Genomic DNA, 72,089 nt, shown 5'->3' on the forward strand with positions numbered 1-72,089 from the left:
TCTCATACACACTTTTTACACACACACAGTTCATGTCTGATGAAACCAACCCCAAAAGGACTTTTGGGAAAATTCAGAAAAACACTGCCCCCTATGTTAAAATGGCCTTTTCTATCAGTTTCAATGGTTGTGCCGGTGGGGACCCACATTCAGGTCCCCACCGCTCAAAAGGTCCCCACGGGTTTGGTGTGCAAACAGGTCCAAGTCCCCGCCAGGATATAAAAACAAACACACACACACACACACACACACACACACACACACACACACACACACACACACACTTTCTCAGGCAAATATGTGATCATGGACCAAAAAATAAATAAATAAAAGTATTTTTTTTGCCACGGATATTTAAAAAAAATATATATAAAATAAAATAAAAACTTCCCTTTCCTGCAAAGGTTTAAGTGTTTAAATGGGGCATTGGCTGCCCACAGACACTGGCTTCATTTGTAAAATAATACAGTTGTACAGGTTTCAATCTATCTTTTATGTTTAATAGAAGAAAGTCAAATGTGTTTGTGAAAATTAGGTAATTTGTTTGTTAAAAAGACAAAAAAAAAAAAAAAGAAAAGATATAAACAAAAAAAAGAAAAACACAAAAGAAGTGAACAAACAAACGAAAGACAGAAATAAAGAAAACAAACAAAATAACTAAACAAACGAAAGAAACGAACAAAACAAAGAACAAACAAAAGAACTAAACCAAACAAAAGAAAGAAACAAACAAAGAACTAAACAAACAATAGAAACAAACAGAAGAACTAAAACAAAAAACAAAAGAACTGAACAAATGAAAGAAATGAACAAAACAAAAAACAACCAAAAGAACTAAACCAAACAAAAGAAACAAACAAACAAACAAACAAACAAAAGAACTGAACAAACAAAAGAAACAAACAAAAAACTAAACAAACAAAAGAACTGAACAAAACAAACAAAAATAAATAAAACAACTGAACAAACAAATGAACAAAGAACTGAAACAAATTAAAGAAATGTACAAAACAAACAACAAATTAAACTGAACAAAACAAAACAAAGAACAAACAAAAGAACTAAACCAAAAAAAAGAAACAAACAAACAAAGAACTAAACAAACAAAAGAAACGAACAAAACAAAGAAACAAGAAACAAACAGAAAAACTAAAACAAAAACACAAAAGAACTTAAATGAAAGAAACGAACAAAACAAAAAACAAACAAAAGAACTAAACCAAACAAAAGAAACAAACTAAAACAAACAAAAGAACTAAACAAACAAACGAAAGAAACAAACACAAAAACAAACGGAAGAAACAACCAAACAAACAAAAGATATTAGGACATAATTTTTTTTTGTCTAATAAAAAAAAATATTAGAAGAAACAAACAAACAAACAAACAAACAAACAAACGACAGAAAGAATGAAACAAGAAAAACAAATGAAAGAATGGAATAAAGGCCTAACAAAAACGAAAAAGATAAATAAATGAATAATAAAATAATAGGTGCAGCACTAAGACAGGATCTGATCAAGTGAATGTACAGTGTGTTCTCCACCTCTTGCTGCTGCTGGTGGGTGAAGACAGGAAGGTGTGCATCTCTGTGATCTGACCGCTGGTACTGGACGCTTCCACCTGAGGCTCCACCTCTGGCACCTCCAGCACCTGACACAGCTCCTTAAAGCCCATCACCTGTGAACAAACACACTTCAGGTCACACACACCCTTCTTAGCACACACACTACACTACAGTAAATCTGAAAAAACACACACCGTGTCTTTGCTGATCTGCTGATACGAATCATCCTCAAACCTCTGCTTGACTCCAGTCAGAGACACGTGCCTATAGTCTTTAGGCACATCTTGACCAAAACTGGGAAAAAAGACAGAGACAGTGAGAATATTTACATAAACATATTGTTTTATTACCAATTTATCAACTACAGGGAAGCGTTGCGGCTTGTTTCCACTGAGTGGTACAGTTCGGTACGCTTTTTTTTGGCCCGTTTCCCCTGTCAAAAGGTACCAAAAGGCGATATACCATACCTTACCAATTTTTCGGTACCCTTTCCAAAGGGTGCCAGCACAATAGAAATGGTACCAACATAGTGATGCTAGATGCAAAGCTGAACGCTATTGGTTTACAGAGATGCGTCACTAGCGCATGCAACAAGCCATGAGAATGAAAACAGAGGAAGCGGCATTTTTTAATACACAGCCGACACATTACACCATAATAATACATATAATAATGAGCCATGATCAACCCGAGCTCAGACCTTGTTGTCTTTTTATGATAAACAGCCACATACTAAGAAGAGCTGTTTAATCACAAAAAAAATGCAGGGGAGAAATCCTGTTGTGGGTTACAAGATCATCTTAAGCCTGGTTTACACTGCGTCAAGTGATCGGTGTGACCCATGCCGCATACAACACATGTTCTGCGCGCTGTTTGTGTTCCTCTGCAACAACACTTCCGAAACGTTAGCTGGCAGTGGGTGTTTATGTTCCTTTGTGTCGAGTTTTTTCGCTGTTGTTTTGTTCTTTCTGAACGATACCTTAAAATGTACAAGTGGCTCAAACTCGCTCATTTTGAGGTAGGAATCGGCAGACGTGCAACAGCTTTAACCATGAGGCTAACACAAAACAAAAGTCTTCATCTTGAGCTGCTTCACGAGACACAACACTTGTAAACACTCGCTTCATCGGGATCGCACGGCTCTCACCTCCGCCCACACTCGTCAGCGCTACCAAGATGTATAAATCGGCCTCAAGTGTCAGGGGTTCCACTTTTGCTCATCGCTTGGCTATTTTTGAAATAACTTGGGCTCATGATAATAATGTGCACTTGATTATTGAAGTGCGGATTCTCACATGGTTTCAGAAACGGTTAACACGAGAACGAAGCACGAAAAAACGAACAATCTAATGATTCTTTCAGCAACCTAACACATGAATAAATGGCAATGTTTAATTATTATCATCATCTTTTGGACTATTATGAACTCGGAACGACGAAAGTACTTTTTAACAAGAGGTTACATGTGTTGGTGAAGATTAAAGATACAGATAAGAGCCTTGCACTGACTGTATACCCTGATTCGTTTGGTTTAACCCAAATAAAGCCTAAATCTACATTGTGTGTAAGTTTTCTATTATTGGTAACATTTTGGAGATAGTAAATGTCTGTATGTGTGTCATATATTTATTTATTTTATATAATTGCAGACGTTACAGGCTATTTTGCATTAACATTGATATACTTGAGCATTATTTTAAGATGGCGAGTGAAATTCGTACGAATTTTGTGTAAAAACATTCACACAGGACTGCTCAATATCAGTTCCAAAGCAGTGGACCTATCAGAAGCACTCTAAAAACATGAGATTCATAATTGCCAGAATGTGTGTGTTTTTTTTTGAGGCAAAGATGAATCATGTGAATGGCCCCTCAAAACAATTATATTAATTGTAAAATTATTACTCATTTATTATTTCCATTAAATATTATTTATAGTCTTTGTATTCATATTATGGCAGCAAGGTGGCGCAGGGGGTAGCACAATCGCCTCACAGCAAGAAGGTCGCTGGTTCGAGCCTCGGCTGGGTCAGTTGGCATTTCTGCGGGGAGTTTGCATGTTCTCCCTAGGTTCGCGTGGGTTTCCTCCGGGTGCTCCGGTTCTCCCACAAGTCCAAAGACATGCGCTATAGGTGAATTGGGTAAGCTAAATTGTCTGTAGTGTGTGAGTGAGTGCGTATGGATGTTTCCCAGTCATGGGTTGCAGCTGGAAGGGCATCCGCTGTGTTATCCAGCAGATGTTTTTTGGATAAGTTGGCGGTTCATTCCGCTTTGATTAATAAGGGGACTAAGCTGAAAAGAAAATGAATGAATGTAATAAACAAAAGAAAGATTTCCACAAATGAGTCACAGAATTGTCCATTTCCTATATTTATTGAACAGAAGCAGATGTGAAGTGTTTTATAGATACTGCAGAAGGGCAGTTCAGAACAGACACAGAGCTTCATGACTCATTTCCACAGAGAGCACACAGATTCAATCTGACCTGCACACACTCAAGCAGACCACATTAATCCTCAATCACAAACATCCAGCTCTACAGTAACCTCACACTGGGTTATTATCTTAGTTCCCAACTCGCTAAGAGCAATCCCAGAATCTCTACCGTTGAGAAAGCTCTGTCATCCTGAAGAGAACATAATAGGGAAAAGACTACACTAGTGCGTTTTCATTTTAACATGGTGTTTAAATTTAAACAATCCACCAACGTGTGAAACTCAATTCACACTAGAGGACTAACAATTTGCTAGAAAGTTAAAAATAGATAGAATATCTTGTATTATGTAGCCAAATATTAAGTAAAACATGTGAGGCACTCTGAAGTTTGGCCAGAGGAGAAATGGTCGTGCCCAACTGAGCCTGGTTTCTCAAGGTTTTTTCCTTCACTTTCATCAATTAGTGAAGTTTGGTTTCTTGCCACTGGCTTGCTTGGTTTGGGACATGTGGAGCTGCACATCGATGGATTTGCTCTTCAGTGCTTGGACTTCCAGCAGTGAAAATTCAGCCACACAGAACTGAACTTATACTCTGAAAACTGGACTGAAACAGTTTCAATCTACTAGAATTTCTTTCTTAAATTGCTTTGACACAATCTACATTGTATAAACGCTATACGCTATAGAAAAAAAGAATGACTCGAATTGTATTTATGGATGTTTTATTTGACCTTATTTAATTGTTATTTAGTTTGTTTTTTTGTTAGTTTCAAGCTGCCGAATAAAAAATTAATTTCTTAAAAAGAACTCATTGGACTCGACTGAATGAATAAAAGGTATAACCGCCAAGGAACTGTATTAAAAAGAACTGAATTGTGGATATTTGGCGCCGCTTCAGCAATTCAATTCAATTAATCTTTATTTCTATAGGGCTTTTACAATGTAGATCGTGTCAAAGCAGCTTAACATAGAAGATTATAGTAGATTGAAACTGTGTCAGTACAGTTTTCAGAGTTGAAGCAGCATTGCTCACTGCAGAAGTTGGGAATTTCTTAACTTTAATGGCGTGGTACGGTACGGTTCGGTACGCTTTATGGCCGTTTCCACTGTCAAAAAGCGTACCGAACCACTTTTTCGGCACCCTTTCGAAAGGGTACCAATCACGAGAAAGGGTACCAAAAGGCGGAGCCACAAGCGCAGCTGAACACTATTGGTTTACAGAGATACGTCATTCGCTTACGCAACAAACCAGAATGAAAACAAAAAAACCGCCATGTTTGAAAAACACAGCGAGAGATTATAGCGGAAATATAAATACATATAATAATGAGCCGTGATCGATCTGGGCTCAAACAAACCTTGTCGTCATCTTGATGAACAGTCACAAATCCAAGAAGAGCAGATTTACCCTGTGCCCCGTAGTTTTTTTACCAGCCACTCTGAAGTGCGGTTTCGCTTTCTTGCTTGTGCTCACGCGCGTCTATATCTGAAATAACAGACTTCTTGAGCTGATGATAATAACCTGCACTTGATTATTGACGTGCTTTTGAAACCCGATCCTGTCAGACACTGACAAACGCGAGAGTGAAGCGTGAAGAAACAAAGTAGAAGCCGGAAAAAAAGGAGCACATTATTTTTCAGTAAACATGAACAAAATGCCATGTATAACTAACTTATTATCTTCACCTTTTGGACTAATATGAACCGGGAATTACTCTCTAACAGAGGCTACATGTGCTGCTGAAGATTACAGACACAGATGAGAGGTTTTCACTGACTGTGGGCTATAATTTGTGTTGTTTTGAACCTAAATACGGGCAAAATGTCTGCTGTGTGTAGTTCTTTTGTAGTTGGTAACATATCGGAGACTGTAAGGGGCTGTATGTGTTCATATATATTCATTTATTTATTTTATATAATTACAGACGTTACAGTAGGCTGTTTCGCACTGTCATTGATCTGCAGTTATAATCAACTTATGTTCATTGAAAAGTTACTAATAAACATTTCTACACAAGTATTTATGTGTAAAGCATCTGTTTTATGAGAATTGCTTTTCATATGATATGTGAATGACCCATACAGCTTTATAGTAGACATTTCCTCGAGCGAGAATGACGTCGACTGAAACTTTGTCATATACCACGCCCACCAAAGGGGTACCCTTGTTAGTGGAAACGCAAGCCTGATAAAGGTGACCCGTACCAAACCGAACCGTACCAGTCAGTGGAAACGAGCCAGTATTACCATTTCTAAACTACAGTGGATAAACTGTCACAACGCAAGCGTCAGCCAATCGGATCGCTTTATGCAAATACCCCAGTTCAGTCAGTAACCGATTACACTCTAATTTCATTAGCTATTGTTGTTATGACGATCGCGTCAGCACCTAGCTTTAGACACACCCTCCGTCAAGCGTTAATGCTCACAATTCCAATTTTCAGGAAAAAAAATCATGTCTTTTTGTAGAAGGTAATGCCAGAATGCACTGCCACAAGCTTAATAAAAAAGCCAATGAAGGCAGCAGGAGAAAGTGGGAAATGTCAAAAGAAATCATTCAATTAGGAAGTGAAAAGTCCTGATAGAAATAAACACAGCAGTTTTGTTAGAAAGCACCGCTTCATTCAAAGAGTGAATTCAAAATGATTGCCTTACTTTGTGAATAACAACATTAAACCATTTACGACTATAATAGTTTTATTATTAATAATAATATTTTAATTAAAAATGGTTTAACGCTATTATTACATATAGTACAACTCTATTAATAATTACAAACACATTATTAAAACAAAAGGAAGATAACTAATAAAAAAATAAATTACTAACAAGCAGCAACATTCCACTCTCTCTCGGTTCTCTCTTGTGAGGCTAATACGGAAGTAACAAACTGCAATTCATTGAAGTTCCACTAGGCCTGGCTCCAAATTAGAGCAGATTCTTTTGACCCTAATGTTAAAATAGCCAACTTTACAGCAGAAAAAAAGGTGTTTACAGCCTGGTACAAAGAACGATTTTGGCATATATAGCTAATATAGCTAATATTACACTTCTTGACAACTCAATTGTTTTGTTTTTATTAAGTTATATTAAGTCTGCATAATTAAGGGCATGGCCACTTGAGTGACAGCTAGGTCTCGCTGGTCACCATCATGCCATTCCTGCTGATTAGCCGCTGAACTCGGCATATACATCGTATTTTTGTTTCATTTTATGTGGCATCACACAGTCAATTCTCTTTGGAATTATTTCCTACAATTATCAGATAATACGGCATGCTGTGTGCACTTAATCGTGTTCACAAACCATTCAAGTAGCCTTCATTTCCCAGGTGAGTAAAATTATATACTTATTTACCCTCTATGCATATGCAGGAGACTTCCGAAACTTCAGGGAGACTTGGGATGTCTGTACTTGCATGAATTGAGGTGCGCACGTGGCATTCTGAAATGTTTTCAACTAGGTGTACCCGGAAAAGGCGCGCGTGTCATGTGCCAAGCTGTATGCCTTGATTGGAAATAATCCTAAGCTTATTGACATTCCTTCCAAGGTGCATGCTCAGCAGCCACATTTTAATAAAGCTATAGCGCTTCATACTGAACTTTTTTTATTGTTATTGACAAATGTTTTAAGATAATTTAGCATTTATAATTTTCTTTAGACCTGTGATGCACTCCAGAATCTGTCAGATTGATAAGCTGTAGCCTATAAAACAGTCATCTGAAATGTTGTCATACAGTGTTATGCCCTGATTTCATGAATAGACTTGCATTTGCTAACAGAGACTATATTTGAAGTATTTGGATGCAATTCACGTTTTCCTCGCGAAAAACGTCATAAGAACTATGCTTAGTGGCTCTTTTTTTGGTTATCCCCAGTTGGTGCAATGACAAGAACATAATGGCAAAAACTGGCCACGCCCACTTGTAGATTTATTTGCGTAATCCAGAAACCTATGGGTGCTGTCGCGGATACTATGTTCATATCTTTTACAGTCTATGATTACTACTCATAAAATCGAAACAAGTATTACTCCAATTTAAATAAAAATATTTAAGATTTTTTTTTTTTAATATATAATTTAATAACATGTATTTATGTTATAACACCACACAGGTTGTACACAATTTATGTAATTACACTAAAAAATGGTCCATCAGAAGGTTTCAAAAATCGGTCACTGATGAGGCTTTATAAGCTTGAACGCTGCCTTAAAAACGAGTTGCCCGTGTAGAAAGTGAGACAGTTTATGTGCAGGTTTATGAGCCACTGTGGGACTGAAGTTTAATCTGCAGGACTGATCAAACCCGGATGAGATGTTGATTGTGCTTCTCATAAAGGACAGAAGTGAGAAGCGCTAAACATGTTAACGGCGTGCTCTGAATGCACATTACTGCCTCCATAGAGACACTGAAGAGCAGCTGCGATAAACCACAGCAGAGCCAAGATGAGAAAACACCATAGAGGCTCTCCATTACCAGAAAACTTCATTTGGATGAATTAACTTGACGGATTGAATGTGGATAATTAACATGGACAATTTGTATTTGCAATAAAAAGAAAAAAATTAAGAAAATAAATTATATAGGCATATATAAGAATATAAACTATATATCAACCAGTGGTGTAGCGGACGGGCCTGCAGGGCATGCACTTAAATGAAATGTCACAAAGTGTGTACATTGATAGTGTGTAAACGCTGAACAATCAAAGCAAACCTAAAAGGTAGATCAACATCTGTGTCTACAATAATCTCACAGTAAACCACAAACTCTAACAAAACCAATTACGATAATCAAATCTGAGCTTTCATTATTTCCGGGGGATGGGACGCGTGATTATCATTCGTTTGCGGGCATCTGGGGGTCTCTATGCATATGCGGGAGATTTCCGAAACTTCCGGAGACTTGGGATGTCTCTACTTGCATAAATCGTGGTGCGCACAAGGCATTCTAAAATGTTTTCAACTAGGTTCACCAGGAAAATGCGCGCGTGTCATGTGCCAAGCTGTGCGCCTTAACTGGAAATAACCCTAAGCTTATTCATATTCCTTCCAAGGCACGTGCAAGTCACATTTTAATAGAGCTATGGTGCTTCATACCACTTCAAACAGAACTTCGAGCATGGATCTTCAGTAAAAATGAAACGAAAATGTAATCAGCTAAATAAAAATAAATTGTAAAATATTCAGTGCTTCAGTAGTGTTGCTGATAACGCTGAATGAAGAAATCATAATCTACATTTACCATAAATTAAAATTTGTACAACCCATGTTTATTTTTAGTCTCATTTTGAATAAATGATTCAGTTATTCACTCATAAATCTTTACATTTCATTGCTAGATGGATCATTTTTGAAGAATTATTCAATGGCATATTTTTAATGGCTGGTTGTCGCCACCTATTGGTTAAATAACGTAATTGCTGCCTACAACTTTCATTTTTGAGCGTCAAGTTAAATGCATATGACGGTGGTTTTAATCTTTACCATAAACATCAGTGGTTTTATCTAAACTATAAACTTATCCCAGTGCTTCTGTGTTATTTAACTGTTTGTAAGTTCTAAACTCAAAAGACTGAATCTCTTTCTTGATTTTTGCATTTTTCAAACACAGATTTGAATACAGCGATTCAAAGGATTAATAAACATATGCACATCACCATCATTTATAATTTATGTTGCGCAGGTGTTGAGATCCCGATCTTTTATTGATTAATCGTGCAGCTTGCACTGAATGCATTAATGCAGGCTAAACAAGTCATCCCAAATAACCTACCACAACTTCTTTAGTCAACAATATACTTTAGGAAAGCCTAAATGCTTTCATACATGTGATTTGAATGACGAAAGAGGAGATCTCTCTGTGATCGTTACAAATGTAGGAAAATTTTATTTATTATTATTAGAAAAATTTATTATGTTACAAATTTTATTACCATTTCTAAACTACAGCGGATAATTTCTCACGTTGTGACAGTTTATGTCTGAAAAAACTGGTATGACTGTATGAAAATATTCCCAAATGAAGCAAGAAATTATGTGGGATCATTTGTTATATACTACCAGCCAAATTGCCTACCTAAACCCGCAAAAATACTAAACTAGCAATGTGCTTACCAAACCGAATGAACAAATGCACAAAAATACAATTAGCAAAGTCTTATTATTAAAATGCATGCCAAATTATATATTCTGTCGATGTTTCACACCCCTGGCTAGAAGTTGTACAAAAATTTAAAAGCATATTTTTCAACTGGAAACAACTGAATATAGTATTGTAAAAGAGAAACCACAGCTGCCAGTTGTTTATGCAACCTTCTCCCAGGCTCACAGATCCCCATCAAACTCAATCTGTGTGAATTAACTTGATGGAACACATACGGATAACTAATATAGACACTCACCATTTGACGTAGAGCGTTAAAGCACATGAGACCAGATCTTGCTTGGAGAAACCAGTGTTTTCCTGCAGCTGGATGGGCCACACAGGAACTGTGGAGAAATGCATGTTTAAAAACCCCCAAAAACTTCAACTAAGGCAATATACACACATACACGAACACATTTTCAGTTAAAAACACTTTTTTTTCTCTCCATTTTCGGCCTTAAACACAAAGATGGCAACAAAATGCATCCTTTTGATTGCTAAAGTAAAATACCGTACTCTTTTTGGAGAAGGGTGTATAAGAGTGCTGGTACCGTAGTTGTGCAGTGCTCTGGTGAGCAGCAGGATGGCGCTGGCGAGACGGGCTGGTCCGGGAACAGTGACGGGTGAGCAGAGCAGAGACAGCTCACAGATGTAGCTGAAGAGGTGAGCAGAGCGACGCTCCACCGGCAGCAACGTCAGCAGCACCTCCCCATAATCCAACACTGAAGGGGTCTAAGGAAAAACACTCACATTATCATCGACTCCAATACACAACAAGCACCAGTCAAGGCCTGCTTGTAGTACTCGTGTAAACTCAGACAGTTATATTTTTAAGTAAAAACTAACATGTATCTGTGCATTAGGGAGTACTCTTTTGTAATGTTTTATTATTTACAATAGTAGGCTATAATGGCTATTAGCCAGGTTTCGCTACGGTTAAAAATATATTTAAAAAATTACTTGCAAATAAATGACGTATATGTAATATAAAAAAAGATGTAAATATTTAGTAAGTCAAATTAAGCAATAAAATATATATATTTGCATATTTAACTTTATCTAGGAATAAAAAATTTATTAAAATAAATAATAAATAAAAACAAATCAGTCTTTCATCATTTTTTTCATAAACGATTGATTTTGTGGTGGTAATTCCAAGAAATTTACTGACAATTTTGCGATTAAAAAAAAATATATAAATATAAAAAAATATATGTTTATTATTTACCATATTAGGTAACATACTATGTTAAGTGTGCAATCTGACACAGTGACATAAATCATAAAAACAAAGCTTCTTTATTTTGGTTTCTTGTCAAGACAAGATCTGAAACAGATCTAAAACGGTAGGGATTAAGCCAAAGGGACGGTTGCATGACTTATTTTTATAAACGGACATCTTTGCATTGACTCCACATGTGAAGCACTTGCGCTTCTTCCGCGTCTGCTTACTGCACAGGATGTGAAACATTCCCCCCACTCTCATGTAATGTAATGATTGCAAGGGTGCAGGTGAGATGTCATTTTTCGCGAGACACTCAAATAAGTCACGTGCGCTGCGTATGCAATGTCTAGAAGTTATGTAAACCATTAATTGCAAAATGAAATAAATATAATTTGATTATATGGTTTGGAATTAGATCATTTATGAGATTATTGACATTTTCCGCGATTATTTTGCGTTTAATTAAGAATTTTGCAGGATTTCAAATATTTGCGACTGTTGATTTTGTGTTGCATTTAGCGATTGCCTAGGAAAACCTAGGGGGGGGTCTGATAAATAAAAAAAGTATAAAAAAAAAACACATTTACATACTTTACAATAAGGTTTCATTAGGTAAGAACAATATTTGTACAAAATTTATGAATCATAGTTTAACATTTACCAATATATTACTAAATCCAGATTGATGCTTGTTAACATTAGCTAATACATTGTGAGTTAACATGAACCACAGTATATTCATCAACTAATGTTAATAGATTTATTTCAATAAATTTATTTGTGCAATTATAATAAAAATCTATATTTTTATGCATTTATAATTTTAGAGACACATACAATACATTCAAGTTTATCTTAATTTTGGAGCTGTGCAAAATAATTAATTTAAACATTTAAACATAAAATTTTTAAAATATTTTAAAAAGAAATACTAATTAAACAATTAATAAAAATACTTGGATTATAGAAAAAATACAAATGCTATATTGTAAAATAATATTTTTTTTTAAATTTAATAAGCTTGCCAATACTGAATGAACTGCATTAGTAATCGACGTTCTTGATTAAATATTTAAATTCTTCAAGTGGTCTCTGGTTTCTGTAATGGTCTTTGCATTGGTCACTGGGGTCTTAAAATGCAAGGAAGATCTCTCCGTTTTAGAGCTCTAAACCTCAGACACATGGTGAAATTGATACGATCTGGCAGCCTATAATGAGTTTTCTGTGTGTTCCTGTGAAAGAAAACAAGAGGGTGCTTGTGTGTGTGAAACTGACCCGAATCTTGCCGTCCAGCACGGAGATAACCTCGCCCATCATGTGCACCAGGTCTTCATACTGATAGGTGTTATCTGTGAGCCAAACCGCCTCACGGATGGTCAGGATCTCCTTGCTGATGAATCTGCCATTAAAATGAGTGTTAAAACACGTTAAATGTCCACTGAAGTGACTTGAAATTCGCAGCTTTGTTAAACGTGTGACATTTTCAACAAACATGAAGATGGTGAGGGGCGATGAGTAGCTCCTCCCACTTTCAAAACAAATAGCCAATAGTATTTTGTTTATATCACAGCTCATCCAATCAGAGTCGTTGAGCTAAAGTATATCTGATTCATGCTCTTTTATAGTGGTGAACCCTCAGTATGTAAATTTCACTACATGTGGATAAGAGATTGATTTTAGCCGTTAGCATCTTGTAGTGGCAAGACACTTTATACACTAGAGAGCATTTGATTGGTCAGAAGACCTGATGAGAAGCTCAAATTCACTGTGATGTCAGAAATAAAACAATTGTTGACTTTTATTGCCGAAAGTGCTTATTTATTTATAGATAGACGGAGATATAGAGATATAGAGATATATATATATATATATATATATATATATATATATATATATATATATATATATGGATGAATTGAGTCTTTTTGGAGAATGCTAGCTTATATATAACCTTAAAATTAGCATATTGATAGCCAGAAATATTTAGAAACTGCTTTAATTTTAATTTTAGACATTAATGTCCGCATGACCTGAAAGCTGTGACAGTTTTTTCCCCGTATTGTGATGAAGTTCCTAGAGAAACAGTGTATTAAATGAGTGGGCGTGGCTTGTTTCTCTTTACTGCGAGCTGACTGGATGTAGTAAAGTAGGCATTTCATTCAGAATGATGGGGAAAGGGTTTGGGGGAGTTATTACAACCTAACAGACTCCTCCTCCTCCACACCATTTCTGTTTGTTATCAAAACTGACGGTTGGAGGGGTGTGGTTAAGTATGTTTGCCACGCCCATTACCTCAGACAGACGTAATCTGAGGAATTTAGCTGAAAACAAACAGGAAGTGCATTTTCAGATTTGATTAAACATTACAAGGGCTATTTTTTTTCTTAATGACATGCACAAATGAATTGTTCACCACAAAACTAGCAATGTGAGCTAACACAATCAATACGGTTGGTTTTGATTTCAGGTGTACTTTAATACTGTAATATTGTGAGTGTGGTGGCTCACCGGGTGCAGATGACCATGCAGGCGATGCCCAGGAGCTGCAGCTGGGCCTTTGGCACAGAGCGCAGGTGCAGATAGCGGTCCACACAACTAATGGTCACGTGCAGCACCTGACTGGAGAAGTCCTTCGTGGTGGTCACTTCCACCAACCAATCCACCAGAATGTACCTGAAACAGCAGATCAAAGAGGTCAACAAACGAGGCAAAAATAGTAAAGATACAGGATTGGTTAATTGATTAGGACCTTTACAAGAGCTAAGTTTCAGCTGATGTTGAATTTTCTTGTTGTAATTAATAGCTGAAGCTTTTATCGCGGCTATACGGTATTGTCACAATACTGACTCAAGCAGTTAAAAAGGAATACTTTAATGCTGTGTGGACACCAGACACCGCAAGCACGGATAAATCACGAACTTTGAGTTTACTCACTTCATTTGTGCACAAATTCACATCATGGGCTGGGCTTCTGTCTAACCGGTGACTTTAGCTTCGTTGCTAAATGGCTAACGTGGATTTTACAGAGAGAATAGCTTTGTTTACGTGCTTTATGAAAGAAAAAAAACAGTGTCAATTCGTTTGGAGCAGTGTCTGAGTCTGCTAGATCCTTTCAGAGGTGCACCCAGCTCTGTCAGTTCATAAACTCCAGAAACCTAACCTGGATGATGGAAGCTTTCAGCTATGCTTCTGACTGGGCCGAGCCCAGTTTGATGAGCTGTTGTCAGTGTAGACAGGAGGATTTTTCCCTCGGGACACCAACAACAGGTGCTACGTCATAATCACACCCCTACAAGAGAAAGCTCCAGGTTGGACATGTTGTGCATTTAGAGATGCTCCTCTGCATACCTCGGTAGTAACGAGTGGTTATTTGAGTTACTGTTGCTTTTCTATCAGCTCGAACCAGTCTGACCATTCTCCTCTGACCTCTGGCATCAACAAGGCATTTGCGTCCACAGAACTGCCGCTCACTGGGTAATTTCTATTTTTCAGACCATTCTCTGTAAACCCTAGAGATGGTTGTGCGTGAAAATCCCAGTAGATCAGCAGTTTCTGAAATACTCAGACCAGCCCATCTGGTACCAGCAACCATGCCACGTTCAAAGTGAATTAAATCACCTTTCTTCCCCATTCTGATGCTCGGTTTGAACTGCAGCAGATCGTCTGACCATGTCTACATGCATTGAGTTGCTGCCATGCTTTGTATAGAAATATTATATCACTAACATCTATCTATCTATCCATCCATCCATCCATCCATCCATCTATCTATCTTTACAAGGACCTTGCTGACAACATGAATATCAAGAAAAATTAATAAAAATCAACAATTGTAATATTTATATAGCATTCCTGTATTCAATTGTATTATGACTTGGCTTATATTTAGTTAATATCAGCTTTAATATTAACATAAGCTTTGTAATCACTTTATGCAATTTTTCCCCTCTTCAAATTTTACATTTAAGTTTTCATCCAATCAGTCAGTTTTATTGCAGTACTCTTCCTTATCTACTGATTCCAAAGCTAAAAACAGCACAGAACAAAATTTAATTCCATTTGTCAGGCTACTAACATGAAGGTTAGTATTATTAAACTTGAAAAAGAAAGCTGCTCCTACACATGTTACTGTTTGACTTTATTAATCCCCAAAGGGAAATTCACGTGTCACAGCAGAGCTCTCCATACTAAAAATAAATAAGTTACATATATATAAAAACAATACTAAAATTACATTTCATACTGCACACCTTAGTTCCACAAATCAAATCAAAAAAAGACCTCCTGTATCTTTCTCTGTAACACCAGGGTTGAATTAATCTTGTACTAAAAGAGCTTGCGCATGCTAGGACTGTCTCAAAAAGCGGATGACTATCATGGTTCATTATACTGACAAATTGGTCTAGCATTCGATCTTGTGCAACCTCTTCTATGGTAGGTAGTGCACACCCCACAACAGAACCTGCCCTTTTTATAAGCTTATTTAATTTGTTTTTCTCCTTCTCCAACAAGCAGGTTACAGCATACAGAATCACAGAAGACACCACATAATCATAAAAAGTTTTTAACAGTGTCTGACACACACCAAAGGACCTCAGTCATTTTAATAAATGAATTAAACTCTGGCCCTTCTTATACAGCTGAATTGTATTTTCAGACCAATTGAGCTTGTTGTTCAAATATACACCCAGGTACCGCGATGAAACAATCTCAATTTCTGACTCATGTATAATTATGGGCACCGCTTGTGATGGATGTCTACTTAAATCAACAATCATTTTTGGTCTTATTAGTGTTTAATTTAAGACAATTTGTTTCACACCAGTCAGCAAAACTTTTACTGAGGGATGTAATGAAACATTTGGAACTGGAGAAATTCAGATTCTCCCTAAAATAAACAAAATAACTAATTCTACAGGAGACTGCAACTGAAGAGAATTAGACTCATTTGGATTAAAATTGAAGATCAGTATTTATTTATTTATTTACTTAGTGTATCATCATTTTACTTTCTTATATATTGTATCTCTTAATGTTAATTACTGTGTAAACCTTTGTTTTAAGTCAATGTGTTTAAATCTATAAACAAAATAATAATAAAGAAAGTCTAAACATTTAATGTTAACAATAATACATTATATTAAAAGCATTAGATATGACTTTGCTGTACCTCTTGGTGGTGATGTCCTGTCCCTGCAGATGCGGCTGGTACCGAAGGGCTGAGGGTCCCGTCTGGAAGAACTGAGACACGAGTTCAGTGCAGGCCCGCGGCTCCAGACCCAGAGGGTTAGCAGAACCACACGACTTCACAAACGCCAGCTGGAGACCACAGACACGTCAGACAAACACAAAACATTTATTGGGTGTTTAATGCTGAGTCACAAATGCACAGACGTCCATGATAAAAAAGCATCATTCTCATTCAGAGCCCCAATCTCAGCCCGTTTACCCACGTCAGAGTGGCATTCAAGCTGGCACAGCTGCTGATTAAATGCGAATCATGTCAACAATGGCACAGAAAACCTACAGATGAGTTAACAGGAATTGTGACGCAGCTTTTCCTGGGCTTGCACTTTTAATGAGTAGATTGAGTGCAGGGAAATTATGAGAATGGAAATATAACAGATGCAAGATTGGAGACTTCACTAAAAAACAAATAAATCATTACAACGTCCACCATCAACGTCAATTTTGGAAAGAAGGAAAAATTAACCAACCAAATACTAAGAAACCAAATACAAATGAAAAATAAAAACAGTTGCTAATTAATGATACATAATAATATGACAATAATGATAATATGATAATAATAATATTAATAATGATAATGAAAATTCTGACAAATGGTCACCAAAGTATAACACAAATATAGAATAGATGAAACTCATTTTCAATAAAGCACACTACAAAAAAAGTTATATCACCAGAAATAAGTTCATAAATAAATAAAACGTAAAAAATGTAGGGCATATATAAAAGTAAATGATTAAAACTTATATCTATACAATACAGTATCGTATAAGATTATACCATATTATAGAAATATACAATAAAATATTTAAATGTATTCAATACCTGATACATTTTTTTTTAAAACTACTTTATTTTAAAACAATATATAAAATAATATTTTAAATGTACTCTGCTACAATAATAGTTTTAAATATTTTAAAACGAATAAATTTTAAACAAAAATACTAAATAAATAAATAGTTTTACATTTAAAAACTAACTAACATTTTCTCAAATACAAAATAATTAAATAAAGTTTTACATAAACTAAATACATCTTTAAAAATACTAAATAAATAAAATTTAAAACAAAAATACAAAATAAATAATATAGTTTTACATTTAAAAAATAACTAAAATTATTTTTTAAAATACAAAATAAATAAATAGTTTTACACTTAAAAACCAACTACATAATATATATATATATATATATATATATATATATATATATATATATATATATATATATATATATATATATATATATATATATATATATATATATATAGTTTGACATTTAAAAACTAAAATTAAAAAGATACAAAATACAGTTTTACATTTAAAATGAACTAAATAATTAAAAAATAATAAACAAATAAGAATATATAGTTTTACATTTAAAAACCAACTAAATAATAAAAAAATAAATAAATGAAAATATAGTGACATTAAAAACTAAATAAATTTTAAAATACAAAATAATTCAATAAATATAGTTTTACATTTAAAAACCAACTAAACTAAAAATACATAAATAAATAAAAATATATAGTTTGACATTATATAGCAATAAATATAGTTTTATATTTAAAAACCAACTAAATATATATATATATATATATATATATATATATATATATATATATATATATATATATATATATATATATATATATATATATATATATATATATATATATAAATAAAACAAAATAAATAGAGTTTTACATTTAAAAACCAACTAAATAAAAAAATAAAAAAAAAATAAAAAGTAAAAAAAATTTAATTAATTAATTAATAAATATAGTTTAACATTAACAACATACATTAAAAAAATGATCAATTTTTTTAAAATACAAAATAATTCAATAAATATAGTTTTACATTTAAAAACCAACTAAACTAAAAATACATAACAAATAAATAAAAATATATAGTTTGACATTTAAAAACGAACTAAATAAATTTAAAAAATACAAAAGAATTAAATAAATAAATAAAGAAATATAGTTTTATATTTAAAAACAAACTAAAAAAATATATATATATATATATATATATATATATATATATATATATATATATATATATATATATATATATATATATATATATATATATATATATAAATAAATATAAAACACACAAAATAAATAGAGTTTTACATTTAAAAACCAACTAAATAAATAACACAAATTAAATAGTTTCACATTTAAAAACCAACTAAATAAAAAAATAAAAAGTAAAAAAAATTAAATTAATTAATTAATAAATATAGTTTAACATTAACAACATACATTAAAAAAATGATCAATTTTTTTTAAATACAAAGTAAATAAATAAATATAGATTTATATTTAAAAACGAACCAAATAATTCAAATAATTAAAAAATAAATAAAAAATATATTTCTACATTTAAAAATAAACATTTTAAAAATACAAAATAATTTAATAAATAATAGTTTTACATTTAAAAACCAACTAAAATTTAAAAAACAAAATAAACAAATAGTTTAACAATTAATCAACAAAATAATTTAAAAAAACAATTATTAATAAATAAAAATATATAGTTTTACATTTAAAAACTAAATAATTTAATACAAAATAATTAAATAAATAAATAAATAGGTTTTACATTTAAAAACCAACTAAATAATTAAAAAACACACAAAATAATAGTTTAACAATTAAAAACTTAACTAAATAATAAAAAAATACAAAATAAATAAATAAAAAATTTAAAAACTAAAAAAATTTAAAAAAATTAAATAAAGTTTAACATTAACTAAATACATATTTAAAATATACAATAAGAAAATAGTTTTACATTTAAAAACTAAATAAATTATATAAAATATTAAACTAATCAATAAAAATATTTATAAATATATAAAACAACAGCATCATAAATTATGTGAGAGCAGTAGCAAAACTTGAAACTTGTTTCATGCTGAATAAAATGAATTAAAGTAAGAAATGCTAGATTTCTATGGCTCTGAATATGATGACTAATACAGAAAAAAATAAATATTGCGAAATAGATGAACAAAGTAAATAAATGAATACATTTTCCAAAATAGAATAAGAATAACGAAGAATAAGCGAAGAAGTTAAACAGCCCCGATTTTACATTTCATTTTCAATACACATGAGATTTCTCCAGTCACCTGAGCTTCCCAGCATCCTCTAGCAGCATAGTCCCTGAGTGTGCGCATGCACTGCAGATACCTGCCAGGGTCGGCCGTCTGGAGGAGACGAAACAAACACATTAGCAAAACAAACAAACATATGAATACCATCATCATCACAAAAGCCAGCTCTTACCGATGAGGCACGGCTGATTGCCCACAGCAGGTACGAGCTCTGCAGACTGCCGCATCTGGAGGACTCCTTCAGCATGAGCTCCGCTTTATCACGCTTCTCCTCATCCTGAGAAACACAGACGCTATAACCAACACCTGCTGCAGCACTCATTTACTCAAACACACACCATGCAGACCCGACAGCACAACATCACCAGTTGTCAATAAGCATCTTGGGGATGTGGAAATGAATGGGTTTGACCATTTCACACTCCTGATTTATCCCTTAACCCTTGTGTACTGTTCAAATTGACAACCCTTTCATTATGTTGGTGGCTATTTTTGCCCCATTGACTTCCATTAGAACCACATTTTTTGATTGCAAAGCCATGACACCAAATAATCATGCAATCTTGATCATTGGTGGTTTTCCCTGTTGGGAAGAGGCAAAAGATGTCATTTTAGTGTTGATCATCAGTTGGCAGCATTAACCCTTTATATAGGCCTGTGCAAAAATCTTTTTGGGTTTTATATAGAGTAAAACACAGATTAAAGTGTGTGTGTGCATAAATACACTTACAGTGCTTACTATGTTCTGAGAGCTGAGCTGCTTATTTTGATTTTCCCTGACATAAAGGTCAGTGCACAAAGTAGAGATGCTTATTTCGGTTAATTTCACCAACCGACAATCGCCGCTTGTTAACCAAATATTAACGGTTAACTGGTCAGATTAATACTACATTATTATTTAATAACACAAACAGTTTTACATGTCTATTTCGTGTGACACATTACATATTGCCTCTTAAAATACTGATTTATTTTAACATGCGATTCAAAACAGAACATCTTCACGCACCTGAAGGGTTTCGAACAGCATAAACAAAAAGAATAAACTACATAAAAAGAATAAAATAAATAGCCCTGTCCTAAACATTTTTCCACTTAAATTACAAATTTGGATTACAAACTGAAAACCCTGACTGAATCCTTTTTAAGAACCGGCATTTTTTCACATCATGTTTTTTTTTCCATCAAATAAAAATAGCAGGCTACCTTAAATTCATCACTTCACGGAAAATAGGCCTATGCATTTAATTGATGCTCTACTCTAATTCTTATATCACAAACCTCTGTCAACATTTTTAAACAAGTCATTAAAGAGTAAAGATTATGTCTTGAGCATCTGATTTTATCTTATGCTTGTGCGCTTTTACTTTCTTTCTCACTCGCGGTTCATGTGCACGCGCTAAGTGTGACGAAAGAATGAAAAGGCTCATTCAGTATGTTGAATTTTTGTAAAGTATAGGCTACTATAGAATTAATTTGCATACATGTTTTATAAGCTGTCAAATGACAGGCTCAGTTTGGTGCAGAGTTATCATTATACAAAAAATAAATAAATAAAAAAAAAAATCAAGAAAATCTTTTGGATCTTTGGATAATCTCATGGATTATGTAGGTTATTTTAAAAATGGATATTTCACAAGAATATTAATAACCATAATTTTCCAAGAGGAAAAAGGTTGGTTTGTTGGTTGTACACTACATCATCAATAGCCTATATGATCCAGGACAGAGACTATCAGCATCAGCGCTGGTTTGTCATCAACCCGTCTGTCAAACTGTGACCAGCAATATTCCTCTTTCATTTTGTTTCTTTGCCAAAATTCATCTGTAGGCACGTGTGGTTGCACCTGCGCCTTTTATGTCACTAGGACACAACTGAATCAGCTGGTCTATTGTGCGCGAGTGTTGCTGTCGATGTTGTTATAATTGTGATATTTAAAAATATTGTGATATTCAAGATTTGTAAAGCAATGGATAACTTAAAACAGCGACCACTAGTCTCTCTTCCTCTCTTTAAAAGTTCTCCGAAGTCGTCTTGACAACACAAACACTGCTGTCACCTCAACAGAAACCCCACCTCTGCTTTCATTTGATTGGAAAATGAAGCGACGCGACTGACGTAATACGCTTGTTCCGGTCAGGGTTGACATTTATTTCAACTGCGAGCATACAGTGGACCAAACTTTAAACGTATATAAAATCTATTATTTTGAGCATGTCTACCAAAAAGGTCTCTCACATGCACACTTTTTATACTTTATACATTCAAAAGCTAGAAACCAAGCGTTTTTTTGCACTGTTACTGATGGTCAAAAGTAAAAATTACAAATTTTACCAGCAACAATCAATACATTAAGGTGTCAATTTTGCGACGGCTTTGCAATCAAAAATGTCATTGCAATGGAAGTCAAGTGGGAAAAAACAGCCCCGAACATAACAAAAGGGTAGTCAATTTGCCTAGAGTGTATTGTTGAGGTTTTGCAAATTTTCAAAGCATTTTCACAAAAAGTGTCAAAATAAGATTTGTCACGAAAAATCATTCCATTTGCTGAAACAGAAGTAGTTGTGGCCAAATTAAGCCTCAAAAACACCCTGGAGTGGATGAAAACATCCCCAACAGCACACAAGGGTTAATCAACTGTCTGATGCTGCAAATCCTTGAAACAATCATCTCAGGTTGGAAGACCAATGCAAGCAACACTTACGTCAAACAGCTGAAGGACTCGGGCCAGACAGTACAGTAACGTCCCTTTTCGTCCCTAAAAAAAAAATAATAAAAAAATAAATTAAATAAAAAAATTATATTACAAAAGGTTTAAAATATTGTATCAAATAGTTTCAGCATCAATATCGCAATGTGCATATCTGCAATAGTCACATCGCAGGATGTGCAATGTTATGTTGGGATAAATAAAACTTGACCTAATCTAATCCTCTTTAATAGTGTGTAAGATTTTCATTTATAATGTATTTTTAAAGCCTGTGACTGCAGGACTTCAAGCTAATTTAAACCATTTTGGGACAAGAAATTCTTAAGTTTTCAAAAAATATATTATTTATACAATATGAATTCACTATACAGTGTAAATTTTCATTTGATTACTGCGTTTCTAAACATTAATGCTGTTAGACTTCACCGAAAACAATGAAGTGCTGTTAATTTCATTTTTATTCTCTTGTTTTTGTTCGGTCTGTGGCTTTGAAACCAAAATATTCCCATATTACCAACGCTGTTTTTCTTAAATACTAATTCGTCTATTAATGCTTCTGAAGCAGCAGGCGCCATAATCACACTTGTCAGCGCTTTCCTGTTTGTCTGTTTTTTTATCGTTGGCGTAGTTTAGTTGCCGAATTCTGATTGGGCAGAATGAAAGTGTTCTCACTCAGTTAGCTAGTTATAAAATCCTGGAATGGTGGAGGAGTTTCTCACCAGGCTGGTCTGACACTCGGCCTGGAGCCGGTCGAACACCACAGCCTTGCAGCAGCTGCCGGACACAGACCAGGGTGGCCGGATGAACAGCCAGATGAAGGGCTCGGCCTGCGGGGACCTGAGGCTCTCGGACAGGCTCAGATACCGAGACGCCATTCGGCCACACAGATCAGCACGACCCTCCTCGCTGAGTAATGCTGCAGAACATTCACACACACATTAATCAGCTTTCATCAACATAATTCAATCACATCAAATCAATTAATCAAAAGCACGCTGAAAGTGAGTGTAGAAACTTACGTCCTTCATTGTACAAATATGCAATTCCTAGTTTCACAGCAGCTTCAAAGTTCCCTTTCTCCGCAGCCCTGGATGAGCAGGAATTTAATGAGAAAAACACATTCAAATAGTAACAAAAGCAACAAGACGAGCTTGTATTAAGCCATTCTGAAAGTCATTAATGTGGAAATGTGTACATCAAACAGACACTCGCATGCTTTGGAAAGCAGGGTTTAGGCACAACTACTGAAACAGTTCCCATGGTGACATAAAACTGGAAATATCATGGAATATCAAGCGTTTTCTGAGCCAGAAGTATAAACACAGGGTTCTGCAGGTTTCACAAAGTTAGATTTAAGACATTTTTAGCACCATTATGAATGAAGTTTTAGACTCATACAGGGCTAAATGCTAAGGATTTCTTTGAATATCAGAGTTAGAAAAGATTTTTACTTGACCTATCAAATTATTATTAAAATTGAACATTTAATAATACAATAATAATAATTTTGTTTGAATATTTTTTATTTATAAATTTTTAAGTATATCCATTCAAAAGCCCTATAACCCTTACCAAGAATAAAACAAAACATTACTGTCAATTCCTTTAGTTTACAATAATAATAATAATAATTTAAATCTATATTTTTAAAATTATTATTTATTTAAAAATAAATGGTCAGGTCAGTATCCCCAGCAGTAAATAAATGGAGAACTTACGCAAATGTTACTGTAAGGAAAGTAATTAAATGCTATTTTTAAATAAAAAGATAAAAGTTTCATTGAGATTGGGATTTTTGGTGTTTGTATGGGCATTAATGGCTAGATTGGGCAGCTATACATGAACAAAGGGAAATGAAGACCTGTTAAAAAGATTTAAGACCTACAACACATTTTAGTAGACTTAAGACTTTAAGGACTAAAATTTAGTTTAAGACATTAAGACTTTAAAACCCTGCGAACACCCTGAAATAGGAACTAAAATTTAAAGAAACTAAAATCCTTTGCTATTCCATGACTTGAAAAGTAAATAAATAAATATATATAAAATAAATAAAAATAGTTTTTCTCTGATTGTCAATGCCTAAAATAGGCTTTTTACAATTATATATTTCAGAAACTCCAAGACCCATAGTAGGGTTGTCGCAATAGCATTTATTCATGTTATGATACTATATCAGCTGAATCGGAATACCAAGTAGCGATACTGTAACTCATTACTCAAATCTGTGAAATAAAGAAAATTGTCAGGATTACTATATTTTATGTTATAATAGGCTTACTTGAATTGAATTCAGAACTTACTTATTATTATAAAAAAAATAAAAAGTACTTGCACATTACTTCACCTAAACTAATTTGTAAATAACTGACCAACAAAAATTACATTAAAATAAAGATAGAAATTATACAGAATGAGATTAATTAGGCTATATGAAGTGGTCAAAATTGGTTTCAATGTTTCTTGTTGCTCTTTGGGGTTTTTTCTTCCACCCATTGTTTTTTTTTTTTTTATCTTATCAGATATTCAAAATTTCACTTTGTGAGTCGTTCTTTTTAAGAGATTGTTGCGGTTGTTGTAGCTACTAAATAATATTGACAGGAACAGAAATGAACTCATTCAGATTAGGGTTGGGTGATGTTAACCAATTTGGCATAGTATGATGTCTAATGGGAAATAAGATGGCATCGTCGTCGTAGGCTGTGGTGAATTAATTATTTATGAATAACTAATTAATTCATAATTTATTATTTGTAGCCTACAGTTTCAACTACCTGACCTGCATGGTCTTTGATTTACCCATAACCAAATCATAAATAAATAAAGATAAGTTACACACAAATTATCACCTGACATGCACTTTTTCCACGAGACTCTGGCATGAATAGGCATAGTGATTGTGTCGTTATAATGGTGTCGACAAGCTTGGTTGGTAAAAAAGGTCCACAACCAACAGGAACCAACCAATAGTATCTGAGGTTTACACTAAAATAACTAAGTACAAGCGTGAAAACGAAAGACTGAAGCAGTGTACTGACGCTGTGACGCAGCCGTTAGATAGACACAAGATGAATTAAATATCACGTTTAACAACTGTAGTGAGAGACCATCCAGCGGTACAACCTTGATGACCTGTCCGACGTGCACTGCTCTCTGGGGTTTTGTGCTCAAAGCACCTGCTGACTGCCTGGAGCTCAGACGTGCACATACACTGCAGCGCATGGCGGAGTTTGTGTCAGGGGCAGGGGGGAGAATTGCGATGCCAGCTCAGCATCATGATGTCTATCGGCGAGGAACGATGGCAACGTCTATGGACCCAACCCTAACTCAGATGTGCGTTCAAACTAAAAATGTCAGAAAACGTGCAATAGGCTACCATAAAAGGCGTGAACTCTAGTTGTGCAACCTTAAAGGGTTCCACAGGCTATTGAAATAAAATGGTCTATTGTTGCACAAGCGTGTGTGAACTTTAGTGACTTTTCTACATGCAACATTATGTGTTGTAGATAAACTGGTAATGACGATCCTGCCGTTTACAAACTACAGTGGCACCGACAGTTTTTTGGAGCCATAGTATGACGATACTACTATGATAGTACAGGTAAACTGTGGAACCCTAACCCATAGGTAGGCCCACACGGAATCTGCGTGATTCCGCAGATTTAGCCCATCATTAATTCTGTTTATTTACTTAAGTAAATGTGTGTAAATCTATATTTATTCAGTTTTTTATTAATTACAGTAATATTATTGACTAATATGAAAATGTTCATCTGATTTATGTACAATGCAGTTTGTACAGTAATATTTTCTGTCTTTTAGTAGATATTATATGAGAGACTTGCTTTGTTTACCAAATAAAGTGAATCAAATTGGATTTGCATTTTAAACATTAAATAAAAAATAAAAATTAAATAAAAATAAAAAAAAAGTTATTTTTTTTCCCCCATATTAAGGTTTTAGTTATGATACTCCCAAAATAATTCCGCAGAAATCCGCAGATTTTTACCAAAATTCTCTGCAGAGATAGCAAAAAAACATCAACAGATTCCAACTGGCCCTACCCATAGGAACCCTGCATATTATACTTTTATTAGCTGATGCTTGATTAGTTTTATTAATATACACATCAGCAACTTATGGCTACTTTATAGCATGATCAATGTAGATTAAAACATATCACAAAATAATAACAACAAGAGAGATAATTCAATAAGATTTTTTTTTTCATTTCTTCTTTCAATAAAGGAATTTTTGCAAAATTTTGCTTGAATTTAATCGTTTTATCTTTCAATTTCCAAATATGTTTGGTGACTAAAATATTATTTTAATAAATATATCTGTTTAATAATTCTGTTTTGTTTTAAATGCACTAAAAGACATTGCCTATATTCACTGAGAAATGGATAAAAATATTTATTTTCAAAACGTGCTGTGCTCAATTATGCTGAGCACTGCATATACCCATCTTTCCCCCAGCCGCAAAAACACATACCTTTCAAAGAGCCAAACGGTATCAGGAGCCGGCCAGCGGTCTTTGAAACTCACTCGTGCCCAGATGCTCACGTTAGTATCGATAATGTCACGAAGATGAGAATGAACCTGTAGGGGTCAAATCACAATCCACATTAGAAAAGCACTTTCTGCAGATGGAGGATGGATGAGATTGTAAATAAGGTTGGATGTTTGTTTAGTGGCTGGACGTACGGCTCTGACTGAGAGGAGATCCTCGGCGGACAGACACTGAAGGACGAACACCAGCAGCTCTTCAGGCAGAGACAGCAGCGAGACGGCAGACGCTCGCTTTCGCACCCGCTTCCGCACAGGTAGAGAGAAACATTTTGCACATCGACAGTGGAGCGCTAGAGAAGCAGAAAGGTGAAATTTTACATTAGCTCATGGGTTTCCTTGTCGCTTATTCTTAAACATACAAACACAGAAAATCATTAAGCCAAAGATTAGTAAGCGTTATCATAATCAAAATGTCTAAAAGAAATTCAGTAATTTGTTTTCATCTTTAACTTATTTCTAAATTATTTATTTATTGCCACATCAGTAACTTATGGCTATTTCGATGCAAGATCAATATACATAAAAAAAACCACACAAGAACAACCTTATATTTCAATAAAAGATATTACACAAATAAATAGACAGATATAAATTAAATTCACAAAAACTGTATATTAAAAGTTAAATATGATTTTTCAATTCAATATTTGATAAATAACTTAGGGTGGCACAGTGGCTCAGTGGTTAGAACTGTGGCCTCACGGCAAGAAGGTCACTGTTTCGAGTCCCGACTGGGTCAGTTGGCACTTCTGTGTGGAGTTTGCATGTTGCGTGATGGTGTGGGAGCTACATTAGTATTTATTAATGCAGCTACAATTAGCTACATTAATATTTATAAAGTAAACTTCAACACATATTTCATTAATATAACACTTAAATTAAATAAAGCAAATTAAGTTTATTTCAACGAAATTCTATCTCAGCAACATCCCAGCAACAGTGGAGTGCTAGAGATGCCAAAAGGAGAACTTTAATGACATTAGCTGATAGGTTTCCTTGTTAAATGCAGAAAAACAAGTTATTAAATCATCAAGCACTATTATTATTACTAATATTATTATTATTAAAAAACCTAAAAGAAATTCCCTAATGCGTTTTGAAATTTGCCATATTGTATTGAAAATTGAATTAACTAGACTATTTGAGATTATTTTTATTATTATAGTTAGTTATAATATATATATATATATATATATATATATATATATATATATATATATATATATATATATATATATATATATATATATAAATAAATATATATATATATATATATATAGTTATACATGTATAAATGAGCAATTCCAGCATTATGGATGTGACATTTTCAATAAAATCTCCAAATATTAATTCAGAGAAAGTATATGTTAACATTATATTAAAACCTCAGTTTATATTTTCCAAAACAGCTAACCACAGAGTTGTGGGAGCAAAAAAAAATATCAATCTGTAAACGTTTTTATATTTTAAATGAGGGAAATAAACACGTGTTATGAATGTGACCAAAAAAGTTAGCGAGTTTACAGTATACAACATGCTTTTTAGAAATTTTTTTGAATTAAACTGCACAACTGAAAAGAAATAAACATTATCAACAAGATAAGAGTTGGCTCTTTATAAAACAAACATAATTGATTTCATTTATTTCATTTGACATTTTTGTATTTATAAGGAAAAAGCTTTGTTATGGATGTGATGTCTCTCCGTTATGGATGTGACAGATGTGAAATTGCCACTTGTGTGACTTGTAAATCAAATATAATAGTTTGAAAACACTGACAGAGACATTTTTGAGTATTTTAAAGCACAGTTAAATACTTGCTTTTACTTTTACTTGCATTTACAAAAAAAATGCAGAAACGGTTTCGCTATTTTGTAGAAAACTTATTTTTTTATGGCAAGGTTGACATTTGCATGGAATTGCTCACATTATTCATAATCATATTATTTCTAGAGTCAGTTTCAAAATTTGCCAACATTCTAATAAAAAAATATTTATACAAATTTTGTGTTTCAAAATGTTTTTACTGTCAAATAATATATTTTATTGTATAATAGTTCTTTAAATAATAGGGTTTTTTCAGTTAATCTGCTATACACTGATCATTTACCAACTAGATTTCAAAATGTGCAGTTACATACAAAAAACATCCTCTTTTTGGTTACGCACTGATAATATTTGTTATGTTTCGTATTGAATTAATGGCTTTTTTTCTCATTTAGACACTATTGGATTGTATTTCTATTATTCATGTGACGATTTTAATTCTATGTAATCAAAAAAGTATTTCCGCACATCTTATCCTTGGTTGTGTGTGTGGTAAAAACAAATTAGGCTTGAACCTTTACCATGGCATATACATAGAAATATTTTGCCACCATAGTATTGCTTTCATATAACAATACAATACAAATATTTGTAATATTGATATAATCCATACATTTCTAACACAGTATTTTCATCCAAATACCAAGGTGCTTCATATATTATGATGGCTCATTCCAAACATGGTATTACCATGGTACACTAGAAGGATGCTGCATTGCGAAATATAGATCACGTTAAACATCATTTATATCTGTTTTCGAGTAAAAATTGTTTTAATGGAGTAAAAACACAAAACGAAAACAGCTTAAGATAATAACCATGATTATATTAGTTCTTAAAATGGCAGAACTGACATGTTAGCATCCACTGGCCAGTTTTCCCTCCTTATTGGTAAACCAATCATGGGATAGAAAGTTACTGACCGAATTTTACCACATACTACATTGATATTTATGAAGTAAACTTTAACGTATATTTCATTAATATAACACTTAGCGTTAAATTAAATAAAGCTAATTAAGTTTATATCAACGAAACTCTGCCTAACGACTCGGCAACAACCCTAACGTAAGTCTCGACTATTTTGATATTTTACACACTAACGTTAACTTATATCAGCAGTTATGATAAAATATAAACAAAGATGTTTCTCTTTGTTTATAAAAATGTAAACTTACTAACTTCTTAGCGTTTGTTAACAGGAAATGCATCATTTAACAAAATTAAAGTAGTCACTTACCGCCCGCTTTCATTTCAAGGAGGGATCGGGGAAGTCAGCTTACAGCAATGATGCTTCACAGTCAACTGAAAATGATACTTAGACCCGTAATTATTGAACTCTTGATTAATATAATCAGTTTTGCTGATTAACCTACTAAATTCCTGTTAGCTACAAGCGTTGGACAGTTTAAAACACAACTCTCCTCTGCCTCAACCATGCAACTTCCATCAAACCCCTCCCCCCGGCGCTTAGCCACGCCTGCGCGGACAGTTTAAACATCAACTCTCAGCGCTCATTGGCCATTGTATGACTACGCCCATTGCGGATGACACCGCGTCCTGATTGGCCTTCGTGTAAACATCGACGCGCCATTGGTCAGCATTTCTGAACAGACAAAAAGGCGTCGGTTTATTGGCTGAAAAGATGCTTTTTCGAATTACGCGCTTACAGCCCTGCGGAACTGGATTGGCTAGTGGTTACGCTCAGGGAATTCTGGGAGATGTAGGAACTCATTACATATGCAGCATCACATTGGCTAATGTATTCAGAGGAAATCAAGTTGTGTATTTGAACCAAATGAGTTGTTAGTCGAAGAATTTGGTCACGATCTGCACAAAACAACAAGCCAATAATGTAAGACTAATTTAAGGAAACTTAATTCTGGTGTACTATGAAACTTACCTCATTAACTGTTAGAATTAAACACAGATACACTTATTAAATAGCCTGATAAGCAGTGTTGGGGATGTTACTTTGGAAATGTAATAGATTACAGATTACAAATGACCCTATTTAAAATGTAAGTAGTGTACCTCTTCAATTACTTTTTAAAAGTAAAGTAACTGCTCACATCTGATTACTTTTTAATGACTTAAGTTTCTAATGGATATTTTCAACTAAATCATTCTCAAGCATTTACACCAGGCAGTTTCAAAATCTTTCATCACTTGATTTAAGATTATATTAATTTAATTTTAAAGTACAGCACCACGAAACCAGACCTTATAACAAAAACATTGTTTACTGTTGTTGAGAAATCAAAATTTTAGTTAGTTGTGCAGGGTGATTTTTGTGGCATTTGCAATAAAAAAAAATACATCTAAGCTACTTTCGCAATTTTCATTTTTAAATCAAAGCAACTTAAATCCAAGTCAGTCAGCTCTTAGTGATCATAAAAACTGTCGATATAACATACGAGGCAGAAGTGTTCAGTTCAGTTATTTACTGTAAATAATATGCTGTACAAAACAGAAACAAATGATAGTATATAACAAAAGAAAAAATCTAATAAAACCAGTTTTACACATTTAAAATACTATAGTAATTTGTAATAAAGGGAAATATTTAGGAATAAGCACTATATTGTGTATATATTTACAACTCTTCATTAATAAATTACACAACATAACATATAGTTCCATTAGTAACTATCATGATCTAATAGTTGACAAGACGTTTGGCCAGCGGAGAAATTAAAATGGTCGTGCCCAACTGAGTCTGGTTTCTCTCAAGGTTTTTTTTTCTTCACTTTCGCCAATTGGTGAAGTTTTTTTTTCCCTCTCCGCTGTCGCCACTGGCTTGCATGGTTTGAGATTTGTAGAGCTGCGCATCGTTGGATTTGCTCTTTAGTGTTTGGACTCTCAGTAGTGATTATTAAACCACACTGAACTGAGCTAAACTGAACTGAACTTAAACACTGAAAACTGAACTACACTGTTCCAATTTACTATGACCTTTTATGTGAAGCTGCTTTGACACAATCTACATTGTAAAAGCGCTATACAAATAAAGGTGAATTGAATTGAATTGAATAGTAATTACCACAGTATACTTTACTACAATAAACTATTTATATAGATCAACTATCCATCAAGCAAATTTCTCATGTTAGCCTAATTGATTGGCGACGTCACCGACCAGAGTGAGAGGTGGGAGTAACGCTACCGCCACGCTACTGAGAAATGTAGTTATATAGCAGAATAGCACCGCTTTAATAAATGGCCTTAGCAGAAGGCATCGTGCATATCAAAACAGGCAAAGGACCAGATTAATAATATTCAACATATCCCAGATTTTTAAAGAATATTTTAGATGTAACCCCATTTGTAATCTTTAACATTTTTCTAAGTAACTGTAATTTAGTTCTCAGTAACTGTAACGAATTACTGTTACATTAATTTTGTAATTAAATTACGTAACGCCGTTACATGTAACTAGTTACTCCCCAACACTGCTGATAAAGTACCAAAACCTTCCAATCATATATATGTACAGGTGAAAGGGATGGTTCTTTTTTCTTAATAAGTGGACCTTTTTGCAGTTATTCACCTCATTTTTTAATTATGAGAATTAAATATTGCATTTATGTGACATTTTAAGCACTACTTTTAGCTGGATTAGCTTGTGGGATGGTCATCATAACCAAGCTTTTTGATGTACCAAAAACATTTCCTAAATATTTAGAATAAAGAAACATGACAAATATTTATTTTTAAAATACAAATTTATTATATCATATATCATTAGAAAAAAGTTAAATTACAAACTGTAGCCTATTGTCATTTATTAGGCACAAAACAAACTGGCCAGCACATTGATCATTTGAAGAATAAAGAATTAAAACGTAATAATAATAATTATAATTCATTTATTTTCTTTTCGGCTTAGTCCCTTTATTAATCGAGGGTCGCCACAGCGGAATGAACCACTCACTTATCCAGCACATGTTTTACGTAGTGGTACTAGCGGATGCCCTTCCAGCTTGTGTCCTGCACAACACTTTACTAGCTGGCCTCTGTTACAGAAGCACCCAGGGGAAACCCACGGCAACACGGGGAGAACATGCAAACTCCACACAGAAATGCCAACTGACCCAGCTGAGGCTCGAACCAGCGACCTTCTTGCTGTGAGGCGATCGTGCTACCCACTGCGCTACCATGCTGCATAATAATAATAATTATAATAATATTCATAATAATTTAGAGCTTCACAATTTTTCTAGCGTCTTTATTATTGGTCATGTTTTCTTTTAAGAATAAGGTCCAAGATTTAAAGAATTAATTATTTGTCAAATGTTTTCTCTTTTTCAAAACAATACAGCAGCGAAAGATGTTATTTATGATGGCAAAGCAGTCAAAATAGGACAAATGAGCTCACCTATGGGACAAATTCTGGACCTTTGTCAGTGAGGTCTTTCAAAACCACCTTTTTTTTTTTAATTTTCAAACATAAAAACGGTAGACCAATTGAAGCGGTTTTCAGATCGACTGCAACTTTACGTAGGAGTGCGGTCCCCGCACCCACATATACACACATATGATTTTTTGATAGGATAATTATTATTTCAGTTTGAGTGAGTTTACTTCAAATCAAACAGGCTATTTGTTTATTTGTTTAAATGTATTAGTTAGTTATTTATGCATTTGCATATATATAATTTCAGAAAATAAAAAGAAATCGTTTTTATGTTTTTTGTTAACTTAAAATGACCTTTTTCTTTTTTAAAATGTCTTTATTATTATAATTATACTTTTTTTTAAAATCTATATTTTGTTTTTTTCAGGTTTAGGTATTTTAATACCTCAAAAATAACTAAATGAAGAAGAGTAATGTTGTTTTGGCAGCTACATGAAATCAAGTGATCTTTCCTTTATTTTGTATCATGTTATTTCAAGCAACAAAAATGTTTTTAATGTTTCATAATACTTTTTAAATGATTTGTCATTTATATATATATATATATATATATATATATATATATATATATATATATATATATATATATATATATATATATATATATATATATATATATATATATATATATATATATATAGTTGGCATTGAGTTTGCATATTCTCCCCATGTTGGCGTGGGCTCCGGTTTCCCCTGCAGTCCAAAGATATGCGCTATAGACCATCTCAATGTGGTCATCATCATGAACATCATCTGCTTGTTGCCAAACTAACTGTAACAGGAGGCAATTTAATCATATCTTAATGTTAAAACGGCTGCCATAACATTATTTATCAATATGTGGAGCTTTTTGGATTCTTGAAAGCTTTAGAAATTAAAACATGCAATACAGGAACTACATTATTACCATTGTTATCGTTTACATCCCTCAAAATGGTCTATAGGAGAATTGAATAAACTAAATTGTCTGTAGTGTATGAGTGTGAATAAGTGTGTATGGATGTTTCCCAGTGATGGGTTGCAGCTGGAAGGGCATCCGCTGTGTAAAACATATGCTGGATAAGTTATATATAGCCACCCCTGATGAATAAAGGTATAAAGTCGAAGAAAACCAATGAATGAATGTTGCATATTTACATATTTACTGATAAATGCAGTAATTGATTTGGACAGTGTCTCTTCACGAGAAACAAATGAACAATTACACATATGGAGAAGGGGTATTGATTAGAATAGAAATGTATTTAAAAAGAACATGACTGCAAAACTAGCAGCGCTGCAGGAAATCAATAGCTTGGGTCAAAAGTCAATGCAGTTCAGCAGTCATTTTACAAAAATATTGACAGCAAAATGCGGCAACTGAATAATCAGGATCTGTAATTCTGTATTTTTAAAGGTTAAGGATTTCACAACTTCTCTTACAAAACTAATGTCTGATGATTCATTCCAGAATTGTGTATGCATTTTCAGCGTATCCATTCCTTATCCTTCAACTGTAATGATATACAAAAACAGTTAAGTGAATCCATTTTCATTCATTCATTTTCCTTCAGCTTAGTGGAATGAACTGCCAACTATTCCAGCATATGTTTTACACAGCGGATGCTCTTCCAGTTGCAACCCAGCACTGGGAAACACCCATACACACTCATACAGCCAATTTAGTTTATCCAATTCACTTATAGCGCATGTCTTCGGACTGTGGGGGAGCACCTGGAGAAAACCTACACCAACACGGGGAGAACATGCAAACTCCACACAGAAATGCCAACTGACCCAGCTGACAATGCTAACCACTGAGCCACCATGTCGCAATCCATTATCAATGTATAATGTGAAATGCTTAAAATGTTATGGGAACCTTTGATTCTGTTACTAATTGTTATTTAGCTAATTGTTAATCCTTTTAAACACGGTTGTCGGTAACTGAGTTGACATTTTCCACCATTTTGTAATTTAGCTCAAGATGCTAACCTCAAACTGGATACCACATGACACGTCTAAAACACAATTTAGTAGTACCTAGAATAGCAAAGTCGAGTAAAGGAGGTCGAGCCTTCTCATTTATAGCTCCTAAACACTGGAATAGCCTTCCTGATAACGTCCGAGGCTCAGACACACTCTCCCAATTCAAAACTAGATTAAAGACCTATCTGTTCAGTAAAGCATACACTTAGTGCACCTCTTAGGGGGCTTCCACACAGGTTATACATCTTGTTGATATACACTGTGAACATCAGCTATGCTAATTATTTTCTTTATTCTCCATTTCCACCTAGGGATACTCTTCCCGAGGCCCTCAGACTATGCAGAGTCACTGATTCGATCCAAGACCAACGACGAGATGATCCCAAGGTTTTTATATCCTGGACCTGGCCGAATCCTGAGCAGCTACTGTGGTGGTCATGGAGGAGAGGATAACATGAGACTGATTCCTGTGACGCTCCAGAGACAGACGAGTCTTCGCTAGCTTCCAGCCTCCGCCACTGAGACTGCAGCTCTGCACAAGACGTTTGGCCAGCGGAGAAATTAAAATGGTCGTGCCCATCTGAGTCTGGTTTCTCTCAAGGTTTTTTTTCTTCTCTTTCGCCAATTGGTGAAGTTTTTTTTCCCTCTCCGCTGTCGCCTCTGGCTTGCATGGTTCGGGATCTGTAGAGCTGCGCATCGTTGGATTTGCTCTTCAGTATTTGGACTCTCAGTATTGAATATTAAACCACACTGAACTGAGCTAAACTGAACTGAACTGTTCCTATTTACTGTGACCTTTTATGTGAAGCTGCTTTGACACAATCTACATTGTAGAAGCGCTATACAAATAAAGGTGAATTGAATTGAACAATTGATTGTATTTTCATCATATTATTGTTTTTGTTTTTTTTTACTAATTATTTTTTAGGGGTTTTTCACCTTTAATTTGGATAGGACAGTGAAGGTTACAGACAGGAAAGTATTGGAAGCAGAGAGGGGGAAGGGTCGGCAAAGGAAATCGAGCCGGGAATCGAACTCGGGTCGCCGTGAGCACCATGGTGCTATATGTCGGCACACCTAACCACTAGGCTATTGGCACCGACCATATTATTGTTTTTAAAAAGTGAATGAGAAATTTGCTAAAGTATCACAGTGTGAAATATTGAAATATCACATATTAATAGAGTTGACATAATTAATCTACTATTCATTCATTGATTCATTTTCCTTCAGCACTCAAAAAACATATATTTTTGCCAAATGAACCGTGCCTGAGCCTGATTCAGTGCACTCACACTTCTTAAACAATCCGGGAAACGGGCCTGGGCATGGTTTGTATAGCATAGTGTGAGTAGGCCCTAAATCAATTTGTGTTGGGTCAACATGAGTGAATTGTGTGAAACCCTGCATTTGTTTTACAGTGAGGTCAGTCTCTGTTTAAGAGATCACCACAGTGGAATGAACTGCCAACTATTCCAGCAAATGTTTTACGCAGTGGAGGCCCTCTAGCTGCAACCCAGTACTGGGAAACTAATCTACTTTTGGTGTATCCTAAATGTTTTGTACAAAACAATGAGAGAAGAATAATAACAAGTCTTAGTGCCTTCCAGAGTTTCCCGCCAGAAAAAGTGACATCAATTGGAGCAAGTCACACGCTTTTTACGTCAGTGTTTTACAGTTTTTTTTATAACCAATGTAACAAAGTTGACTATTGTTTTATGTATTTGTATATAACTACAAATAATACAGAAAATAGATATTTCATGTGAGCTTAACTGTAACTAGTAGTGGAAACACGCATAAAGATACTAATTATACTTGAATGTACGATTCAGGAGGCAGAGACAGTCAAAAATTGGTATTAAGGTTATATTTTCAAAAACAAACATTACAAATATATTTTTTAAAATAGAAATAATTGTTTCATTAAATCTACATCTATATATATTTGTTTGGATAAAACAAAACATTTAATCTAGATTTTAATGACATTTTTTGTCTTATTTAAATCGATATCTTTGTTCAGATCAAAAATAAATTCATTTATTTTCTTTTCGGCTTAGTCCTTAAACTAATCCAGCACATGTTCTACACAGTGGATGCCCTTCCAGCTGCAACCAGTCACTGGAAAACACCCATACACTCTCATTCACACACATACTCATACACTACGGCCAATTTAGCTTATTTAATTCACCAATAGCGCATGTCTTTGGACTGTGGGCGAAACCTGAAGGAAACTCACACCAACACGGAGAGAACATGCAAACTACACACAGAAATGCCAACTGACCCAGCTCGAACCAGTGACCTTCTTGCTGTGAGGCGATCGTGCTACCCACTGCACTGAGCCACCGTGACACTGACCAGAACAAAAATACAATTTAAATTAATTCATTTTCTTCAACAAGATAAATGTAGCTTGTGCCAGTGTAGATAAAATGGTTTATTTAGACATAAAATACATTGTTTAGAACAAGTTATGTATTTTTCATTGGCTCAAGTAATAAAATATAGATGTGAACCATTAACCTATGTTTCTTTTAATTGGATAAACTCAAACATTTTTTTCAGTGTAGAGATATTTTGATGTAATCTAGGTTATTATTCACTGATTTTTCACTAAATAATTGAAGGTTTATCACGCAAAATGTACCTGGCCCACAACTCTAGAATCATCCATACTACAAAAAATATATGTAAATTAGCAGTTTTCCGTATTCTGTGATTGATGTTTTTATTTTTGCTCATTTATTTATGCTTTTGAATTACATTATGGGATCTTGATATTTCTTCCAACTAATTTTAGTCTTGAAAAGTTAAAGAAGTGTCTTTTATGAACATTTTTACTAGTTTAAAGTGATGTATTATCTGGGTTTGTGTTGTAAATTACGCTACAAAAACCTTGTAATAACATTTCAGTACATTTTCTGTTATTTTATTCCTCTAATTATTATTTATTTTACATCATATTATTTCAAACTACTAAAATGTCAGTAAAAGTCACTTTGTTAAACTGTAGAGTTGAATTTTCAACATAAAAAGTCGACAGAGCTGAGATCAACATCCCATAATGCAATTCACAACTGTAAATAAACAGAAAACACTTGTGAAAACACGGAAACTTAAACTAACAGATGTTTTTCATACTGTAATGTCCAGTGACACTGTGCCTTTAAATGTCCGACTGTCACTCAGCCTGTTATCTGCTCCAAATGCATGGATTCATCCACATGTCAGGTCATAATAATAAGACTTTGTCATAAATTAGGGTTTTGTATTCATGGTAACCATCGCAAAGTGCTGAGAATTGGCTTTCATCGAGCCTGTCATGCTGACAGAGTGCTTATTAATGGCTTTCAATGCAAACAAAGAGAACAGGGAAAACGGCACACATGTAATGGAATAATTAGTCATAATTCGTGTCATTTTTTTGTTTGGCTATAGGTTATGTTGAGTTCAATACGCATTATCTGTTTATGTGCATGTTTTGCATCCTTTAATGTGGCCGTTATGCCTTTTTAGATGCTACCTATATCATATAGTGTGTTTTTAATGTAAAAGGTCTGCAAAGATCAATGGATTTATTTTCTCCCAATAAATAAATAAATAATCTGAAGCATCTGAACCCATCAGTATTCCACTTACTGCACACATGCAGGTTTGTAATGAATTTACATAATACTAGCTTCTAGTACTGTTTTATCTGACACCTGGAAGAGTTTGGTTAGTCAAGAAGCGACTGGGCTGCCAAAGAAAATCATAAATTAATAAAATCCACTTGCATGCATTTCCAAAGGATAAGGCATTCACACTAGTGTGTCGTTATTTAAAAATACACAATTTTCGGTACAGTTAAGCCTGCCGTACAAGCTACTACTTTTTGACCCATGCAGACACCTTTTTAGGGTGCAGTTGACCTGCTCTTAAGTTAATTTCACTTTTGGTGCAGCCTAGAGCGCCGACTGCTGTCAAAAACTAGCCAAGAACTCCATCTGCTGTTAAAATTAGCCTAGAGCACCATCTGCTGTTAAACAACTAGCCTAAAGCTTCCTCTGTTGTTAAAAAATAGCCTCGAGCACCATCTGCTGTTAAAAAACTAGCCTAAAGCGCCCTCTGTTGTTAAACATTAGCCTAGAGCACCATCTGCTGTTAAAAAACTAGCCTAAAGCTTCCTCTGTTGTTAAAAATTAGCCTAGAGCACTGCCTACTGTTAAAAACTAGCCTCGAGCACCATCTGCTTTTAAAAACTAGCCTAAAGCGCCCTCTGTTGTTAAACATTAGCCTAGAGCAGTGTTTCCCAACCCTGTTCCTGGAGGCACACCAACAGTACATATTTTGAATATCTCCCTTTTCTGACCCATTAACTTCAGGTTTTGGAGTCTTTTCTAATCTTCTGATGAGATGATTCATGTGTGTTTGATTAGGGATAGGTTGAAAATGTGTACCGTTAGTGTGCCTCCAGGAACAGGGTTGGGAAACACTGGCCTAGAGCACCATCTGCTGTTAAAAAACTAGCCTAAAGTGTCCTGTGTTGTTAAACATTAGCCTAGAGCACCGTCTGCTGTTAAAAACTAGCCTAGAGCACCCTCTGCTGTTAAAAACTAGCCTAGAGCACCATCAAATACTAGCCTAAAGCACCATCTGCTGTTAAAAACTAGCCTAAAGCTCCCTCTGCTGTTAAATACTAGCCTAGAGCTCCCTCTGCAGTTAAAAACTAGCCTAGAGCACCATCTGCTGTTAAAAACTAGCCTAAAGCTCCCTCTGCTGTTAAATACTAGCCTAGAGCTCCCTCTGCAGTTAAAAACTAGCCTAGAGCACCCTCTGCTGTTAAAAACTAGCCTAGAGCACCATCAAATACTAGCCTAAAGCACCATCTGCTGTTAAATACTAGCCTAAAGCTCCCTCTGCTGTTAAATACTAGCCTAGAGCTCCCTCTGCAGTTAAAAACTAGCCTAGAGCACCATCTGCTGTTAAAAACTAGCCTAGAGCACCACCTACTGTTAAAAAGTAGCCTAGAGCACCCCCTGCTGTAAAAAAAACTAGCATAGACCACAATCTGCGATTAAAAATTTGCCTAAAGCACTATCTGTTGTGAAAAACTAAAAGAGAATAATAATGTATTTTGAAGATATCAGAATAACACGTCCAACCTTGAGGCGGATGAGCTACAGCAGCAGAAGACCAAACCGGGTGCCACTCCTGTCAGCTAAGAACAGGAAACTGAGGCTACAATTCACACAGGCTCACCAAAATTGGACAATAGAAGATTGGAAAAATGTTGCCTGATCTGATGAGTCTCGATTTCTGCTGCAACATTCGGATGGTGGGGTCAGAATTTGGCGTCAACAACATAAAAGCATGGATCCATCCTGCCTTGTATCAATGGTTCAGGCTGGTGGTGGTGGTAAAATGGTGTCTGGGATTTTTTATTGCCACACTTTGGGCCCATTAATACCAATTGAGCATCCGACAAATCTGCAGCAACTGCGTTATGCTATCATGTCAACATGGACCAAAATCTCTGAGGAATATTTCCAGTACCTTGTTGAATCTATGCCACAAAGGATTAAGGCAGTTCTGAAGGCAAAATGGAGTCCAACAGAGTACTAGTAAGGTGTACCTAATAAAGTGGCCAGTGAGTGTGTATATTAAACTTTTTATCTTATTAAAGAAAGCAACCAAGATGCATTTGAGGCAGCTCTTGTAATAGAATAAAGCAGCTATATGTGAAGTGCCAGAGGTGCTTTAGTCGGTCTTTCAGAATTCGATTATTGACAGCAGCAAGTGAACCAATAAACAATGCTGAGCAACTGCATTTGACTGAGCAGCAGGTAAACAAAGGCCTGGGATATTCATCAGTTTATTGCTTTTCTCTCTTTTTTGTATTCTCAAGGGAGGTTTGAATTTAGTTTAATCTGAATGAACCAATTCTGACAGAGTCGATATATGACAGAGTTCAATCGGTGAGCAAAAAGCCTGACATTTAAAAGCACATAAATATGCCTTTCAAATGAGATGTTAGTGACCCTGCGGACTCCGAGGACTGAACTGACCCAGTACGTGTTTCCATGGCAACCGAAAACAACAACATGGAATTGGAAACACAGGTCGTCACCTTGAAATTATAAGGTTCCAGCTGACATTTTCGGTGATGCTTATTCCTTGGTTGTGTACATTTGGGTGCTTTTTGCATTTGGAAAACAAAAAGGTTATCTCTACAAAGCTGTCAGACTTTTAACTTTTAAAAACTCAGATTTTTAAGGGTCTATTAGTGAGCCTATCTGTGTATGAGACATTTTTCTAATGATGGTCTTACATTTTGACTTTATTGCAAATTAAGTGAGGTTTATTAATAAACTAATTTCGAGAGGATCACGTGCTTATGATTTATCACAGCCGGTCTCGTATTAAGCTAATCAGTATCGTCCAATCATATGAGCCATAAGCTACTATAAATAACCACAGTTTTCAGTCCACCTTATCTTCGTTTGGAAGAAACCCCCCCTTCCTCCCCATTCTCCTCCTTCACCTTAGATCGGGCGGCACGGAGGCCCAGTGGTTAGCACTGTTAGCCCCACAGCAAGAACACTGCCAACCCTGGTCCTGCCAGGTCGGTAGGTGTTTCTGTGAGGAGTTTGTATGTTCTCCCCGTGTCCGCGTGGGTTTTCCCCGGGTTCTCCGGTTTCCTCCCATCCAAAAAATATACATCATGCAAAACAATGAAACATTTGTCTAGCCCCTTCTTTTTTCCTCACGTGTTCCCTTAGCTACTGCAGTCGGGGAGTTCTGAGATTCACCGAGCTCAGGCTCCCCCCTCGCTCTGCAAACGGGAGGAAGCCCCGGGCTCGAGGATCCCTTGAGCTCGGGTCTCTCTCCCGGGACAGCATGCCAAACAAGCTATTGATGAATCATCAGCTAAGTGTGAACTCTTGAAATTAGAAATTTTTTAATGCAAAGTTGAAAATGCAATTATTTTAAATATGTGATATTTTGAATTGCACATGCAACAACTTTGATTTAGCACTTTTTTTTTGCAGATTTTAAATGTTTAAAATATAATATTAAGCTATAGATGCAAACAGTTTAATTAATGGGGTCTTGATTATAACAATACGTGTTAGTAAATTACAGTTTTACAACTGCTTCCAGTCTAAGCCAATTTGTAATTCAACAAAGTCAAAGTATCTATATGTATATATATGGCAAAGATAAAATAAATCAGTTATTAGAAATGATTTATTAAAACTAATATATTTTTATGTGTTGAAAAAAAATCTTCTCTCCGTTAAACAGAAATTGGGGGAAAAAATAAACAGGGGGGCTAATAATTCAGACTTCAACTGTGTGTATGTATATATATATATATATATATATATATATATATATATATATATATATATATATATATATATATATATATATATATATATACATATATATATATACATATATATATATATATATATATATACATATATATATATATATATATATATATATATATATATATATATATATATATATATATATATATATATATTACTAGATATTTTTCAAGACACTTCTATACAGCTTAAAGTGATATTTAATGGCTTAATTACGTTAACTAGGCAAGTTAGGGTAATTAGGCAAGTTATTGTATAACGATGGTTTGTTCTGTGGACTATCGAAATAAAATATAGCTTAAAGGGGCTAATAATTTTGACCTTAAAATGTTTTTAAAAAAATTTTAAACTGCTTTTATTCTAGCCAAAATAAAACAAATAAGACTTTCTCCAGAAGAAAAAATATTATCAGACATACTGTGAAAATTTCCTTGCTCTGTTAAACATCATTTGGGAAATATTTGAAAAAGAAAAAAAGGGGAAAAATTCATAATTCTGACCTCAACTATATATATATATATATATATATATATATATATATATATATATATATATATATATATATATATATATATATGTGTGTGTGTGTGTGTGTGTGTGTGTGTGTGCGTGTGTGTGTGTACTATTAAGCTGATTTAAAAAGATTTAGATATTTAGCAATCTAGGTCTCTGTCATTTATGAAATAATCTTTTTGTTTTTGTATTTTTGCTGATAGATTTCAGTTCATCTTCAGTGTTTACTGGCTCTTATTGAGTTGTAAAATAAACATTTAAAGACTATGGGTCATTGACATGATTTCGTACTTTGTAAACTTTAGAAAATGAATGTCCTTGTGTTGTAGTTTAAATATTTCTGCATTAAACAGACTTTCAGAAATATGTGCCGGTCAAGATCAGGCACTTAACTATAAATATAACTTCATATGTTTATATGGTGATGGGAAAATGAGCAGAAAGGAAACCCTTCAGAGACATAGCTTGCATACATCTGAAATGAATTGATTTTCTGCATTGATTTCGTACAGGTATTCTGAATTAGGTATTGCACTGAGTTGTGTTTTACTCTAGGAGGAAAGGAAATGTCAGTAAAACAATCCTGACAGTACATTTCTAGTTCATTTTTCAACCAGTGTGGAGATCCATGAAAATGGAGTACATTTGATTCACTCATATAGGAACCTATTATGATTTCTGACTAGAAAATTGTGCATTAGTTCAGGCAACTGAAAAAATACATTGAAACTTGACTGTAAGCTTTCCAGTAGACACAAAACATCATAAAACATTATTATTAGGTTAGATTAAGGTTGCCAGCATCTAAGGACAACATTATTTTGACGTCCAATAACGATGTGAAATAATGTTGATATTTAGTTCATTTTAGGTTGTGTTGGAAAGTGACCAACATCCAATGTCGAGTCAACATCTTAAACCAATGTCATACTGATGTCAAATACTGACATTTATTCGTCAGGTATGGCAACCAAAATATGTCTGATAGACGTCATATTGGCAACGTCCACACAACATCAAGCTGTAACATCATTAGACATTGATATTTGGTTGTTTTTAGGTTGCATTGAAAAGTAACCAAAATGGCGTTGACCTGACGTTGGGTTCTGACGTCCAATGCAATGTCCCACGATGTTATGGTACACCATCAATCTGATCATTGTTGATGCCCTGTGCCTGCTGGGTTGAGTATGGTCTTTCTGTGGACTGCAAGACAGGGGCGTAACTTGTAATAAGTTAGAGGCGTAACTTGAACTTAAGGAGATTCACATGTCAAAACTATTTTGTCAGCAAGATGGCGCTGTACATCAGTTATTAATGTCTACACCTACTCCACACCTAAACTTAACCATCACAGTTATGAACATCTTCACCGACCACAACCCTAAACCCAACCCAACGTCTACACCTTCCCCAAACCGGAGACTCATACTTGACGCACCCACCATTGTAATGTTATTTGGAACCACAGAGGGCGACGCAGAGTAGGCTAACTGTCATGACAAAATGGGTGAAGAAGCCAGCGAGTTGCATGGTGAATTTGCTAAATGAATTCATAAAATAATATCAAATAAATTGGTTGTGGATAAATTTGGAGAAAACTTATGAAATCATTTGAAACTTATGAAAATGTTCTCTGTTCTGCCATCTTGCCAACAACATCTGGTATGGTTCAGTGGGATCTCGATAACTGCAAGTTACGCTCCTTCATGTTACGTTCACGTCTTACAGGCCATAGACAGATACACTTGGCTGGATTTGCTTGTTTTTGAGAATTTGGTGTTTCCCCATTTAAAGAAATAGGAGCTGCCCGCTAGAAGGGATACAGCTGCGTCCGGAAGAAACGAGAATTGTTAATATTATTTATTAAATTACCCATTAATTGTCTTTTATTAACGTTTACCTCCACCTCAACCCTAAACCCAACCATTACATGAATGTAAAAATATCAAGCTCAACCACTCTCACTCGCAGAGCGGTGATTAAACTAAAAGCTATTGGTTGTTTTTTTTAAAGGGGAGGAGCTACACTATGTCCACCCTCTCTTCATGTTTCAGTTGAGATAACGTCAAACACTGAATAAAAAAATAAGGACATTTCAAAGCACGGGACCTTGTACATTATTTCACTCAACAGCACCCCTTGTGGGCACACTGAGAATCTGCTTTTGGCCATTTGTAATGCATCCAGGCTCATTCTGAGAACGTAGTCCCGTGGACGTTTCTGGAGACCGCGAAATACGTCCCGGGAGGTACGTATTTTTGCAGTTTTTGTTTTCGCGAATCCGCGAGAGACCGCTGTGCGCGCTTTTTCCCGCGCCGTTTTCGCGTAAATCCGCTAGAGGCCGCTGTCGAACGACCTTCCGCCTGTCTGCCTGGATCACAGAATGATTGACAGTGCGACCGGCCAATCGGCTGTCCCTAAACCCAACCGACGACGATTCACAAAAGCCGTCCAGAAAAAGAAAAGACCTCGTCTGATTTTTACCACGTTTTCGGATTTTGACCACATTCTCACCCTGTGACGAACTTGTTCGCTTTATTTTTTGGATTTTGTTTTTGTTTTCTTACCTGATTTCAGGAACCGCTCTTCCCCGGACTCGAACCCGGTTGTCGTCGTCGTCTTCGTCAGCCCCTCTCTGCGCCTCGATTCCACCAAAGTACAGCGGGAAAGTCCTCCACACGGAGGCGAGCGGCCGGCCGGCAAGCGCCGAAAGGAACGGCGTCACACCGCCCCGCAGCGTTCGCTTAAAAAAAATGAAATGCAGCCGTACGTACCCCCGGCTACGTATTCCGCGGTCTCCAGAAACGTCCACGGGACTACGTTCTCAGAATGAGCCTGGGTTGCATGCATCAATCAATCGTTTATATCCATTTACAAACCTGTTTTGTAAGACAAACACTGAGCTTGTGACATTTTTGATCATAAGATTACGATTTATAAGCCATTTGTCAGCATTGAAGTCCAATATTCTCTTACTTATCGCATATTTTACAGCGATAGCGACAACACCAACAAAAAAAAATACAAATCTGTCATCATTTTCACTTCTTTCTTCTGTTGAACACAAAAGAAGATGTTTTGAAAAATGTTGGAAACCATTGACTTTTCATGTATTTCATCCTACTATGGATGTCAATGGTTACTGGTTTAGAACATTTTTAAAAATATCTCCTTTTGTAAAAAAAAAAATGTTTGGAACCACTTGAGGGAGAGTGAATGAAGAGTAAACTACTAATCACGCTAATAATCCAGGCTTTTCTTTTTCAGACTCACCAAACTGTATTAAGCCAAACATTAGTGTTTGTGAAACAGGATCATCCTCATTTGTTCTGACATCCCGCGGTGAGGTTTTCTCAACCTGAGGATAATTGAAGACCCTGAGCAGGCGTTTTTTCCTGGAAACTCTTGCCGCTAAATAGGTGGATAAACGCTGTGGTAAACATCTGGTAAGAGTTCAGCCTGCCATCTGATGCTACAGTCCATTTAGCACCTCCATTTGGCCAATCATCTCCTCAGCCTGTGGGATGGAGCAAAAATGAGACGAGTAAAAAGCCATTCGGGGGTTTCTAAGATGTCGTAATCTGATTTGCTGCGAAAAGATGTGATCAGAATGCAGTTTGGCTGTCTGGGCTGTCGCTGTATGGAGCTTCAAATGTGACTAAACAATTGTGTTCATTTGAATTGTTGACAATAATACAACTGAATATTATATGCTGTTAAAATTACACTTGAATACATTTAATTAAATAATAATTTTAAATAAAATCAAACTTGAATATTGAACATCTGAAATTTAAGACAATTTTTTTAAACTTCAGATTTGTTTTGTTCAGAATTCCTAGACTGTAGAAATCCAGTTTGGAAAAGATTTGGTGTTTTCAAGATAAAAAAAAATCAAAACAAAATCAAATTCAAAGCAATATTTAATTTATAATATATATATATATATATATATATATATATATATATATATATATATATATATATATATATATATATATATATAAAATATTCATTCATTTTCCTTCAGCTTAGTCCCTTATTTATCAGGGTCACCACAGTGGAATGAACCGCCAACTATTTCGGCATATATTTTACACACTGTATGCCCTTCCAGCTGCAACCCAGTACTGGGAAACAGTAACCTAATTAACCTACTTAAGCCTTTAAATGTCACTTTAAGCTGTATAGAAGTGTCTTGAAAAATATCTAGTCGAATATTATTTACTGTCATCATGGCAAAGATAAAATAAATTATACTTCAACTGTATATATATGTATGTGTATATATATATATATATATATATATATATATATATATATATAAAAGGTTCTGTCTGGTTCTTGAATCCGATTGGCTGATAGCCATGCAATATTCTGCCAGTAACAGCACTCATACCGCCTCTTTACTCTTTACCCTTGTGTATTACTCCGCCCACATACAGCGACAAACAGAGGACACTCTTCAGTTTGACAAATATTGCTGCTTTTGGTCAACATAATGTACTTTTGAAGCTTTTTAGTCGAGAATGTGGTTGTTTAATTGTAACTATATAGTTTATTTATAGTGGCTATTTTAAATATTTATAATTTCTGAGAGACAGCGCGTCGGCGGCCATTAGCCTGTCTTTGAGCAAAGATGGTTGACGATGTTCATCCACAAGATGGCGACAGAGACCGCATATTAAGCCCTTAGAGAAAACCAGCGTAATTTCAAACTACAGCTGATCAAATCATTATTAAACAGGTAAACGACTTGCAATCTTTCTTTTGTATGTTGTAGTGCTGTATTTAGTAATATTGTGATCTCCTGATTTCAACAGAGAAAAACTGGGATATCTCTGTAGACTGAGATGGCCTTTCACGCCGTTCAGCCTTATAGTCTTAAAATGTCAGCAAAATCACCTGTTTTGTCATCACTTTACGCTAGGCATTAAGCTAGAGAATCATTCAAATACTAGCTCAAAAATGACGTTGGTAAATTAGTAACGGCTTCTGCTGTTTTGACGTCAGCTGCAGATGTGAATGAATGGCGGAAGAAAGTAGTTACTCTAACAAAAGGGTTTTAAGACACGAGTAGCAGTGCAATATGGCTATATATCGTCACTGGCGGGAGACTGGGAGACAACGCACACCACCCACCAGTGCTGATCTACAGCCACATTGCATTGCTACTCGTGTGATATTGCTTTTATATATATTTATATAATTATATATATATATATATATATAGATGGATGGATGGATGGATGGATGGACGGACGGACGGACGGACGGACGGACGGACGGACGGATGGACAGACAGATAGATAGATAGATAGATATTTTGATTTACAGAAAAAATGTGATTAATTTTACTATGATTAATAATAATAACATTACAAATCAGTCTTACTCTACTTTAATGTACAATTCTCACTATTAACAAATCATTAATGAACCAAGACTTTTTTTCAAATGAGCTGAAATAAGTGCTAATGAACAGTTAATATCTTAATAACAATCTGAGTCAATTGGTGCCATTGAAAACACTATTGGTTGGGTTTGGGGAAGGAGGAGAGTGGGTCTGTCAATCGGTCAGTCAGTCAATCGATAGAGGCGTCCGATGGATTTACGCGAGAACAGCAGGCGCTAATGGCACTAGCGAGAAAAAATGTAAGATCTCAAAAAGCGTACACAGCGATCTCTGGTGGATTCGCAAAAACAAAAACTGCAAAAAAATAAAACTTACCTCCTGGGACATCTTGGCACTCTCCAGAAATGTTTATAGTGGTACGTTTTTTAGAATGAGCCCGGGTTGCAAAGTCTTGACCTGAACCGATTTGAGATGAAATTCTGAAATATCTGAAATTTAGCTCCTGGTACGTATTTGGGGTTCTCCAGAAATGTATATAGAGGTACGTTTTCAGAATGAGCCTGGGTTGAATAGTAAGTAGTGTAAATTGCTACACTCTAAAAAAAATTCTGGGTTACACACAATCGATTTGTGTTGGGACAACAAGAAGGAATTAAGTTAACTTAATAATTTTTACAAATTTAAGTGGATTGAACATAAAACAATTAAGTTGTCCCCCCCCAAAAAATAACAAGAATTGTGTTGTTTCAGCTCATTTTAAACAAGTAGTTTAAACAAACAACAAACGTCATATTTTTCAGTGTATTTAAAGTGTTTCCTAAAAATCTTAAGGCAATACTCCAAAAACGTTTTTATTTTTGTAGAAAAAGAAAAGCTTTTATCACTACTGATTTAACAGGTTACAGTGAAGTGAAACGTGCCCTATTTTTAAAAGCCGCCCTCTTTTCTCAGCACTGGGAGAGGAAGCAGTTGTGTTGAAGAAGGCAGGAAAGGGAGCCGCTGTAATTGATCGGAGAGTTCAACATCCAGCCGTGCTCAAGACTGGGCGGATCGCAGAGGGAAAAACGCTTCACTGCCAGCATTCCTGTAATCTAGCCTGACCATCACTCGCCTCCTGTGGCCTTTTCCCCTTTTCCCTAAATCAACCTGTTTCCTGCTCCAGCATTCACACGCTAGCTGGAGCTGGGGAAGGCCCGGGACGCTCCGTTTGGGAGCAATTACCTGTGGCTTGGTAAAGTGCTGGAGTCCATTTGGGAAGTGGAAAAGCACGAGGACGCAGAGAGAACAGGGATTCAGGTTGGTAATGGATTTCTCACGCAGTAGAGATGATAACAGCACTGTATCGATCCTGAAGAAAGTGCTTTTGTAATGTCTGATTAATAAATGTAGAAAAAAAGGCTTGTGGATCTGATTACCTATGTCATGTACTTTTTAAATAGTATTGCAAATGTAGGAGTGAGACGTGAGAGAAGAGTCAAAATCAGCTATTTAAACAAACAATATATAGGAAAATAAGTATTACACACGTCACCATTTTTCTCAGAAAACATATTTCTAAAGGTGCTGTTGACTTGAAATTTCCCCTGGATGTTGGTAACAACCAAAGAAATCCATATATGCAAAGAAAACAAATCTAATTAGTTTACAAATTAAGTCATGTGTAATAAAATGAAATGACGCAGGGAAAAAGTATTGAACACATGAAGAAAGAAAGGTGTAGAAAGACAGTGAATGCCCAGACAGCAGCTGAAATCTCTCAGTAGTTCTTCAGCAACTCTTTGCCCTTCATCATTGTAAATGAATATCAGCTCCTTCAGTCCAACATCGATCCAAAACACAACAACGATCCAAAACACAGCCAAGAAAACTCTCAAATGCTTTCAGGGAAAGAAAATCAAGCTGTAGAATGGCACAGCCAATCACCTGACTTGAATCCAATAGAAAATACAAAATAACGGTCTTGATAGATGATTTCTTACTAATTTCTTAATTTTTTACATGTTTGTCGCACTTTAATGTTTCAGATCATCAAACTAATTTAAATATTAGTCAAAGATAACAAGTAAACACATCATACAGTTCTTAAATGAAGTTTATTTTTATCATTAAGGGTAAGCAAAATCCAAAACTACATACATAGACTTGTTAGAAAAAGTGTTTGCCCCCTAAACCTCCCGTTAGCAGCAGCAACTGCAATCAAGCATTTTCAATAACTTGCAATGAGTCTTTCACAGCGCTGTGGAGAAATTATGGCCCACTCATCTGTGCAGAACTGTTGTAATTTAGCCACAGTGGAGGGTTTTCAAGCATGAACCATTTTTTAAGGTCATGCCACAGGATCTCAATTGGATTCAGGTCAAGACTTTGCGACACAGGCGCATTCTAAAAAACGTACCGCTTTATACATTTCTGGAGAGCGCCAAATACATTGCAGGAGCTAAGTTTTTTTGCAATTTTTATTCTTGTGAATCCACCAGAGGCTGATGTGTAAGCTTTTTGAGATCTCAAAGTTCTTTTGCTTGTGCCATTCGCGCCTATTGTTCTCGTTTAAATTTACCCCATAGAGCTCGTTTTAAAGATGAAATGCAGCCATACGTACTTCTGGCAACATAATTCACGATCTCCAGAAATGTACATGCTATGTTTTTAGAATGAGCCTATGCTGAGACTTTGACTAGGCCACTCCAAAGTTTTTTCTTCGGTCATTCAGAAGTGATTTTGCTAGTGTGCTTTGGATTCTTGTTAAGAATCTCAATTGGATTAAGATCAGGACTTTTACTAGGCCACTCCAAAGTCTTTATTTGGTTTTTTCTTCAGCCATTCAGAAGTGAATTGCTGGTGTGCTTTGGATCATTGTCCAGTATCTCAAGTGGATTAAGGACAGGACTTTGACTAGGCCACTCACAAGTCTTCATTTTGCTTTTCCTCAGCCATTCAGAAGTGAACTTGGTAGTGTGCTTTGGATCCTTGTTCAGAATCTCAATTGGATTAAGATCGGGACTTTGAGTAGGCCACTCCAAAGTCTTTATTTGGTTTTTCTTCAGCCATTCAGAAGTGGATTGCTGGTGTGCTTTGGATCATTGTCCAGTATCTCAAGTGGATTAAGGTCAGGACTTTGACTAGGCCACTCAAAAGTCTTCATTTTGCTTTTCCTCCGCCATTCAGAAGTGAACTTGGTAGTGTGCTTTGGATCCTTGTTCAGAATCTCAATTGGATTAAGATCAGGACTTTGACTAGGCCACTCCAAAGTCTTTATTTGGTTTTTCTTCAGCCATTCAGAAGTGGATTGCTGGTGTGCTTTGGATCATTGTCCAGTATCTCAAGTGGATTGAGGTCAGGACTTTGACTAGGCCACTCAAAAGTCTTCATTTTGCTTTTCCTCCGCCATTCAGAAGTGAACTTGGTAGTGTGCTTTGGATCCTTGTTCAGAATCTCAATTGGATTAAGATCAGGACTTTGACTTGGCCACTCCAAAGTCTTTATTTGTTTTTTCTTCAGCCATTCAGAAGTGGATTTGCTGGTGTGCTTTGGATCATTGTCCAGTATCTCAAGTGGATTAAATCAGGACTTTGACTAGACCACTCACAAGTCTTAATTTTGCTTTTCCTCAGCCATTCAGAAGTGAACTTGGTAGTGTGCTTTGGATCCGTGTTCAGAGTCTCAATTGGATTAAGATCAGGACTTTGACTAGGCCACTCCAAAGTCTTTATTTGTTTTTCTTCAGCCATTCACAAGTGGATTGCTGGTGTGCTTTGGATCATTGTCCAGTATCTCAAGTGGATTAAGGTCAGGACTTTGACTAGGCCACTCAAAAGTCTTCATTTTGCTTTTCCTCAGCCATTCAGAAGTGAACTTGGTAGTGTGCTTTGGATCCTTGTTCAGAATCTCAATTGGATTAAGGTCAGGACTTTGACTAGGCCACTCCAAAGTCTTTATTTGGTTTTTCTTCAGCCATTCAGAAGTGAATTTGCTAGTGTGCTTTGGATCCTTGTCCAGAGTCCCAATTGGATTGAGGTCAGGACTTTGACTAGGCCACTCCAAAGTCTTAATTTAGTTTTTCTTTAGCCAAAAGTTCGCTTTAGCTTGAGGTCACTAACAGATGTACAGACATTTTCCTGCAGGATATGTTACACAGCAGAATTCATGGTTTCATTTATCGCAGCTAGTCCTCTAGGTCCTGGAGCAGCAAAAAAAAAAAAAAAAAACAGACTATCACACTACTACCACCACCACCCTTTGGTGTTGGGATAATCTTATTTCTCTGAAATATGATGTTGTTCTTTTAGCCCTAAAGCTTGTCATCACAGAAAAAATGTCTAGCTGCAGATCTCTGGTTGTTAAAACTGAAGGATTCTTCATGTGAAAACACACGCAACACACTCATTCGTCCAGTAGGTGGCATCTCTGACTGAAACCCTCTTCAGCTAACAGCAGGGATTATTCACTACATGCTTTTGGATTTACAAATCGAGATTGTTTTTCCATTGGCCATGGCTGTGACGTCCAAGTCACTTATCTCAGATTTAACACTTGGCCTGCAAAAAAACAGGCAGCTCATTGGAGTTGAATGCAAGAGCAGTGCATTTAGGCTGGTAAAACATCATCTCATCTGCTCATTTTGATCATTTCGAGCTGTAAAAGCATCAAAAGCGTCAGTGTTGTTTCCTGTTCGCAAGCTTGTGGCCAAACAAAATCATGTTCAAAGCTCAAACTTTATTACGTTTTTTTGGAAATGCGCACACATGCAGAGAGAAAGAGAGAAGCAGCATTACAGAGAAAATCCCCGTGACTCATTCTGTCTCTCTCTCTCTCTGAAGATATTTATAGATCTGCCTGCAGGGCTAGAGTTAGCCATATAGATCAACCAGAAACAAAAGCCGAGGGGAAAAGCTATAACATTTTTACACACAAACACCCCTCAGGGTTCAACATGATATAGATATGCCACGTCCACAGTTGAAATTAAAATTATTAGCCTTCCTGAATTATTAGCCTTCCTGAATTATTAGCCCCTCTGAATTATTAGCCTTCCTGAATTATTAGCCCCTCTGAATTATTAGCCTTCCTGAATTATTAGCCTTCCTGAATTATTAACCTTCCTGAATTATTAGCCCCTCAGAAATATTAGCCTTCCTGAATTATTAGCCCCTCAGAATTATTAGCCTTCCTGAATTATTAGCCCCCTCTGAATTATTAGCCTTCCTGAATTATTAGCCCCTCTGAATTATTAGCCTTCCTGAATTATTAGCCTTCCTGAATTATTAGCCCCCTCTAAATTATTAGCCCCTCTGAATTATTAGCCCCTCTGAATTATTAGCCTTCCTGAATTATTAGCCCCTCTGAATTATTAGCCTTCCTGAATTATTAGCCTTCCTGAATTATTAACCTTCCTGAATTATTAGCCCCTCAGAAATATTAGCCTTCCTGAATTATTAGCCCCTCAGAATTATTAGCCTTCCTGAATTATTAGCCCCCTCTGAATTATTAGCCTTCCTGAATTATTAGCCCCTCTGAATTATTAGCCTTCCTGAATTATTAGCCCCCTCTGAATTATTAGCCCCCTCTGAATTATTAGCCTTCCTGAATTATTAGCCCCTCTGAATTATTAGCCTTCCTGAATTATTAGCCCCTCTGAATTATTAGCCTTCCTGAATTATTAGCCTTCCTGAATTATTAGCCCCCTCTGAATTATTAGCCTTCCTGAATTATTAGCCCCTCTGAATTATTAGCCCCTCTGAATTATTAGCCTTCCTGAATTATTAGCCTTCCTGAATTATTAGCCCCCCTGAATTATTAGCCTTCTTGAATTATTAGCACTCTTGTATATATTTTTTTCTCCAATTTCCGTTTAATGGAAAACATTTTTAAAAACATAATAGTTTGATTTAAATTGATTTCTAATAACTGATGTCTTTTATCTTTGCCATCATGACAGGACATATTTTACTGGATATTTTTCAAGACACCACTGCTCAAGATTTGATGAGAAACTGAAGTACGAGGTGATGTAAAAAATCATTGATCTATTTATTTGGAAGTTTTGGATGTTTATATCAGGTTTATATCTAATAAATGTGATTATTGTCACTGTTTTGGAGCACATTAGCTAGTCCTGAAACCTAGCATACTGATACTAACATCTAAAAAACTTTATTTTAATTTCACTGGACCTTTAGTGTTGGGTTATATTATTATTATTATCATTATTATTAATAATAATAACAATAATAATAATAATTCCTTAGATTTATATAGCACTTTTCTGGACACTCAATAAAGGTTATAAAACTGCAGAGTGCTTTATATATTTTTTTAGATTAGATTAGATTAGATTCAACTTTATTGTCATTACACATGTACAAGTACAAGGCAACGAAATGCAGTTTAGGTCTAACCAGCAGTGCAATAGCAGCAAGTGCAGGATACAGGTATAAGTTATAAAGTGCAGTTATAGAAAAACTATGGTGATATTTACAGATGGATGTACTATGAACATTATATACAGGTTGTATTAGCTATGAACAGAGATTTACAATAAATGAATATATGTACAGGATACTATTAATAGCAGAAGTGTGCAAATAGATAAACATAATTACAAATGTCCATGTGCAGTGAGTATGTCCAGTTCAAGTAAATGAATCAGTGCAATGAATATGTGCAAACTTTAAATGTGCAAATGTTAAATAGTGCAGTGATTGTGCGGCGTATAAGTTAGAGGAGAGTGGGGGGTGTATTGGGGGGGCAAACGAGTCAGTGAGGGGCAGAGTTCAAAAGGGAGACAGCTCTGGGGAAAAAGCTGTTCCTCAGTCTGCTGGTTTTTGTCCGGGAGAGCCTGAAGCGCCTGCCGGAAGGCAGGAGAGAAAACAGTCTGTGAGCAGGGTGAGAGGTGTCCTTAAGAATACTGCGTGCTCGGCGCAGACAGTGTTTCTTCTGGATGTCCTCTATGGCTGGCAGTGTAGTCCCTGTGACGCGTTGGGCAGTTTTCACCAACCGCTGCAGTGCCTTACGCTCAGCAACAGAGCAGCTTCCATACCAGACTGTGACGCAGTTGGTCAGGATGCTTTCTATTGTGCAGCGGTAGAAGTTCACCAAGACGGCTGATGAAAGCTGGTTCTTCTTAAGTTGCCTCAAGAAGAATAGGCGCTGGTGAGCCTTCTTGACCAGGCTGGAGGTGTTGGTGGTCCAGGAAAGGTCCTTAGAGATGTGTGTCCCCAGGAACTTGAAGGATGAGACAGGCTCCACGGCCATCCCATTGATGTGGATGGGATCATGCGAGCCTGTTCGTCCCTTCCTGAAGTCCACAATGAGCTCCTTGGTCTTGTTGGTGTTAAGGAGCAGATTATTGTCGGTGCACCAAGTGGTCAGATGCTGTATCTCCTCCCTGTAGGCAGTCTCATCATTATTGCTGATTAGACCAATCACTGTGGTGTCATCTGCAAATTTGATGATGGTGTTGGATCTGTTCACAGGCCTACAGTCGATGGTAAAAAGGGAGTAGAGGAAGGGGCTCAGCACGCAGCCCTGTGGTACACCAGTGTTGAGTGTGACGGTGGTGGAGCAGATGTGGCCTGATCTAACATTCTGAGGTCTGTTAGTCAGAAAGTCCATAACCCAGTTGCAGAGAGACGCGTTGATATCCAGGTCTCTGAGTTTGATCATTAGCTTAGAGGGTATGATAGTGTTGAATGCTGAGCTGAAGTCAACAAACAGCATTCGTGCATAAGTGTTTTTATTGTCCAGGTGTGTGAGGACAGAGTGCAGTGCTATGGAGACGGCGTCTTCTGTGCTCCTGTTGCCACGGTAGGCAAACTGATGTGGGTCCAGTGTGGATGGCAGAGAGTCTTTCAGATGTGCCAGGACCAACCGCTCGAAGCACTTCATGATGATGGGTGTGAGTGCTACAGGGCGGTAGTCATTCAGGCATGTTGGGCTGGAGTGTTTCGGCACTGGCACAATAGAGGTGGTTTTAAAGCATGTTTTTCGTTGGTAATGCAAGTTTTTTGTTGGTAATGCAAACCAAAAAAAGCAAACAAGACGTACTTTTGTAAAAGTACGTCTTGTTTGCTTTTTTTGGTTTGCATTACCAACAAAAAACTTGAGTTCATCTGAATATTTTAAACCATTATAAATCAAACCCTGTAAAAATTAAGATTTTTCAAAGTTTAGTATAAAACTTTTGCAAAAACGATTATTAGAGAACAGTACATTTTCAGCATTTCAATTTTTAAGTGTTACTTGTCATGATACAGATTACTTTATATTTTGAAGAACTTCACTGTACTAAAACAAGAAATATATTACAAGCATTGTAAAAAAATGTATGGCTTACTCTAACCAATAAAAATCTCAAAAATATTTAAAATACTACTTGTTATTTATTAGCAAAATATTTGTGAAATTTACTAGCAAATTCAATTCAAATTTCAATGATTTCACTGTACTTTAGTTTTTCACTGTAAAATAGTTAACAAGATGCATCTAAAAAAAACATCTAACTATTTACATTTCATTCAATCAGTTTTTATTTTAAATCTAACTGAAGTCAACGTGTTACCTGAAAAAAAAGGAAGATTATTTTTTAGTTATAGTTATTTGTATGGTTTATTAAAAATATGTAAACCCCACCGTAATATGAACAATAAATCTGAAAAGTTTTGGACATGTAATGGATGGTATTTTCTATTTATACCCATTTTATTGGTGTTATCACTATTTATGCATTGTTATTATTATTATTATTTATTATATATATTTCAATAAATGACACTGTTAAAATACCCACTTTTCTGTGTATGACTTTTTTTCCCCTCCTTTTCCCAAAAGTTTTCAAGTTGTTTGTCTCTATTGATATCTCTGACAACTTTCGTAGTATATTTTCTAATAAAAAAAACTTAAAAACATATACACTACCTGACAAAAGTTTTGTCGTTGATCCCAGCTGTAAGAACAACAAATAATGACTTCTAGTTGATCATTTGGAAAAGGGCAGATGGTTGATTTTTCCGATGAATCATCTGTTGAACTGCATCCCAATCATCATAAATACTGCAGAAGACCTATTGGAAAAATCATGGTTTGGGGTTACATTCAGTATGGGGTGTGCGAGAGATCTGCAGAGTGGATGGCAACATGAGGTATCAAGACATTTGTGCTGCCCATTACATTACAAAGCTCCTTCTCATACTTCAGCCTCCACATCAAAGTTCCTGAAAGCAAAGAAGGTCAAGATGCTCCAGGATTGGCCAGCCCAGTCATCAGATATGAACATTATTGAGCATGTCTGGGGTAAGATGGAGGAGGAGGTATTAAAGATGAATCCAAAGAATCCTGATGAACTTTGGGAGTCCTGCAAGAATACTTTCTTTGCCATTCCAGATGACTTTAATAATAAGTGATTTGAGTCATTGCAGAGATGTATGGATGCAGTCCTCCAAGCTCATGGGAGTCATACGCAATATTCATTCTCCATGACTTTATACTCTGTACTGTACATTATTTCTGTTAAGTGACAAGACTTTTATCTAAACAAAGTCAGACCTTACTGTCCTTATGAAGTAATTAAAAACAAAGGCATGATCATATTTTATTTTGGTAAAATAAGCGTAATCTAGAGGCCTTTGCTTTTCATGTAAATCACTTCTGATACCAAATGATAAACTAGAAGTCATTATTTGTTGTTCCTAAAACTTGGATAGGTACCAAGACTTTTGTTAGGTAGTGTATACTAACATGTGCACTTTAAAATGCTAAAATCATGTCATTAAAAAAAAAACGTCACCAAAAAATAAGTCTTATACTTACAAGCTACTTTTCCTTATATCACAACACAGGTCAAATGACACAACAAAGTAAAATGACACATTGGTAAACTATTTGACATAACAGTTCTTTATTATTACAGCTTTCCAAAAAAGTCCTTTTAATACGAATATAAATGTAAAAATATAAATAACTAATATTTACATCACTATACTTTGACACAGAATACAGATTTTGGCATTCGTTTGCCTCCAGCTTAAGAGAGAAAAAGCATTCGGAAAAACACGCTCTCCGAACTAGAGAGGTAGATTTACTTTTTCTCCATCCAAAAATAAAAACAGCAGGACAGCGATTCATTCACAGCTCACTCATTCACAACACCTTCGCCACGCTCGGCTTTAAACAAGAGCACGCTTTGAAGAACAGAAACCGCATGGACAGGCCAGGACAATCAGGTGGATTTATGTACAGCAGAACGTGATGAATAAAGAAAAAGCGTTCATTATGGGGACGATATAAGCATTCTACGCATGCATTGGTGGCAAATTGCACAACTCTGTCAATGTAGTTCAACCCCTCCTTTCAGCTCTTGTAAAAAAAGAGATCTGGCTGGAGGAAATCTGGAGGAAATCAAGCGAACAACTACTTCCAGATATGCATGGAAACAATCAAATGGAGGGAAAAAACTAAAAAGATTCTGCATTCATGCATTTTCTTTTTTAATATCAGCAATAGTCGTAAAAATGTGCTGCACTTGCTTCAGTGTTGGTGCAAAAATATCTAAAAATCCTTTTAATTGTTTTAATTTTAAGAGATTGTTAAATTATACTTAAAAACACTTAAAAATAATCAAAACACACAAATAAAATCTTGCTGTCTTTTTCTTTTTTAGTTCAAATTAACTAACTTTTTTCTACATGGCCTAGTCAAAGTCCTGACCTTAATCTAATTGAGATTCTGAACAAGGATTCAAAGCACACCAGCAAATCCACTTCTGAAAGACTGAAGAAAAACCAAATAAAGACTTTGGAGTGGCCTAGTCAAAGTCCTGACCTTAATCTAATTGAGATTCTGGACAAGGATCCAAAGCACACCAGCCTAGTCAAAGTCCTGACCTGAATAACTAACTAACTAATTATTCAAATCGTATTTTTTTTAGAAACAAATTAACTTATATCAATCAAACTGGCTAAAAATAAAAAGTTAAACCTTGCATAACTTAAAAAATGTAGTTGAAATGTAAGTAATTAAAATAGGTTGTAAAAGTTATTAAAATAAAAAATTGTAAGATTGTCATGTAATGTTTTTACAGTGCAGTGCAGAGCATAAATGAAAATATCCCCTTTGAAAATGAATATTTTTATCCATTTCTCAGTGAATATAGACAATATATTTTGGTAAATTTAAACAAAACACTCATATTAAACACTTATATTCATAAAAAAATAAGAGTTTGGTCACCGAACATGTTTAGGGAGAGAACGAAAATACTTTTAAAGTCAAATGAGGTGTCGCAAAATACAAAAAATAAAACATTCACTTTTTTCCTCTTTATTAAACATTTATTCAATATTTTTCCTACAAAAATTCATTGGGGTGTACTAATTTTTGCACCATGATCATAAGTTATTCTGTTAGATTAGTTTCAGTTTTGGCTTTGGTACTGACTAATCAAATATATATATATATATATATATATAATATATATATATATATATATATATATATATATATATATATATATATATATATATATATATATATATATATATATATATAAACAAAGATGCCCAAAGTAGGCCCAGCGGACCAAAGTTAGCCCATTGTAACCTTTGATTTGGCCCACCATCCCATCTGAGAGGAGAGTGAGAATGATGAAGAGCGTTGAATCAAATGCCTTTAACACTGAGATGGTCCGTTGTACTTACATTTTTTGTAAGTACAAGGTACCTTTCCTTGCTGCTTGCAGCTTTAATTTGTTAGTTTTATTGCTGAGCTAGTAAAAAAAGCAAACTAAAATTTAATGTTTCAATTAAGTGTTGTAAATAAATCAGATTTTTAAAAATAAAAATACAGTCACTCGAAGGATAAAGGACAATGCAGAAGACATCAGCGAGCAAATGCAAGCCAAAAACTAGTGTAATTCTCTTATAAATGAGATTGTTTTGTTTTTACTGTAATACGTTCATTATAAAATGTGAAAAATAATATGTATTAGTTAATATAAAACAACACTTTCTAGTCATTTTTAAATATTGTTCAATAAATTAGGATATTACCCATGGCAACTATATTTATCTTCGGCCCACTTGCTTCAATCAAGTTAGGTTTTTGGCCCTTCTTAAGATTTGGGCATCCCTGGTATATGCTCTCAAATTATTATTGTTGCTGCTTGTTTACACTACTTAATCATAATGAGCTGAATCACTACAATTTTTGAGGTATTTTTGGGACAACTTAATTGTTTTATGTTCAGTCCACTTAAATTTGTTAAAAGGATTATGTTAACTCAATCGATTTGTGTTGGAACAACATGGGATTGTAAAAAAATGCAGGTTTCCACACAAGTCATTCACATTATTCCAACACAAATCGATTAAATCAACAAATTTAAGTGGATTGAACATAAAATAATCAAGTTGTCCCCCAAAAAAATCTCAAACATTGTGTTTTTCCAGCTCATTTTAAATAAGTAGTGTGAACAAGCAGCAAAAATCATCTCTTGAGTGTACAAATATCTAAATGAATGATTTAAAAGAGAGATCTGTGATGAGTGTACTCATTTATGCTGGGCACTGCATCAAAATGTTACAAAAAATAAATAATTGTTAAGATTTCCCTGAAAAAATCTTACACTAATGTTGTCTTAAATAAATGAAAGACATTTTAAGGATTATTAGGTATTTTTTTCTGCAAAAGCAAGGCAAAAATTCATTACTTTTCTCTCTTTTTTTTAGAATGCATCACGTTTTCCTGATGACTCAGATCTGAACGTCTGATCATGCAAACAGCTATCTTAAATTACTTGCTTTTCCATGATATAATCAGACGCTCCATTAGGGTCGCTCACTGACATATATCCCAGGAGATCTCATCAGGTCCCTTTTCCCACTTCAACACTCCGTCCCTGATTTAACGCTATGTAGCCTGATTCTAGTTAAGAAGAGCAGTGTTTAAGATGCAGTCGGTAACACTAGTTGCTCTCTCGTTTTGTAGCACGCTGTGAAAGAAGGCAATCTGTTTCTGTAAAGGGACAAAAACCACATTCTGGTGTGAAGCAATTAAAAGCGCTTAAGGAGGCACAGGCAGCTTTACAGCACGTACATCAGTCAACAAAAAAAGGCACTGTGTTTATGCTAAGCCATGTGGTCGGACGGCACTGTTATAAATCAATTCCACCTGGACATGCCACGCACACGCATTCACTTGTGCACTGTGTGTTTCTAGTTAAATACCCTCAGAAACAAACTGAAATGTTAATATTTTAGTATTAACATCTCAAAATGCTTCTGTCGTATATAAATTGAGGGGAAAATATTAAACTTTGTGCTCGGATTGCAATCTGAAAACAGTAATTTTTACCTCTTGTGCTCTTGTACTGAATGTTGACAATCCTATTTCTATAAATTAAAATTAAGAGCAAAAAACAACTGAGATGTTAAAGGGAAACTACACTTTTTTAACAAATCCTCTAGAGTTAAACAGTTGACAATTTTTGAATGCATTCTGCTGATCTCCTTTTAGCTTAGCTTAGCATAGATCATTGAATCGGATTAGACCATTAGCATCATTCTCAAAAATTGAGAGTTTTAATCATTTTTCCATTTAAAGCTTGACTCTTCTGTATTTACAACATGTATGATCGTCAGAAAAAGTTGTAAAGTTGCTATTTTCTAGGTCTATAGCTTGGAAATATACTGTTATTCTGGCGTAATAATCAAGGAAATTTGCTACCGTATCATGGCTTTAACAGGCGTAATGATATTATGCAGCTCCTGGAAACAGGCGAACAAATTTATAGTCTCCATATTTATCTACTGAAGAGCAAAGCTTAAAATAGGAAAAGTTATCAAAACTCCTTTTTGAATTTTTAGAAATGAGATGCTAATGGTCTAATCCGATTCAATGATTTATGCTAAGCTAAGTTAAAAGTGCTCTCGTCCGCCCTGAAGAGTGGCTGAATGGATTCAAAAATGTTAAAACTCAAATGTTTAAATCTAGGAGAGCTGTAAAATGAATAAAAAGAAAGATTTAAAAAAAACTCAGACGATCTCTTTTTAGCTTAGCTTAGCATAGATCATTGAATTGGATTAGACCATTAGCTTCATTATCAAAAAATGAAAACTAGAGTTTCAATAATTTTTCTAATTAAGGCTCGACTCTTCTGTCGTTACATCGTGTACTTAAGACTGTCTGAAAATAAAAAGTTGCTATTTTCTAGGCCAAAACAGGTAGAACCTATACTCTTATTCTGGCGAATGATCAATGAAATTTGCTGCCATATCATAGCTTAACGGCGTAATATTATGCAGCTCATGAAAAAAGGGTAACAAATAGATAGTCTCCATGTATATCTACGGAACAGTCAAGTTTTAAATAGGAAAGTTATCAAAACTCTTTTTTGAATTTTTTAAAATGAGATGCTAATGGTCTAATCCGATTCAATGATTTATGCTAAGCTAAGTTAAAAGTGCTCTCGCCAAACCTAAAGAGTGGCTGAATGGATTCAAAAATGTTAATACTCAAATGTTTAAATCTAGGAGAGGTGTAAAATGAATAAAAAGAAAGATAAAAAAAACTTAGACGATCTCTTTTTAGCTTAGCTTAGCATAGATCATTGAATTGGATTAGACCATTAGCTTCATTCTCAAAAATTGAAAACTAGAGTTTCAATAATTTTTCTAATTAAGGCTCGACTCTTCTGTCGTTACATTGTGTACTTAAGACTGTCTGAAAATAAAAAGTTGCTATTTTCTAGGCCAAAACAGGTAGGAACTATACTCTTATTCTGGCGAATAATCAATGAAATTTGCTGCCATATCATGGCTTAACGGCGTAATATTATGCAGCTCATGAAAAAAGGGTAACAAATAGATAGTCTCCATGTATATCTACAGAACAGTCAAGTTTTAAATAGGAAAGTTATCAAAACTCTTTTTGGAATTTTTTAAAATGAGATGCTAATGGTCTAATCCGATTCAATGCTGTGTGCTAAGCTAAGCTAAAAGTGCTCTCACCAAACCTGAAGGGCGACTGAATGGATTTAAAAATGTTAAAACTCAACTGTTTAAATCTAGGAGAGCTGTAAAATGAATAAAAAGTGTTGTGCGTATTAAACACAACTGAGGAGAGCTTTGAAAGAGCAATAAAAATGTCCTCTGGGTTCAACTAGTTCGAGGTCAGCACATACAGTATCCTAACCACTAACTGCTTCAAAAATAGACTTTATTTCAAGTACTCAAGGTTGTTAATTCTCTCTGTTTTGCAAATGGATTCTTAAATCCACTCAAAACATCTCGATCAATGAGGTGCATGTAAAAAGAAATAGGTATTAATCTTTGAATCTTTTAGCTTAGCTTAGCAAAGATCATTGAATCGGATTAGACCATTAGCATTATTCTCAAAATTTGACACCCAGAGTTTCAATAGTTTTTCTAAGGCTCGACTCTTCTGTCGTTACATCGTGTACTTAAGACTGTCTGAAAATGAAAAGTTTCTATTTTCTAGGCCAAAATAGCTAGGAACTATACTCTTATTCTGACATAATAATCAAGGAACTTATCATGGCTGTAGCAGGTGTAATGATATTGCAACAGGCTGACAAAAAGACAGTCTCCATGCACAATTATAGAAGAGTTGAGCTTTAAATAAGAAAAATATCAAAACTCTTTTCTGAATTTTTTTGAGTGAGATGCTAATGGTCTAATCTGATTCAATGATGTATGCTAAGCTAAGCTAAAAGTGCTCTCGCCCGCCCTGAAGAGCGGTTGATTGGATTGAAAGATGTTAAAACTCAACAGTAAAATGTAAAATGAATAAAAAGAAGAAAAAAAAACTGAATTGGATTAGACCATTAGCATCATTCTCAGAAATTGATCAGCTGAATGGATTAAAAAATGCTAAAACTCAACTGTTTAAATGTTTATAGTTTAACTGTAAAAAAATTTGGTGTTCCTTTAAACACAACTGAGAAATGCTATGAAAGAGCAATAAAATCGTACTTAAGACTGTCTGAAAATGAAAAGTTGCTATTTTCTTGGGTGATATAGCTAGGAACTATACTCTTATTCTGGTGTAATAATTAAGGAACTTATCGTGGCTACAGCAGGCATAATGATATTGCAACAGGGTAACAAATAGATAGTCTCCATGTACAACTACAGAAGAGTTGAGCTTTAAATACGAAAATTATACTTATGAGATGCTAATGGTCTAATCCGATTCAATTATGTATGCTAAGCTAAGCTAAATGTGCTCTCGCCAGATCCGGAGATCAGCTGAATGGATTCAAAAATGTTAAAACTCAACTGTTTAAGCATTGTTTAATTGTCTCCAGCTTGTTTGTTTATAGTTTAACTCTAAAAAGTGTAGTGTTCCTTTAATACTTAAGCACAACTGAGGCACACTTTGAAAGAGCAATAAAATCATCCTCAGGGTTCAACCAGTTCGAGGTCAGCACATATGCTAACCACTGACTGCTTCAAAAATAGTACTCAAGTACTCAGGGTTCTTAATTCTCTCTCTTTTGCACATGGATCCTCAAATCCACCCAAAACTTCTCGATTGATCAGCTTTATGTAAAAGAAAAGGTTATTAACCTTTGAATTGGTATGGTTTGTTTTACTTATTTTTTGCTCGCTCTCCAAATTGTACTGTACGGAGAAAGTTTCTGAGTGTTCAGAGGATTTACGAGACCTCTGAAAGATAAACTTTCCCAGAAAGGAAAATTCTGTCATCATTTGCTCACGTGTTGTGTCAAATTGCTTTCCTTTGGCTGTGGAACATATAAAAAACTTTTTTTTCATAAGTGCTATTTTGGAGCCTATACTGAGCTTTGCAATATAAGCAAGGCAGAGATACAAATTTGTAACAGCATGATGTTCCCATTTACACTGCATAAAAGTCTTTATTTAATTTTTTTGTTTGTTTCTAGTCCAAAAACTTAAATCAAGAAGCATTTTCTTGACAAGAAAAAAGTATTGTCTTGTTTTCAGTAATAATAAGTCAAACTTAAGTGCATTTTTCCTTAAAACAAACTAAATAATCTGCCAATGGGGTAAGCAAATTAATCAAAATGTCAAAATTAAAACAAGACTATTTTGCTTACCCCATTGGCAGATTATTTCGCTTCTTTTAAGGAAAAACTCACTTAAATTTGGCAAATTATTTCTTAAAACAAGACAATATGTTTTGCTTTTCCAGAAAATGCTTCTTTATTTAAGAAGTTTTAGATATTTGGACCAGAAATAAGACAAAAAAAACTTTTTTGCAGTGTAGAAATCTGAAATACAGCAATCTATATGCAATTACAGATCTGACATAGAAGTTCAGATTGTTATAAATCACATATAATCATAACAATAATGCATTTTATTTATAACACACTTCATATTCATAGAGAATCCCAAAGTGCTAAAATCAAAGGCTGTTCCAAAAATAGAAGTTTAGCCCCACATATATAATATATAAGTCATATATACTACAAATATATTAGCTACAATTTCGTAATATCCCATTTACAAATATATCTTCATATATTAGCGATAATTTTATATATATATGCTTATATATACAGTCATATATCACATTTCAGCATATGGGTCGAGTAAAATGATGACAGAACTTTCATTTTTAGTTGCACTGTGCCTTTAATTGACCATCCGCTACCCACCCATTGTATCCATAACAAAACGTGCCAAACGCTTCCCAGATCAAGGCAGTGTAAATAAGCAGTATTCCCATTGTGAAAACGGATGTAAGCTACAGCCTTTGTGGACACTGACCAGGTCAAAGCGACGACATATTTACGCATGTTGTTTTTTTGGGGGGGGACATGCCAAAATAGCTGAGTTTGAGTTTTAAAGCTGGCACTGGAAAAAGGAAAAAAGAGAGAGACAGAGGGATAAAACAGAGCTCAGGTACTGTACCATGCTATCGCTTGCTCAAGGCACTGGAACAAAAGCAAAACAGACACTTTTGACTTCTCATGTACCCTTTGTGGCGTTTTTTTCTCCCCCTAGTAATCCTGTAATCTGTCAGACAGGAAATGAATTTTCTTCTCAGGCTGTCTCAGAACAAAAGGCCCTTCGGCTTGCTCGCCTTTCTTTAAACAGTGTCATTATAACATTCCTCTGTGGTTGATTTTCCAAATACCGACTATATGAGCTTCTTGAGGAGTCCTGGATTTGCCAGACACACACACACTCACTCACACAATCTACACTGTGTAAAAGTCCCATTAAAACTGAGCTTGGAGTTTTGTGTCTTCAATATCAGGGGTCTCATTTGTAAAACTTTGCATATTCACTCAAACAATGATATTTTCCCCTGCTTTTCGAACTACTTATTTAAAGTGAGTTGAAACAACACCATTCTTAAGGTTGTTTTGGTACAACTTAATTGTTTTATGTTCAATCCACTTAGATTGTTAAAACAATTAAGTTAACCCATTTGTGTTGGGACAACATGAAGGAATTAAGTGGAACCCAGCATTTTTTACAGTGTAGAAACTTTCCTACACAAATTTATTAAGCCAAAGCAACAAATTTAAGTGGATTGAACATAAAAATATTAAGTTGTCCAGAAAAAATGTCAAGAATTGTGTTGTTTCAGCTTATTTCAGCTAGAACAAGCAGCAAGCATACAATTTTGAGTGTAAAAGTGAACGTACGCCAAAATAAATCTTCATTTATTTATTCATCTCTTACATTATTATTTAAAGTGATTCAATAAAGTCAATATTTCAGTTAAATCAGGTTTGTTTTTCTTTTTAGACCATTTTTTGTGCGTACACCATGTTTATAAATGAGACCCCAGGTGCTGCACCCTTGTCTTAAATCATTAGAGGCTACGATTGACGGAGGGTTGACAGCGAAAGAGGCTGAACAGGTGTCTTGTCTCTCTAGTCCGTCCATCCCACACACACAAGCTGGTATTGGTGGATTATAAGGATTCTCTATAGGCGTAATGTTTTTTATACTGTAAAAAACTCTACCTCTAAACCTAACAGGAGAACTGTAGCAAACTTTGAATGTCAAAAGACCCCATTAGGTATGATTTTTAACTGCAAGGACATCAGACATGTCCTCATAAACAACCTCAGTGTTGTAATACCTCGGTCACAAGTCAAAATGAATTGAGTTTTTACTTAAAACAAGCAAAATAATCTGCCAATGGAGTAAGCATATGTGCTGCAATGCCTAGGTAATACCAAATAATGTTGTAATACCTAGGTCATACCATGCCATAAGTCAAAATCAAGTGAATTTTTCCTTAAAACAAGCAAAATAATCTTACATCAAAATAAAAAAATAAGATTATTTTGAGATATATTATGTCAAAATTTAAAAAAACAAGATTATTTTGCTTGTTTTAGGGAAAAACTCACTTACGTTATAATACAAACGTATGTCCTTGTAAACCACCAAAATCAGCACATACGCACACACACTCAGATGCATTCTCGACCTCTCCAGTCCGCGCTTTTTCCCTCCCATCCTGATCCGCAGCTGCCGGTTGAAGCCAGCAGACGCAGGTTCAAGTTCCACTTGGGGTAAAAAAGCTCCCACATTGCTACGGTGTCACCGGGACGGACGAATGACGTGCGACGGTGACGGAGGTGAACTCCTCTTTCGTGGCGGTGTCCGATTGCTGGCCCGCTTCTCCAGGAATGCAGGAGACTGACAGCGGCACTGACGGCAGCAGTGGCTCCGAGAGCAGCTCGCAGTTAGTGTTAAGTGTCCTGTGTGTGTGTGTATGTGTGTTGTTTTGATACCAGACACCTGCTGAGCGACGGTAAACTGCATGTGTGACTCCCTCCGATGAACCCTCAATGCTGTATTGGAGTCTCCACAGCCTGTCCTCATATACCTGAAGATCTGGGTGCTAAAGGGTCTGTTTTATCCAGCTTTGAGGCGCTCTCAGAGCGGACACTGTTCAGAGCTGAACGAACCCCCTTCCTTCTTTTTCCTGCGCTTCTTCTTGTGGACAGTCCAGCAAGCCGTGGCCATCAGTACCAAGACAAGACCCACAATCAGCAGGATCACAGACACCACTTTAGTCTGCGGGAGATCATTATAGGTGTATGTCACCCCCGTTCCAGCAACTCCAATCACCAGTGAGATGATCCCAAAAGGAAAGATGCAGCGATACCAGGACTTCTCCATCCCTCCCGTAGCCTGCGAGAGTCTCTCAAGAGATGACAGGACCTCGGGGACTTTGGGTCCTCCTTCTTGTGACTGGCTTTCCAAGGTTGGAGCCGCTGTTGTCTGCGGTTGACAGGTGAAGTGGCCTGTGGTACATCCCATCTTATAATCTGGGACACAATAGAAGCAAAGCACTGTAGATACAAAAGCAATTCAGGGAAGGCAGACGAAGAGATCTTGCTGAGTTTGTCAATGCCTCGGTGCTCTGCTTTGTACGAGCATGTTGAAGACTCGAGCAGACAGAATCAGCGCTGATATATATGCAGCCAGAAGGAGAGGCGGGGTCAAGCTGCAAAGGGAGCAGCCCAGAGCTTCTGATTGGCTGGCGTAAGGCGTCATAGCGTGAGAGCAAGCAGGAAGGAGGTGTAGGGGGGGTTAGGGGGAGGGGTGGAGTTAACCATTCAAGCTCCGTTCACTAAAATCCACCCACTCCCTCTCTATTCTCTGTGCTGTGCGTCTTAGTGTAGTGGCTAGGTACTGAGATGGAAATGGGACTATTTTTGGTGCTCATTAAAATAAGGAGATTTCTAGATTGATTTATTCAGAAACCAATGTCACATGTGGTGCAACATTTAACCTGACAGCATGGCAGAGCACATGCCGGCAAATAACTGATGGATCCACTTGCGCATGGGCCTTGCAGCGCACCCACGCACTTTTGGCCTCCCACGCCGCACACTAACACCAAACGCTGCCAAGCGCTTGATAAGAGGGGCTCCGAGCGGATGTCCATTTTTTTAATCCTACCAAGCATTTTCAACATCACGGATTGTGCACTGGAGGAAGAATCTATTTGAGAAAGAGTGAGGGAGCGAGAGGGACTGTACGCACCCACAGTGTCATTATCATGTGAAATCATTTTGCCCATTTATAGGGAGGCAGCACTGACAGACAATGAGGCGTGACGATTTGTGCTTTGTGATGACAACAATGGGTGAACCGCACGTCACACATCATTTCCCGGGACATTTAAATTAGGACGATTTTTTTTAAAAATCAATATGCATTTTACAACTCTAAATCCCTGTCCTAACCAAAGGAAACTACCTACTATGTGGCATTATTTGTGTTGTTTTATTGATATTAACTATAACTATAACTATATTAAGTGGCCTTAACTAATCTGTACTTCAACTGAAATTATTATAATTCGTTACAATGTAGTTATTATGTGTTAATACATTTTTCTACATGATTAAACACCTGCATGTAATTACATCTGGAATATAATTATAATTTATAATTACATTCACTGAAAACAATTATTCATTAGTTTTACATTTTTTTTTAAATGTAAGTGGTTACAAACAATTTAAATGGGCGGAATTTAAACAAACAAATTAAATTTAGTGATGTTCCACTTACTTTGTTAAATTCAGCCTATATAAATTGTTTGTTACCAAAAAAAATGTGTAAAACTAATACATTTTTTAGTGTTGTTGATCCATTCAGTACACAAGACATAGGCTCATTCTGAAAACGTGGCCCTATATACATTTCTGGAGATCGTGAATTATGTAGCCATAAGTACATATGGCTACATTTCATCTTTAAAATGAATGCTAGAGGGTGGTATGATGCCATTCCTTTTTGCGCTTACCTGCTGACCGCTTACCTCTGTATGGACGGCTTTTCTGCTGTTACCAGTTTGCTCAGTAGCTCACCATGTACGTCGGCGGACTTGAGACGCAGAGAGGAGTTGACCATGATGACAAGGTTCGAGTCCGTCGAAGAACGAATCTAGAAAGCAGGTAAAACAAAAACAAAAGCCAAAAAATTAAATAAACAGGTAAATAACAGGGTGAGAATGTGGTAAAATCTGAAAATGTGGTAAAAATCAGGCGAGGGCTTTTCTTTTTCTGGATTGCTTTTTAAAACTGTCAGTTGGGTTTAGGGAAATGGGTGGGCGGGTCAATCTGTGATTTTGAAAACACTATTGGTTGGGTTTAGGAAATAAGGAGGGTGGAACAGTCGATCGGTTAGTCAGTTGACAGTGACCTCTGGTGGATTTACATGAGAAGAGCAGGCACGTATGGCACTCGCGAGAGAAATTTGAGATATCAAAAAGCTTACACAGCGGCCTCTGGTGGATTTGCGAAAACAAAAATGACGCTCTCCAGAAATGTATATAGCGGTACATTTTCAGAATGAGCTTGGGTTGCTTACACCTTAAACCACCCTTAAACTGGTTCCAAACCCTCCCTGTATCCCACCTCAATAGCATCAAAAGTGTCCTGCAATAGATTCTAAACACATTAAGTACATTGTATTTGTATTTGATGTAAGTACATAATAGTTAGGGACACCTAATATAAAGTGGGACTTTTTTTTGTATTTATCTCTCTTAATTTTTAACAAAAATTATTTGCACTTATTGTATATTTACATTTCTCTTGTAGTTTGTTTTTGTTATTTGTATGCAACCCAGTTTTTGAGAGTAATGTAGTTTCAGTTGTCTGTATGTCTGTACCCAGCAGGCACAGGACATCAACATGACGTCAATTTGACGTTGCATCCCAACGTCATGGGGACATCGCATTTTGTTTGAAATAAAAATTGGCCATACCTGACGTATAAATGTCAGTATTTGACGTCAATATGATGTTAATTTAAGATGTTGACTCGATGTCATATTTTGGTCACTTTCCAACACAACCTAAAAACAACCAAACATCAACGTCTAATGATGTTACAGCTTGTTTGAAATAAAAATTGGCTTGACGTCAGAACCCAACGTCAGGCCGACATCAATATTCAACGTCCAACCTAAAATCAACCAAATATCAACGTCTAATGTTACAGCTTGACATTGTGTATACGTTACCAATATGACGTCTTTCAGACGTTGTATTTTGGTTGCCATACCTGACGAATAAATGTCAGTATTTGACATCAATATGACATTGGTTCATGATGTTGGCTCGACGTTGGTCTTTGGTCCAACACAACCTAAAATCAACCAAATGTCAACGTCACTTAACTTCATAATTGGATGTCAAAATAATGTTGTCCTTAGACGCTGGCTAGACTACGAATTTTGTTCACCTGACATCACAATCTAAATGTAACCTAATATTAATGTCTGATGACAATGTGTGGCTGCTGGGTAAATGTGGCAGAATTGATAATAAAGCTGACTTTGACTCATTTGTCCATGCACATTGAATATTTAACACAACATGATGAAGACCGCCATTAGGAACAGCGTGGCATATGTGCGTGACAAAGCAAGTGAAAATGCTCTGGTTAGGATACAAACAATGCAGAGATGCATCACTTATTGCTTTATCTCACTAAGCCTGGTTAGCGTTCCTGTAACTCAAGCTGAAAGCACGATGTTATCAAAAGTTTGGTCAGTGGTTTGGACAGGAACCGGGGTT

General features: G+C 35.4%; 2 protein-coding genes across 2 annotated transcripts; both read right to left on the minus strand.

The window, feature by feature from the left end:
• Positions 1 to 1,518: 1,518 nt before the first annotated feature.
• ccnf (cyclin F) lies at positions 1,519 to 30,330 on the minus strand. Its single transcript, XM_056449273.1, has 15 exons — positions 30,119 to 30,330; positions 27,186 to 27,340; positions 26,974 to 27,080; positions 23,498 to 23,565; positions 23,198 to 23,394; positions 22,473 to 22,526; positions 19,940 to 20,044; positions 19,783 to 19,860; positions 16,546 to 16,694; positions 13,884 to 14,048; positions 12,651 to 12,774; positions 10,702 to 10,882; positions 10,407 to 10,494; positions 1,762 to 1,861; positions 1,519 to 1,680 (listed from the first exon to the last, which is right to left on the minus strand). Exons 1-15 carry the CDS (start codon positions 30,129 to 30,131, stop codon positions 1,519 to 1,521), a joined length of 1,746 nt encoding a protein of 581 aa, XP_056305248.1. The 5' UTR covers positions 30,132 to 30,330.
• Positions 30,331 to 65,682: 35,352 nt separating this feature from the next.
• Positions 65,683 to 68,934, minus strand: LOC130220860 (transmembrane protein 100). Its single transcript, XM_056453114.1, has one exon. It carries the CDS (start codon positions 68,809 to 68,811, stop codon positions 68,425 to 68,427), a length of 387 nt encoding a protein of 128 aa, XP_056309089.1. The 5' UTR covers positions 68,812 to 68,934; the 3' UTR covers positions 65,683 to 68,424.
• Positions 68,935 to 72,089: the final 3,155 nt, after the last annotated feature.

This window comes from Danio aesculapii, chromosome 3, assembly GCF_903798145.1.
Source record: "Danio aesculapii chromosome 3, fDanAes4.1, whole genome shotgun sequence".
Lineage (NCBI taxonomy): Eukaryota > Metazoa > Chordata > Actinopteri > Cypriniformes > Danionidae > Danio > Danio aesculapii.

Excerpts from the sequence above, each read along its gene's own strand:
- ccnf (XM_056449273.1), bottom strand. Across the intron at positions 23,395-23,497 it reads ATATTTGTACAATGAAGGAC|CATTACTCAGCGAGGAGGGT; the intron begins GTAAGTTTCTAC and ends AATGTTCTGCAG. Across the intron at positions 12,775-13,883 it reads TGCATGGTCATCTGCACCCG|ATTCATCAGCAAGGAGATCC; the intron begins GTGAGCCACCAC and ends TTTTAATGGCAG.
- LOC130220860 (XM_056453114.1), bottom strand. The coding sequence starts at position 68,811 with ATGGGATGTACCACAGGCCACTTCACCTGTCAACCGCAGACAACAGCG.